Source organism: Gymnodraco acuticeps, unplaced genomic scaffold, assembly GCF_902827175.1.
Source record: "Gymnodraco acuticeps unplaced genomic scaffold, fGymAcu1.1, whole genome shotgun sequence".
NCBI lineage: Eukaryota > Metazoa > Chordata > Actinopteri > Perciformes > Bathydraconidae > Gymnodraco > Gymnodraco acuticeps.
In genome coordinates, this window is record NW_022992111.1 from 518,916 (window position 1) to 580,414 (window position 61,499).

The window sequence follows — 61,499 nt, forward strand, 5'->3', positions numbered from 1 at the left end:
CGTTAATCTGGTATAACACATTAATAGGTTCTTAAATATTAAGATCCCCTGAGACACAGTATCGTGAAACATTTTTTTTTTACATTACGTTTTTTTTACATTACGTTTTTTATTAATTGAACAACAGAAAAATAATCGTTAGATTAGTCGACTAATCGATCAAATAATCGCCCGATTAATCGTTTTCAAAATAATCGTTTCCCCCCAGCACTAGTGCACACACGCATTTCTACAACGTCCCACAGTGAGCTTTTATTCTATAAAACGTTTTTTAAATCTACTATATAGCTTGTAGTAACTCACGGGAGGCTTCTTTTATTTTATTTGTATTCATAATAATTTTTATTTTTCGTCAGAATGTAAAAATGATATTAGTTACGAATTTTTGTTTTAAAAAAACAGTGCATTGTGTGTAATACAACTGTGATTTTTATTAAATTAGTTAGTTTTTAAGGAAGGCCAGAGCTTCAGCTGTGTCAAATAGATTGTTCCCTTTAGTTAACGTTATTTAAAAGATAATGATCATGTCCCCTTTATTGTATTACGAGCGTCCATTCCCATTGGATAACGAAGAATTTTACACCCGGAAGTAAGTATTCTCCTTACTGTCGATTGATTTTACAGTGATATCTAAACTACTCATCAACTCAAAAACACCAAATTATCCTTGTTAATTACACAACATTGATTGGTTTAAAATGTGTACAATGCTTTTGTATTTTTCCCCTTTGATTCGGAGAAACGAATATTTTTTCGGAGTTTTTGGATGGCAGAAGCAGGGCCGTTTCTTCCTATAGGCGGACTATGCGGGGGCATAGGGCCCCCGCACTAGGGGGCCCCCAAGCTGAAAGTATTTTATTATTTTTTTGTATTCATCCGAAAAACAAAAAAAGTTTAATTCATACACACAAAGATGAACAAAATTAGTAGAAGTGGGAGGGCTGAAGCATAGCTTGTGGAAAGTAGCCCTCCCGTGCATCATCCTAATACAGCGGCATTATTTCGTCAAAAACGTATAGAAATGAAGAAGTACAAAGAAATAAAGAAAACAGGAGAAAAAATTAAACAAAAGTTAGGGCAGGAAAACAATAAATGCATATATATATACGAAAACTAGATATAGGGTCATTTTCTGCACATGTCAATAGCAGTTTCAACTATCTTTTTTTGGAAATTAAAATACTATATATAAATATATACATAGGTACACATGTACTTGGCAAATTAATAATAATAATAATAATAATAATATATGCATAATTGCATATAAACATTGTGAACACTTATTTTCAAGTGACTTTTTTTACATTCATATGTTCACGCTGTGGTTCGGAACTGCTTTTGAATGTTATTAGGAATTTTCTTATGGAAAATGTTGTGCATAATCAGTACCGTTTTAAGCTGTACTATCTCAACACATTTGAATAGATTGAGTTTTTTTAAATATGGGAGTTGTGTGTTCATATTTACCAACACCACAGACTATTCGTAATACTTTTTTTTGGGATGTTATTATTCTTTGTAGATTTGTTGAGTACGTGTTTCCCCATATTAGTTTCTAAGGGAGAAATAGACTGTTATAAAGAGTATATTTTCTTCAAGAATGTTCTTAGTATGATACAAAATACCTATTGTTTTTGACAGTTTAGTCTGTACATCATTTATATGGTGCTTCCAATTGAGTTTTTCGTCAACAAGCAGTCCTAAAAATGTACATGCACCAACTTTTTCTATCTCTGTATTGCAAATCCGTACAATTTGTTTTGGCCACATTAAGGGATAATGTATTAACTGCAAACCAGTTACATAGTATTTTTAATTCTGCATTCACAATTTTAACAAGATCGCCAAGATTATGATGGAAGCAGAGAATTCAAAGTTCAGGTTCAGCCTCAATATATTTGGGGAGAATTCAAATGAGCCATCTTTATTTGTAGACACCCAAGCCCCCTCCTGTGTTGTTCGGTGAAGCATTATATGCTTACAAATCCAATGTAGGATATAAACACGACTAAACTGCAATGGTAGCAAAGCTGTGGCTTGGGTTTTTGGGGTAATAAAGTCCAAATCATCGTTGGGCTGACAGCCAATAAGTGACGTCTGAGGAAGATGAAAAATGTAAATTAAACATTGTTGAGAAAATGCTGCATCTCTTGCATTTATTGACATAGAGGAGCCTTGTTGTTTACCTTTTTAATATCATTTTTTGTAATTTTCAAATGCTTGGTTTTCGTGAAATTAGCCTGTTTTCCTATTAAAGTGTAACAGATTGATGCATCTCCACAGATCATCTTAAAGGCTTCGGAATCCCCCCCATTGTAGTTAAAAAACTGTCAAAACTAGGGCCCCCAAACAGCATCTTGCATAGGGCCCCCAAAAAGCTAGAAACGGCCCTGGGCAGAATACACTACACTACCCAGAATCCTCAGCTATCGTTTGGGACTACACCATGTGCTTAGCTTGACAAACCCCGTGATCAGTCCTCAAGCTCTGTGATTGGATGTTGGAGTGGCTGTACGCGAAGTTTACACGGAGCGTCAAAAAGCACCTTGATAAACAGGAATCGAACGTGTCCTATCCCCCCCCCCCCCCCCCCCCCCCCCCCCCTCTTAGGTCGCAGGCTCCTCCAACAGTGCAACACAATAAAACAGATACACAGTGAAATAGTGCAATAAGAGTCTATATACAAGTTATTGGAATATTTTTGATTCCAATCACTTGTCAGTTATTATTAGTTAAAGTTATTTAACCAGATAGAAGCATTGAGATACAATCTCATTTGCAATGCTGACCTGGCCAAGAAGGCAGCAACGTTACACATAACACATAACACACACATATAAAAGAGAACATAACTAAGAAAACAGAAGACAAAAAAGCAGTCACTACATTGTGAATATGATATATTAGATACATAATTTCTATGTAGCAGCCAGATGAATGTTATGGATGTTGTTTCAAAGATCAGGTGTTTAATAATCTTATGGCCTGTGGGATGAAGCTGTCCCTGAGTCTGGTGGTTTTAGTCCGGATGCTGCGGTACCGCCTGCCAGACGGCAGCAGACAGAACAGTTTGTGGCTGGGGTGATGGGGGTCTTTTATAATCCTGAGTGTAAAGGAATATTTTGGTCTTGTTAAAGTATATAGAGTTTAGTGATTTGTCCTCGGGAATCTGTTTAATGGTTAAAGTGTATTCCTGCCTGTAATGTGATCCATAGCTTCTCAGGAAGACACAGGTCAAGAGGTCATCTGATGTCTTGTGGGGGAGAAGCTTGGCTCATGTGGGTTGACAATGCAACGAGTCTTTGTCTCGACATCTGGCATGCATTAAAGGAAAACCCGCGTGTTTTAGGGCCCTCCTCTCTTTGTCTGTATAGTTGGGTGCTTGGCGCTTTTGGAGTTCAGAGTTTGCTGGGATCTTACATGAGAACTGTGATATGCTGTGAACTCTCCGGCCGTTCAGGCTCTCAATAAATATCAGTGTATTGACAGGCGAATCCAGTTTCCCTCATTTGATGATGCGCTCAACATTGCTGCAAAGAAGTTTTTACTTCACACTGAGGGCTTTCTTTAAGGTTAACGTGGTGTTTTTACTGCACTACATTTATTTTAGTTACTTTACAGATTTGGATTAATGATGTGAAATATAAACAACCCTTAAATCAGACTTTAGTTACACCTGAGTAAAATTCAGTGAAGGTGATTGTCAAGTGCCAACAATCAGGAGAGATATTTGATAGTTGGTGCTTGAGAAGACTAAATATTTATCTGCAGATCCGTATAAAGCATATTCATTACTCGTTATTCTCTAATCTAATTAAAGACTGTATATAATTGATATTTTGCACATCCCTTTCAAGATGTCAATATTTTCAAAGGTTTATTGACATATCATAGACACAACTACGGTGTAGTTATGCAATGAATGCAAAACTTGGGTCACAGCAGGTTCCTCAACAGTGCATTACAAGACATCTATCAATATGTGTGTACCTCCATAAACTGTCATATTCTGCACATTTATTATTCTATCTGTTATGGAAATAATTATCATAAGACGCCAATTAGTAACATACAGGACAAACCTCGATGTCTGTTTACCTTCTTTAAGGACACAGGCGGCTTAGCCAACAATGTTATTGTTCCCATTCTGTGACCGGTCAATACTGGGATACAGATGGTCTGTGTTGTGGGTACACTGGGACACTTCCTTCTCTGTATTTGTGGACTCCAAGGTAAAATCTTCGAGGTCATAAGTGTCCGAGGCAAGTAGCTCTGTGTTCCCACACTGTTTAGGCTATCTCCTCAAATATGTTGTTTACTCTCTGCGAAACCAGTTAGATGGGCTGGCAAGAGAGAGGCTCTCCAGAATTGACGTGGCAACTCTACCGTGGAGTCAGAACCTCTGACTCTTGGATTTGTGATGTGAATACTCTGGTACCAACTCCAAATAAATCACAGTGGTTTGACATCAAAGCTCCGACTCTTCCCGTGTCTCCTTCCTGAGTCGGTGACTCCACTGCATGCTACACAGAAGTTTCCTCTACAAATTGGCGTTGTCGGCAGGATACCAACACATTGTCAGAGCTGGTAAGTGTGATTTCAAATTTACATTTTGAATTGCCTTGCCAGACTCTGTGATTGACGGTATCCTAAAATTACCTGTGAAACTGATCGGCTGCATTTCCTTTTGGTTAATGAACATTTGGGGATAGTTAAACCCAGGGAATCAGTGTCTGGGGACTCAGTCCTGGCTGACTTCCTCTGTGTATGCTGATTTGGGACGGAAGTGCCATACAAGCATGCACAGCTCATGTTTAAAGAGACCTTAAAGAAAGGGCATCAGTGAGGTGGAGCTTCTGTGTGAATTGAAAGCAATGCAAAAGATTTGTACTGGACAAATCGCCGGATTTTGAGGGTCTTGGTGGCCAAACATAGCAGTTGAAAATAAGCAGCCAGAGATATTTACTGCTATCACCTCTCTGTAGAAACACGGCTCCAGCTGCAGCCTTGCGTGTGTGTGTGTGTAAAAACCTCACCGTGTGTGTGTGGGGCTGGAGCAGTGCAGGCTGAGAGGAAGAAAATCACAGTTTTTGTCTAGGTTTTAACTCACGGCACCGCCGTCCTTCAAACGGGACGGTCTAAAAGCACTCATTGTTTAGGACCGTTTTTCTCATGGTTAGACGGGCCAGCACGAGGTGCGTGCATCACCCGATGCGCTACGGCTCTCTGGAGCAGGTAGCGGTCAGGAGTGCATACATACAATTATAGGCTAATTGATCAGAGGTGTGTAGTGGCAAGCAAGCATAGGCAAACTGTGTTTCACCTTGAGGTGAACTCGATGGCGAGTAGATATAGGCTGGTCGTACGGACTACAGTCAACTGAGCTGTTGTTTGGGGAGAAAGGGCAGGGGAAAAGTCTGTGGGCTCCGATCGGGGGGGCACAGCGCCACTAGAAACAGATAGCCTAGTGGTTGTCGCAAGAGGATAAGCTTAGTTATCGCTCTTGGACGGCTTTCAAGCACCGATAAATCACTTGTATACAAGGGTAGACGTGAGCAGACGTCCACCGGAGATAATTCCTCACCCCCTCTAAGATCTCTCTTAAAACCGGACTAATATTGAGTTGAAGAGCTTTGCTGTCGCCCTGGTGTTTATTAGTGAGCTCATGTTTGTTTGTCCAAATTGCAGTGTTGATCTTCATATAGCTACTAACCACAAACATGGGTAATCATCTGTCCACACCTGAGCCGGTTGTTAAAACTAAAACTCAAACATACGATAAACAAACATCACACCTACCAAAATTCGCAACAGACAAACAGAACTACACACACATGTTTTCCCCAAATATGCGGTCTGGGATGGTCGGCAGAGCTGTAGGCTGGAATCATGTGATGCCTTTCACAGCATTGATGTGCGAATTTTCACAACAGAACAATCAGAGAGGGAGAATCCCGTTTGACTGGCCATGCACAGGCACTTTTGATATGAGTGTGCTGCGACAGGTTTCTCAGATTATAGATGATGATCCTAACCCAGCTTGGGACAAAGGGTACATGAAAAAAAAGCGTGAAAGCGTGGATGTCTGTGGGAAAAAAGAGTGAAGGTGGATGTGAATGGGGCTCTAGTGAACTCAGAAGACTGCTTGATAATGTTTCCAAATGTGTTGCAGGTTGTCACGTACTCAGTTTACAAACCGCTTTTGACGTCAGAGCAGATATCATGTCCAGAATAAAAGAGAGACATGGCAACGATGTGGCGGCCGTAGCTAAGGCTATAATGTTTGACTGGGTTAGGCGTCAAGGAAAAGAGCCCCTCCCGTCCCAAGTGATTAGCATCTTGACAGACGCAGGGGTCCAACTAACACATTATCAAGGAGCACACTGTAACTCTCTGCCCCAAAGTAATCCCCACCACAGAGACAAAAGAAATAAATCATATTGCCAGAAACTCAGATAAAGACTTGTTGGAGGCAGTTGCAGCTATCATTAACATCAGACAGATAGAAGTGAAGAGGGAAAGGGAGCAAGAGATATATGACGCACACACAGAGCGAAACGCAGGTTTACAGGAAATGGCAGATTACAGGGGCGGAGGTGAGGCTTCTGGTTATTCAGGTGGCCAGTCTTCAGCAGAGACAGGGACATCTCCAGAGCAAAGTCCCCCTCCCCCTTCTTCTTCTTCTCCTCCTCCCCCCCCCCCCCCCCTCCTCCTCCTCCTCCTCCGCTCAGTTTAGCACACACACCACGCCAATTCACAGCTAAGGAGATAGCGGCACTCGGGAAAAATGATCACAAGAAAGGCGTCACAGGCTGCGCAAGAGCAAGAGGTACATAATACAGCGCAGGAAGCACAACAAGCCGCAGCCGCCAGTGAAACACACAATGCCCCGAAAATCCTGATAGGAGAAGTCCCGGTATTTAAACCATGGACTCCCTCAGAGGTTATCGATGTCACAAGACACGCGCCCAACCCCACTAAAAGCCCAGATGAATATCTGTCATGGCTGACTAATGTGTGTATGGTCTATAACTGTTTGGTGCATGATGTTAAACAGCTGATCGTCCTCACATACAAAGCCGAATGGCCAACATGCAAAGACGAGTTTAAATTTCCAGTGTGCACAAACGCAGGAGATTGGCCTGTAACACAGTCCCTCACTCAGTGGCTAGAAACTGAAGGAGCTAGGGCTATCAAAGCTTGTGCTAAAACTCACACTGACTTTTCCCAAGTGATGGCTTGCATCCAGAGCCCTACAGAAACAGTGCCAGACTTTATCCAGAGATTCATAACGGTGTGGGACAACAATGCAGGCATTAAAAGAGAGATCAATGATTTGTTTGCAGTACAGAGCTTATTGCATAACCTTATCCCGGAGACAGCTCAAGCTTACATGTTAGCCACCCCCGATTGGCAGATGAAAACCTGGAAAGTTACTATTGCCACCATGCGGGCCCTACACAGAAGCCAGATTTTTCTGATTCCCCGAACGGCCCAGGTGCTGCAACAGGGAAGCACACAGGCTTATCAAGGTCAGAGTAACTACCAGCAGACTCAGGGACAAAACAGCACACCACAGTATCAGAACCAAGGACAGTCACAAGGTTATCAAAACAAGAACAGGCAGCAGCAAAACAGAAACCAAAAAAAACAAATGCACTGCCACGTATGCGGCAGCACTGAGCACTGGGCAGGGAAATGTCCTAAGAGGTGGGGGGCACAGCAGCACACACACAATTTGCCTGCTCTGCCCCCAACCCTGCAGCCCACACTGCCGCCTCCCCCACCTGTGTCCAGCAGCCACTTTCCACCCTATGACAGGCAGGACCAGCAGGGGCAGTATGCAGCAGCACAGGGTGGCTATAATGAACTATAGGGAGGCCATGGAGGAATAGGATCAATAACACAAAAATCCCCATTCAAGCAGCAACTATTCGCCTTTCCACTAACCCCCGCGAGGATCCAATGATGCCGGTTGAGGTTAATGGCACAACTGTTGACATTTTGGTTGACAGTGGTGCAACATTATCAGCTGTACGAACAAAAGAGAAGGTGTGTAAAGCAACTAACAGTTTTGTTACCACTGTAGGCGTTTCCGGCGTTCCAATAGCAGAGCCTATTTCAGAGAGAACTAATATTTCCGTTGATGGATCACGGGTGCAACACTCTTTCATTATCTCAGAGGGCAGCCCAATTAACCTGATGGGCAGAGACCTACTGTGTAAGCTACAAGCAACCATACATTGCACACCAGACGGGCTGTATTTGACAATACCAGACAGCAGAGTATATCAGGCTGTTCAATTCATACAATCATCTCTAAACAATATTTATTGTTGGACATTTCCAGATTTCCAAATGCTTTCCATTTTTTCCACAGAGGGAATTCAAAACATTGCTAGCATTTCCCCAGCATGCGCCTCTATGATGTCATCTATGAGGCCTGTGTTACATTGTCACTGCACAGCTGCATTTAACCCATCAAATGAGTATGCACTGTCAGTGAGGAGTTATTGCAATAGCTCAGATCGGTTGGAATGTGAACAGTTTCTATTTATAGGTCCACAGGGGTGCGCATTGCCTATTAGGCTCACACCCTTACAACAGGGCTTTTATGTTGTAGAAACTGCCCCACACGTCACACTAGCTGTCACTACAGGCAGTAGTCCTGAGGAGGTGGGGGTCATGGCAGCCCACTGCCAGGCCCGGCTAGAAGTTGCAACAGCTTCTCTGCCACGCACACACACACCTAATCTGATCAACCTAGGGGAGGAACATTACATGCTACGTCTCCCTAAGCCCATGTGTCTCCCCCAAAGCACATTTTCTCACTTTCAACCACCCCTCCCCACAGAGTATGGCCCCCCTTCAGATTTCTCAGAGGTCCCAGCCACCTTATGGGCCAAACACAAGAACCATGTGGGGTTTGTAAAGTCTGCACCCCCTCACAGAGTGACACTTAAAGCCAATGCCAGATTGCCAGCGATCAGACAGTACAACTTACCCCAAAAAGCCATTTTGGGCATTACAGGGGTAATAGAGTCGCTACTCGCTCAGGGGGTCCTGGTTTACACCTCCAGCCCCTGCAATACACCAATTTTGCCAATCCCAAAGCACAATCGCCCTGATGAGTGGCGTTTTGTCCAAGATTTGCAAGCTATTAATGCCATTGTCATTCCCACAGCACCCATTGTGCCTGACACCAATTCAATCCTTGCTTCTTTGCCTCCAGACAGCACATACTACACAGTCATTGATCTTTGTTCAGCATTTTTCTCTATACCTTTGCATCCAGAAAGCCAGTATCTGTTTGCGTTCACTTTCAAAGGTAAACAGATCACATACACGCGCCTCCCGCAGGGGTTTGTTGAATCACCCACTGTGTACGCCGCAGCTGTTAAAAGAGACCTGGACACTTTGGTCCTTACAGGGGGTAGCACCCTCCTTCAGTACGCTGATGACCTGTTGATAGCATCCCCTAACAAAGACGCCTGTCGCATCGACTCCATTCTGCTCATGAAAAGACTTTCTGAATGCGGACACAGAGCATCCCTGGCCAAGTTGCAATACTGCCAGACTGAGGTCACGTATTTGGGTCACATTCTGAGAGATGGACACCGCCTCCTCTCACCTGCGAGAGTCTGCCTTTTGAACAAAGTGCCACCACCGCACACAAAGAAGGAGATGCTTTCCTTCTTGGGTATGGCAAACTACTGCAGACATTGGATATACAAGTACGCTGCTATGGACTCCGTCCTGCGTGCTGCCACTCTGCAGGCCGCCCCGAACATTGTTCACTGGTCTGAGGACATGCACACAGCTTTTCAGGACCTAAAGCAGGCCCTCACATCGGCTCCGGCCCTGGGTCTCCCTGATTACCATCAACCTTTTCATCTACACGTCCATGAAAGGGGGGGCTTTGCAACGGGCATCTTGGTACAGAAGCATGGCTCTAATTTTCGGCCTGTGGCGTATTATTCGTCTCGACTTTCCCCTGTGGTACTTGGTATGCCTTCATGCCTGCGAGCAGTGGCTGCAGTTGCAATGGTTATCAAACAATCCTCGCCCATTGTACTGGCCAGTGACTGTGTAGTACATGTCCCACATGCAGTTTTGCATATTCTGAACACCTCTGCTACTCAGCATATGACAGCAGCAAGGCGCTCTGGTTATGAGGCGGTCATTCTTTCAAGCCCGCACATCACTCTCAGGCGCTCCCCTCCTCTGAACCCAGCCACACTGGTCCCAATACCAGACTTTGATCTAACACATGACTGCATCACAACCATTGATCTGTCTTCTTCGCCCAGAACTGATATGTTGCAAACTCCAATCCCAAATTCAGATATGATTCTGTACACAGACGGGTCTGCCTGCAGACCGTCTGACACATTACGCTTAGCTGGCTATGCTGTTGTGAACGACTGGGAAGTCTTAGAAAGCCGAGCGTTGCCCAATGGCACGTCGGCTCAGGCGGCAGAGTTGTATGCTCTACTTAGAGCGTGCATTTTGGCTAAAGATAAAGTTGCGACCATTTTCACAGACTCCAGGTATGCTTTCGGGGTATGCCACGATTTTGGAGTCCTGTGGAAAATGCGCGGTTTCTTAACATCGGCTGGTAAGCCTATTCAACATCATGCGTTAGTGGCTCAACTGTTAGACGCTATCTTGCTCCCTGCACAGCTAGCAGTAGTTAAATGTGCTGCTCACACAAATTCTGATGATCCTATTGCGCGCGGAAATGCGTTAGCCGACACAGCGGCTAAACAAGCGGCCATTTCCTCTTCCTCCATGGTGCTCCAATGTCCCTCCACACAACCTGCAGAACCCATTTGTTTGCCTTCCTTTAATGATGTCGCGGACATGCAAGCCCGCGCTGATGCTAGGGAGAAAGACTTATGGCTGCGCAGAAGTTGTACACTTGACGCAGAGTCCCGCTTGTGGCTCCACCCAGATGGCAGAATGGTCTGCCCCCGCTCGTTCCTCCATGTTTTGGCACATGTTGCTCATGGCTCTACACATGTAGGAAAAGGAGGGATGAATGGGATTATACAATCACAATGGTTTGCCCCAGGCATCACACTAGCGACACAGGCCCTAGTAGATAGATGCATGACATGCCAGCAGACAAGAAAGAAAAGTGGCCCAGTCCAACACGAACACTTGGTACCCCCGTCGGGGCCCTTTGTAAATATGCAAATCGACTTCTCACACATGCCACCATGCCAAGGTTGCAAGTATCTCTTGGTAATAGTGTGCCAGTTCTCCAAATGGGTAGAGGCCTACCCAACCAGAAAAGAAGACGCTAGAACAGTTGTAAAGTGTCTTCTCAAAGATGTTCTCCCTAGATTTGGTGTTCCAGCAGGGATTAACAGTGACAGAGGTCCAGCATTCGTCTCTAAGATAACCCAGAGTCTAGCTACAGTGTTAGGGTTCAGATGGCAGTTGCACGTTCCCTATCACCCACAGAGCTCAGGCCAGGTTGAGAGAATGAACTTGACCATAAAGGAGAAACTCACCAAGACAATGTTGACCACAGGATTGAAATGGGTAGATGCACTACCACTAGTCCTGTGTTCCATCAGAAACACACCGAATGCTACGACAGGGCTTAGCCCCCACGAAGTATTGATGGGAAGGGTAATGTCCACAGGGTCCAGTCCCCCAGTGACACCCCATAAGCTTACTCTGTTATGGACAGATGATTACATGACTAACTATGTAAAATATTTGACCGACATGTTGAGAAAGTTTCACAGACAGGTGGCTGACAGGCTCCCTCAACCTGGAGAGGAGCCAACCCACCCTTTTGAGATTGGTGATAATGTGCTAATCAAGTCTCTTGAAAAAGATGCTCTGTCTCCCAGGTGGAAAGGTCCTTTCCAGGTGTTAATAGTGACCAGAACAGCCCTAAAGGTTCAAGGCAGGACAGAGTGGATCCACGCTTCTCGATGCCGCCTGTCTCCTCCGCCGATCAGAGGGGAGGGTCAGGGTGCTGGCGTGTGATGAATGTCCTCATACTCCTTGGTCTGGGTCTACTATACCTGGCCAAGGAAACCCCGCCAGATGAGGCGGAACCAATCCCGATGACAGGTGGCGAGGGCTCTCGCCCCTCAGAAGGTGAATATAAGGTGCTCTTATCCAAGGGCGCAGGCAGTTTGGCTATCCAGGGCCCAGACCCTGAAGGCCAAACCACATCAACGGGCACACCATTGCCTAGCAACAAAATCAGGTTGTTTCCCACCATCACACAAACATTTAGAAAAAGAGGGAGAAAAAAGAGGAAAGTGGGCCCCGAGATAAGGCTACTCCCTCTCCCTGCTCTTGACATTCCTAAAACAGGATTACAGAATATTTCCTTTGAATGTCCGACTACACACTGTAACTCACACGACTGTGTTGTTGTGTTTCCTGTGTTTTCAAGCAAAGGCTTATGGGCGTGGAACGTCTATCCAGAGACGGGGTACCAGCGGTTCCAGGTCTCGCAGCGGATGGTAAGAATAACACTCAACACCATTGCAAATGTACCCCCAGAAATGTGGTGTTTCACTAAAGAACAGTTAAAGAATGATCCTATGTGTACCACATGGACACCCAATTACAGAGATCCCAGTACAGGGGTCACTAGATGCTCAAATATGGAACCAGGTCCAGCTGTAATTAAGTCACCAGGAAGTGATGTAGATTCTTTAAAGAGTGCCCATATCACTCCACCTAAACAAACTAAAACCCATTCTAATTCTGCAATAAATGTAATGATAGATTATGCACATGAACGCAATGTTAGCAACTGTTGGCTGTGCCAAAATATGCCAGAGTCCATGCACTCTCCCATGTTCAGCCCAATTCCTTTCACAAAACCTGACTACAGTTTAGTTAGCTGGAATGATATAGCATCCCGAATTAGCGATGAGACCGATGATTGTTACATCCCTTCTTACCCCATAGACTCCAAGCAACCTTTAAGGTACAAGGGCTTAATCTCGCTCATTGTTGACACAATAAATAAGGATTACCTACCAGACGGTTTCAAGCGAGTAATGCTCCTAAAAATTATATATGTGAAGAAGTACTTAAACCTAGTTTTTGAATACAGATTCCAATTAGCTCTAGTCCAGACTAATTGTTCAATTAACTATACGGGACCAACATGTTCACCTCAACCACACACACCATCTTTGTTGGTTGAAGCCTTAGTAACAGTGGTACCCTGGTTTGGGTCCCGAACAGTGGACTCAATTAAAGTTAAAATACATGACTGCTCGCTGCCATTACCCCTAGGTAAGTCCCCTACACGTGACTGTTCAGTTTATATTCCCCCAGTTGTGGTGCATGAGTGGAAGAATGTGTCTATCTGCTTTCAGAACGGAGGAGGGTTTCTACCCTCTCACGATGTGGGCCACAGCGACTGTAACACCGTAATAAAGGTCAAACTAACCAGAACTCCCCTCCCAGAGAGAGTTTACTTGGTCTGTGGAGACAGAGCCTACAGTTGCATGCCTTATGATACTTTTGATGGCACCTGTTATCTAGCCTATCTAATCCCTTTGATCCGTAAAGTAGAGACTGATGAGATTGCAGCAATACTCCCCTCCCTACACAGAAATCGTAGGACCATCACAACAGGTCAGCAGCTGGCTAGCGCTGTCCTGCCCTGGTACGGCATTTATGTTTCCCAGCAGGAAATCATAGCTCTCTCCAAAATAGTGGAAAACCACCTCAATGTATCCAACAGAGCCATGTTGGCTGAACACAAAGAACTGCAGGAAGTTAGAACAGTGGCATTACAGAATCGCATGGCACTGGATCTTCTGCTAGCAGCACAGGGGGGCACGTGCAAGGTGATTGGCTCTGAGTGTTGTTCTTTCATCTCTGATGCTACACCTGAGGTCATGGATATAGCTCATGATACTGCTAGGGGAATAAAAAAATTGCACGAAACTCATGGGTTTGCATTTGGGGATTTATCTGGAATATTTGGGTCATGGGGAGCGGGATTGGGTAAACTTGCCATTACCATTTCACTGTTTATCTTAGCTGTACTAATCCTGATAATGTGCCTAGTCACTGTTGTTAAACTAGTCATGCAAAAGGTTGTCAAAACCGCCCTCCAGGCCCCACAGACACTGGTGGGGTACGACACCATTGATGACACCGTGATGATGTACGACGTCGAGCTTCCCGACCCGTGGGTCTCTACCGTGGCACCCGAACCATGGGTTCCCCCTTACAATGAATGGCCAATGAATTAAAACTGATTAAAGTTGATTTTTTTCCTTTTCAGGTTGTTACACTACACAATACCTGTCTGACTTTTCCTTTTCAGATTTTGAATGTATTGATATTACTAAAATTAAGTGCCTGACTCTTAAGATAATCCTAACATTGAGGACACTGCAATTTTGCAGATCACAGATTGATCAAATCACCAGTGTGAATTCTATACTCTAACTGTGAACTTTTAGCAGGGTCTCTTACGATCCTGAGTTTTATTATGCTTTTGACTAGTGATTGCCTTGAAGTAAATCTTTAAAGCGGCAAGCTGGTTTTGATTTCATAGTTTGATGAATGAAATTAACTAATGGTAAATGATAAAAAAAATATTAGTTTAAAACAAATATTTAGCCATCGTGCACCTGTGTTTTATGTGTGTTCATTATTATGCTTTTGACAAAAGATGATCAAACACTGATGAGAGATGATTTTTCCTATTATGATTGGCTGTATCAATCATTGTGATTGAATGTTTCAATCTTATTCCACTTTGTGATATAATTGATGTAAGGTGAGACCACACTCGAACCTGGAGACGCCTATTGAGTTAATTATTGACCAAATTATTATTAGACTAATGTTTTTAGGTTATCATAAATGATAAAAAGAGAGGACTGTTATGGAAATAATTATCATAAGACGCCAATTAGTAACATACAGGACAAACCTCGATGTCTGTTTACCTTCTTTAAGGACACAGGCGGCTTAGCCAACAATGTTATTGTTCCCATTCTGTGACCGGTCAATACTGGGTCACAGATGGTCTGTGTTGTGGGTACACTGGGACACTTCCTTCTCTGTATTTGTGGACTCCAAGGTGAAATCTTCGAGGTCATAAGTGTCCGAGGCAGGTAGCTCTGTGTTCCCACACTGTTTAGGCTATCTCCTCAAATATGTTGTTTACTCTCTGCGAAACCAGTTAGATGGGCTGGCAAGAGAGAGGCTCTCCAGAATTGACGTGGCAACTCTACCGTGGAGTCAGAACCTCTGACTCTTGGATTTGTGATGTGAATACTCTGGTACCAACTCCAAATAAATCACAGTGGTTTGACATCAAAGCTCCGACTCTTCCCGTGTCTCCTTCCTGAGTCGGTGACTCCACTGCATGCTACACAGAAGTTTCCTCTACACTATCTACATACATCTTATAAGAGTATAATAAATATGTATAATATCGGTTAAAATAAGTGCTTCAACATAGTTAACATTGCAGGAAAGTTGATTGTCAAGTTCCAAAACAAACCATGCAATATATTAGACGTTAAGTACTTTGTCAGGCTTATGTATCTGTAGATACCCCCAAAGCTTTTTTCTTATTTAAAAGAAGACCTTAGCCTAAAGTATTATTTAATGTTTAAATAAAGCCTTATTAGTTTGTCTGTTTTGCACATCCTCCTATCAGGCACTAAACTGTTTTATTGTAGATATCACTTACAGTATCTTCTTGATATTTTCTATTCTATATTTATATCATTGACCTTCTACTTTCCCACTATTTTGTATGTACTCTTAATATTTAAATGTTTTCATCAAATATAACACATTCAAAAGTGCTTTACAAAAATGAAAGACATTAAGAAAAAGGCATTTTAAACAGTCATTAAAAAGCAACATAATCTACCTGCATTGCAATTACTCCAAACGTGTAATAACGTGCTTTAACCAGTAGGAGGTGCGGGTTAAAAAGCTGTCAAGTTTACAGTGTTAACAAAATAAAATATACTGCTGTTTCTGGTTTAGTTTACGACAGATATATTTTGTTATTGTTTTGATATTTGTAACACAAAAGCGATGGAAAACCCCACTGCAACACAGAAAATATGGTCTTAACATGACCCAGCGGTCTAGTAAAAAACAATAATATCAAAACAGATTATTACTACTAACTTTATTGTGAAATTAAAACAGAACGGTAAAAGAATAGTTTCCGATCTCTGTAGATAAATAAAGAACTACGATAGATGTGTAATATTTAATGCAGCCAAACCATTTATTACAATGCATTCATGTGATGACTTTCAAAGAGTAAAGCAAGCACTGCTGAATAAAGTATGATTTTATCTTTTACGAAACGTGTTTTTTCATATGGAATGCAGTTGGAGGTCAACCAATCACAGAGCTTGAGGACTGATCACGGGGTTTGTCAAGCTAAGCACATGGTGAAGTCCCAAACGATAGCTGAGGATTCTGGGTAGTGTAGTGTCTTCTGCCATCCAAAAACTCCGAAAAAATATTCGTTTCTCCGAATCGAAGGGCAAAAATACAAAAGCATTGTACACAATTTAAACCAATCAATGTTGTGTAATTAACAAGGATAATCTGGTGTTTTTGAGTTGATGAGTAGTTCAGATATCACTGTAAAATCAATCGACAGTAAGGAGAATACTTACTTCCGGGTGTAAAATTCTCCGTTATCCAATGGGAATGGACGCTCGTAATACAATAAAGGGGACATGATCATTATCTTTTAAATAACGTTAACTAAAGGGAACAATCTATTTGACACAGCTGAAGCTCTGGCCTTCCTTAAAAACTAACTAATTTAATAAAAATCACAGTTGTATTACACACAATGCACTGTTTTTTGAGAACAAAAATTCGTAACTAATGTAATTTTTACATTCTGACGAAAAATAAAAATTATTATGAATACAAATAAAATAAAAGAAGCCTCCCGTGAGTTACTACAAGCTATAAAGTAGATTTTAAAAATGTTTTATCGAATAAAAGCTCACTGCGGGACATTGTAGAAATGCGTGTGTGCACCACGACAAAAGAGCCTCATTCACTTTACATTGGGGTTTTTCGCGTGGTGCCGACACGTAAATGGAGCAGAATGCGTGACTCTACCACGCAATGCGGTGTTAAGGAGTCGTGGTGGAGTCACGCATTCTGGTGAGATCAGGTTGGCACAACACACTACACAAACGTGGAATTAATTTAGCCAAAGTTAGTACTTACTTATCATTGTTCCCTTCACGAGAGACAAGGGGGTGCCTCTGCTTTAAATGCTCCAACATAGCTAGTGTGGTATGCCAACTCCATTTGGCAAAGACTGCAAATAACAAAGCCTTTGCGTTTTGGACTAAATTTAAAGTATTCCCATGCTTTTGAAGACCTAGGGCGAGATGTTTTTGTTTGGGGGCTTTTTGCAGGGCTTCGTGCGCAATCCTGTGAGGAGGAGGTGGTAGCCATTTCAGTCTCCATTGTGTTTGAAGTGCGATTGCGAACTGCTTGTTGCTTTGGGTGACCCACGTGTGTGTGGCGATGCGTCGACGAGGAAATCTGTCGTCGACGAGATTTTGAAGTCGACGCGTCGACATCGTCGACGTGTCGCTACAGCACTACTTTACAGCCCGCCTGTCAGCAGAGAGAGTGAGGGGCTGTCAGGGCTTGCCTCGCTCATTTCCAGCCAAGCAAATATTTTCTCTTCAGATCATGGTTACTGGGGCTCATGGCGTCAGCCATCCTGGTGGTAAGATTGGGACGCTTACACATGAGGGAGTTTCAGCGCTGGGTAGCTGCCCTCAGACTGGACCCCGTGCGTCATGGCGCACGGAGAGTGATGGTCACTATGAAATACATAATGGCACTGCGCCACTGGCTGCACCCGACTTTTGGTCGACCTGTGAGGGGTCTCTGGAGCAGAGACCTCCAACGGTCACACATAAATTATCTGGAGCTTTTAGCGGCGTTCCTCACTCTGAAACGCTTTCTGCCTTTTCTCAGAGGACATCATGTCCTCGTGAGGACAGACAACACGACCACAATATCGTATATAAACCGCCAAGGGGGTTTGCGTTCTCTCCAGTTACACATGCTGGCACGCAAACTGATCTTATGGAGCTGCGGACGTCTCCTCTCTCTGAGAGCGACGCACGTACCAGGAGTGATGAACCTCGGGGCAGATCAGCTGTCCAGAGGTGCACCACTATATGCAGACTGGACTCTACATCCAAGGATTGTGAGTCAGCTGTGGGTGTGTTACGGCCGGGCCGTGGTGGATATGTTCGCATCAAAAGAAAATGCTCAATGTCAGCTGTTCTTTTCAATGGGCGATTTAAACGCACCGTTAGGCGTGGACGCGCTCGCGCACGTTTGGCTTCCGGTCCTTCTGTACGCGTTCCCACCCCTGGCTCTGATACCCCCAACTCTGGCCAGAGTGAGAGAACAACGCCACACACTGATCCTAATAGCTCCACACTGGCCTGCAATGTACTGGCTGGCGGAGATATATCAGCTGCTGTGCGGGCAGCCGTGGCAGCTCCCGCTACGCAGGGACATACTGTCTCAGGCGGGGGGGACGATTTTTCACCCACACCCAGAGTGCTTGGCACTATTACATTACATTTCATTTAGCTGACGCTTTTATCCAAAGCGACTTACAATTACCAATCACAGGGACATTCTCCCTGGAGTAACTAAGGACTAAGTGCCTTACTCAAGGGCACACTAGTGGTGGTGTTCCTGGCGGGATTTGAACTCACAACCTTCCGATCTTCAGCCCACCACTATCCTAATAGTATGGGCCTGGCCCGTGAGTGGTATAACCTGAATACAGTGGGGCTCCCTCAGAAGGTGATAAACACTATTCAGAGTGCAAGAGCTTCCTCCACCAGGTCCCTCTATGACTGTAAGTGGAGGGTGTTTGAGGAGTGGTGCCTTAAAAAAGAACACATCTCTTTTCAATGTCCTGTCGGGGTGATTCTATCATTTCTACAGGACCTGATTGATAAACACAGAGCTTTCTCTACGATCAAAGTGTACCTGGCTGCTATTGCTGCATGCCATGTGGGCTTTGAGGGAAAGACGGCTAGCCAACATCCCTTGGTCTGCCTTTTTATGAAAGGGGCTCGCAGGCTCCTCCCTGTTTCCAGGTCACTGGTGCCCTTATGGGACTTGGCAGTGGTTTTAGATGGGCTCACTCGACCTCCATTTGAACCCCTGGAAGAAGCTGACATGAAACACCTGTCACTGAAGACAGTGTTGTTACTGGCTCTGGCATCTGCCAAGCGAGTCAGTGACATTCATGCGCTCTCTGTACATCCTTCATTCACTCAGTTTGCCCCGGGGCAAACGAGAGTGTTGCTGAAGCCCAACCCTGCCTTTGTACCTAAGGTGGTTGGCTCATGTACCCCCATTGACATTGAGGCATTTCCTCCGCCACTGTGTTCCTCTGAGGAACAGCGGCCGAATTTGCTGTGCCCAGTCCGTGCTTTACGCACCTATATGGACAGGTCAAAAGAGTTTCGATGCAATGACCAACTCTTTGTATCCTGGGCTAACCCTCATAAGGACAAGCCTGTTACCAGGCAACGGCTCTCCCACTGGATTGTGGAAGCGATTGCTCTGGCTTATACAAGTCAGGGTTTGCAGGCACCAACGGGCCTGCGTGCTCATTCTACTCGTGGACTGGCTACATCCTGGGCTTTGTTCAAGGGTGTTTCCATCCAAGACATTTGTGCAGCAGCGAGCTGGTCCTCACCGCTCACTTTTGTCCGCTTTTACAAGCTAGATGTCTCTGCTCCAAGTGTGGCCCGTGCAGTGCTGGGCCCCGTGTTGAGACAGGGTTCTACCTGTTAAGTTCTGGTTGTTTTGGTGATTTTCGAGATAAGCATGTCGAGCAATACGGGAGTTTCAATATCCCTTAGTGAGACGTCGAACGGAGTGTTATGAATGAGAACTATAGGTTACTTACGTAACCCCAGTTCTCAGAGTAACATGAAGTGAGATGTCTCACCAGACGGCCCTTCTTGCTAAGGCGAAGCGAGAAGAGGTGCTTATTTTGAATGACGCTGCGACGTAGCGCAAGCTACTTAAAGGGTGGGTGGATTCCCTGACGTAGACGTCAAGATCACCAGCCAATCATGATTGGCGTAATGAGATTGATGCTTCTGTTTGCATACGCGTTGAGGCGCATCCCATAGTGAGACATCTCACTTCATGTTACTCTGAGAACTGGGGTTACGTAAGTAACCTATAGTTTGTTTTCAACTAACAAGTCCTTAAACAACCCATACCGTGTTCATGTTAGTGTTTACCGCCTGTCTGTCTTTTTCTGTTGACATATCTGACGTCCAAAGCTCTGTCTTTCGTTCTCTTGATTGATCCTTCTCGGCAACGGTCATTATTTTGCTTAGCAAAAGGATAAAGGTGATGTGGTTGGAGGGATGAGTGGAGGTGGAGCAGAGTTTTCAGCATGTTGAAGTTTTATCAGAATGTAGGCAGGTGAACCATAACGAATGCTGTTGCAGTAATCAAGTTTGAAATGTAATGGATGAATGGATCAAAGTTCCAGCACCGGTGAAGGAAAAAAAGAAGGGATACAGGCGATGTTCTTTAAAAATAGGTCGTTTTCATTATCTGGTTTACGTGAACAAGGAAAATGAGGTTGGGGGCCAAGATGATGCCAAGATGCCAATGCACCAATCTCAGCTATGGAGCCCTGTCGCTCCTTGGAGGTCAAATGATATTAATCCTAATTTTCACAGATTTTTCACATTTTCAACAACAATACACGGTCAAAGATAAAATAAACATATTGTTGTGGTTGACAAACAGCAGTAGGCCGTCGTGAAAGACATAGCCATCCCAAGCAGCGGCAACATCAGGGAGAAGGAACATGAGTAGCTAGGGATAGAAAGGTTGAAAGAATATATATATAATAAATATATATAATAAATATAAAACATTTTAGAATATATACCTTATACATATATATTTTGTGTGTGTGGCTTACATCCTTGTATGTAAATGTGTTTGCACGAGTTTACTTCCTTATTCCCCATTCTTCTGGCTGTGGGTGGCCAAATTGATTTAATCAAATCATCAAACATTTTTTCAATCTGGCAAAAGGTCAGATGATGGTAAATGGTAAATTAACTGCATTTTGTTATGGAAATCTAAAAACCCCAATACTGTAGAGTACAAGTCAGAGTGATCAAAACAAATACATGGTGAATCAGACAGAGTTGTCTTTCTGGTGATGTTTATTTGAAGCTTCAAACAAACATTAGATACAATAAAATATAGACACAGGTCTCACAGAGTATAAAATAGTCTGCGCGAGTGTGCGCAGTTCAATATGGTAGCAAGGCTTATATACAAGAAATGGTGGGAAGGTAAGAAATCTGTCTTCACATGGTCACATTGTTATTAGACACATGTCCTTGAGCTGTAGATCTCAGGAAAGGCAAGTTCTCGTGTGACTATGTGTGAGTCCATTCATAATAGCAGCTGTGGCCTTGAAGTAGAGTAGATAGAGGCAAACAGCACATCTAACCAAATGAGAAGCATTTTGTTACTTTGAACATATAAGGATATAGTAAATATTTCCACTACATTCTCCCCTTTTGATCATACTTGATCAATAAAAAAAACAAATGACAGGATAGACTGATATAACCAGGGGTGCACATAACTCATTTGCCCTGGTTCTCAAAGGAGCACCTTGAGATGTTGCTTGGTGCTCATTAGTGCTGTAGCGACGCGTCGACTTCAAAATATCGTCGACGACATATTTCCGCGTCGACGCGTCGCTACACACACGTGGGTCACCCAAAGCAACAAGCAGTTCGCAATCGCACTTCAAACACAATGGAGACTGAAACGGCTACCACCTCCTCCTCACAGGATTGCGCACGAAGCCCCCAAACGAAAACATCTCGCCCTAGGTCTTCAAAAGCATGGGAATATTTTAAAGTTAGTCCAAAACGCAAATATATTTATATATTTATATCTCACTGAGACTGCTGCATAGCCTAGCAGAAGCAGCAGCTAGCTGTGGTGGCTACCATTAGCAGCTAGCATTTGCTCTCCGATTTTTTACATAAAATGGAATTATGGATTATAAATTCAATCATTTTGTTATACATAGACGTTAAAAACCTATGGATTAACCGATTCAGCCGCGTTTTTTCTCATTTTAATGCCATTGAACACGTCTTTTGATCAGATTGACAGCTACGGTGGTGAGACGATCTCCCTAGAAGCTCTGTGAAGGTACGTGTTGTGATGACTGTATTTGCTTCCCCTGTCGCGAGTCCGGATCACTCAGTGATGATACTATATACCTACACAGGGGCGGATCTACCGGGGTGGTATGGGGTGGCAACTGCCACCCTAAACAATAGCCTTGCCACCCCAGCTGCCACCCCAGTTGGCATCTTTGTTTTGAAAGAAAAGTTGTGGCTCATCGGACAAAGTCTCTAATGTCCGAGTGCAAGTGAATGCAGCACAAGATGCACGTCATGTAACCCCTCCCCGGTCCTGGCGCAAGAGTGGAAATATGATTGGTGGTGAATTCACTTGAACGGGGGGACGGCGCAAAACGAGAAGCATTCGGACCCAAGCACTGAAGGAATGAGGTAGTTGCGGTCTACAATGACAGAGAAGAGACTGTCAGTTTGGCTGTACTCAGCATTGAATCAAAACGCACTACGGCTGTTGATCTTAATAAGTTTGTGAGGCGTTTTGCTGAACAAAATAGTAATCGCCGCATTCAGCTGTGATAGACATGTCAACTTGATGCTCTGCTCAGGGATGACTCGATGAGAATAACAAACTGTTAAGATGATGACCTTGTATGCGTGTATATATTTTTTTCTTTGAGGGGGTCTGCCCCCAAAAAACAGTTTTAAGTCCTGAGAAAGTAAAATAAGACGGTGTGTAAAACTACACTGCCCAGCCAACAGAAAGTAACCACTTTGATTTAACTAAGGACCTTCCACTGGATAATAACTGCAGCGATGTATATGTTTTAGCTGAATACACGTTTTTTAACCCTAACTGATGCAGTTAGTCACTTCTTTAATGTTTGTTCTTTCGGATGTAAAGTCAAGGTTGTAACTGTATATCAATAATGATATAATTACTTGTTTTCAAATTTGAAGGAGGGCGAGCAAGCATCTTGATGAACATTCATCATTAACTCCTCCAAAAAATATAGTTTATTCAATAATAAATGAATATGTGAATCATAACAGTTCTTCACTATATCTGTAAAGCGTCTTTGAGCACCTGTAAAAACACTAACAAATTAAATCTATTATTATTATTATTATTTATTAACAGTGATTGACAGCTGATAGGAATAATATGATTGTTAATAGTATCATATTCATTCAGACAAACATTGATGAGACAGTTAATTAATGTACTTATTGCAGCAGTCTGCATAGATTTGGTACCCCTGCTGGTCTAAGAGTGAGACAAACTCATTCAGTTATTGTTCAGTTAAAATTCATTAAATTACGTCTGCCACCTTATAAGGCTTTACTGATGTGCCACAATAATATCACCTATGTGATTGAGTTAAAATATTAATATTGTGGCTTTCCAAGTTAACATTGATTGTAGGGGTGTAACGGTTCACAAACATTTCGGTTCGGTACGTACCTCGGTTTTTAGGTCACGGTTCGGTTCGGTTCGTTACGTTTTCGGTACAGCAGAAAAAATTATCACAAAACATTAAATATTTTTTTGAAATTATTATTAAACTGTGACTAATGTATTCAAATAAATACAACATATAGTAAAATAAACATTAAGGTGCAGCATTTCGATGAACTGAAATAATCTGTATTTGAACTGTACTAGCACCTAAGCAGCCAGCTTGACATTAGGACTTGCTTGTCATTGTATTTTCATGTTGTTTAAAGAAAGATGAACTTGTCCACATTGCTTGCTGAAATGGCAGATCTGCTGGCACTAACCATGTCTCCTGCTGTGGAGAACACCCTCTCGCTAGGGACAGTGGCAGCAGATACAGCCAGGTAGTGCTTTGCTAACATGGCAACATAAGGATACTTGGTGTTTGTAATAGCTTTGGCTCAGTCTGAACTTTCTGCGAGTGGTGGAGGCTTACATGCTAGTGGGAGTTGGGTTTGCACTTCAGTCTTTTTTCTTTTGGTACCGGTGATATTCACATTCGGGTGATGCCTTTTCAAATGAGTGTGATGTATTGCCAGCCGCGTAACCAATGTTAGTTGAACAATGCCGACAAACAGCTTTGGTTCAGTCCACCTGTCTTTGTCCGTCATCCTTGTACGTAACTGCGAAACCAAAATGTTCCAAAACCGGAGACTTCAATGATGCTGGAGGATTTTCGAGCTCAACTTTATCTGTGTTCGCCATTTCGACAGTTCCTCAAATTACTGACTACATTTGAACGCATCCCTGTGACCAGCTCTCATAGTATGCCTCTCGTCCAATGAAATGACTTGGTCTCTCTATGATATATACCTGAGATTACTTGCAGAAAGTTGTTCATGTTCTCAATTTTTTACATTTAACGCTATATTCGTTCGGTACCGAACCGAAGGGCCCGTACCGAATAATTTCAGTACGGGTACCGTTACACCCCTAATTGATTGATATGATTGCGATTTAAATCAGCATATACTTCTGTCAGGGGATGCCACCCCTCAAAATCTCCTGCCACCCTCTTGCCACCCCATGAATATTTGTCTAGATCCGCCCCTGTACCTACATAATCTGTGGAGTCTCAGCTTTAATCGGATATATTGTATGTGCAGCTACGATAAGTAATAAGGGTACTTTTATCTTGAGTTCTGTGCCAATGTCCGTTAGCATTTTTCGCTCAGGGGTCATTTAGATGCTTCTTATGAGACTTGTGTTTTGTTTTGGTAAACATGGTTTGTATCGTCAATTAGCTGAGATTATTTCCGTTAATCTGGTATAACACATTAATAGGTTCTTAAATATTAAGATCCCCTGAGACACAGTATCGTGAAAAAAATTTTTTTACATTACGTTTTTTTTACATTACGTTTTTTATGAATTGAACAACAGAAAAATAATCGTTAGATTAGTCGACTAATCGATCAAATAATTGCCCGATTAATCGTTTTCAAAATAATCGTTTCCCCCCAGCACTAGTGCTCATCCTTAAAATGAAATAAACCGTAACTTTTGAGGGGGTCTTTATTTGCCAGACACACGCGCTGAACACACATGCAGAGGTGAACACAGAACACACATGCAGAGGTGAACACAAGACAACATTAGCACGACCAGTAATCCTACAAGCTGTCATACCCTCCTGACTGTTCTCCTCACTGTCTTCCTCTCTGTCAGACATGGTAGCTGATGATGTAGGCCTACTACTTTCTCTCTGGTTGAGTCTGCGATTAGCTGTTTGCATCCACAAGTCAACAGCTGGTTTTGGGTCGAAAGTCTCTGTTGTCATCTTAGACAAGTGGATGTAATCAAATAAGTATGTGAACATAACCAATAACCTACCATAGCCAATAACAAATGAATGTAACTTATTTTATTTTTGTTGTTCATATCTTATTTTACCTTAACATTTATTTATTTATGCATTTTTTTTTATCTCTCCAGTTTTAAAGAATATTTTTGGTTACTGTCCTATAGTATGCATTGGAATGATTTCAAACCTGTTTATCCCAATAATTATAAAGGAGTGCCTTGGAAATATGTGTTTACATAAATTGTGATCAAAACGTTTGAGACCCACTGAGATAACTTAGACTAAAGTGAACTATCTAAACACTCAGAGTCCTTTACCTCACTGAGCTGTAGTTATCAGCCTCTCAGTCTGACTGGAGAGGACTCTCCCTCCACATCATTGTAGAAACATATTCTTCTTATATCCGTTAGAGCAGCTAGCACCAGATTCTAATAACAACTGCGCCGGAACCGGTGCACCTTCCCTCTCTCCCTCGCATTTTGGCTGTGAGCTGTGGGTGCCAGATAAGCCAACATCCCCCATTTTCATCACTTACAGCGCCCATTGTACAGGGAAAATGAAACGTGTAACCGGGGTGAAAAGGGTGTTACATTTACTTAATTATGAATGTTGTTAAATCAAGACCGAAAATTAGGATGAGCCCCAACGGTCAAAAATGTTTTTTTCCCTTCCAGAACTGTCAGCGCAGAGCCTCCACAGATCTGGCGCCCTAGGCGAACATCTATAACGCCAGAGCTACGGGCCGGCCCTGAGTTCATATGGAAATGTCTTCTCTCTCTCCTCTCTTCTATCTTTTCTCTTCTCTCTTCTCTCTTCTCTCTTCTCTCTCTTCTCCCTCTCTCAATGTTGGTACGCAAATGCGCCTTTTTTCAAATGACCCGGTGCTCTTTTTTTGGCGGAGGTGCGCATGCGCACCTGCACACCAGTTATGTGCAGCCCTGGATATAACACATCAATGAATACACTCCATCACTGGTTTAAGTAAACACATCACAAATATATCATAGAAAACTGGTTGTTTTTGTGGAGGACAGACTCCAATATAATGTAAGCATAAGAGGAGAGTACACACGATTCACATGATTATATTGATTATATTGTAGTGTCGGAATCAGACTCTTCTGATTCTTGCTCACAAACAGGGGTACGGTGGAATGTACAAGGTATATGATTCTCGTAGCTGTGGCGCAAAGTAGGATTGTCCTGTAATGGAATAGCAGCATACTGAACGAACGCTGAGGATACCATGCTGGAAACGCACTTCTTCAGTATTGGGATAATCAAACAGGTACAACTGATTAATAGGCCGAAAATGATCGCCAGGGTTGTAACTATCCTAGCCAGCCATCCTTGCCACCCCCCGATGTAAGCCAGGACCACCAGTCCCAGCCGCCTGCGTTGGATATGTCATCCGCTTTCATGTCGGCTAACAAGTTGTTAAGATGCAGCACGGTGTCAGTGATGTTCTTGGTGGCGTCGGGAATGTAAGTGCAACAGGAGTCACCGATCACATGACACAGGCCACCCTTTGAGGCGAACAAAAGGTCAAGAACAAATTGGTGCTGCATGAGCATATTCCTAGAGGCTATTATGAATGGGGGCAATACCTGGAAGCCTTGCGTCGTCTCGTAAGTGAGGTTCTCTCGTCGAACATGTAAGGTATCTATGTTATGAGCATTGTTTACTGTACCCCACCATGGGAACAGGCCGCCAAAGAATTTAGCTCCAGCGGACGTCAGATCTCTTTTTACCTTGTGGTGGTCGTGGTGTTGGAACTGGGTAATGATGTGTCGTGTGCATTAAGGACGTGAGGACAGTGACTGCTGGATTCAAATCCACTAGAGTGCATGTACCTATCCAGAGGGGAGCCAGCATTTGATAGAGCTTGTCGCCGCACAACCAAACATAATCTTGTGGCGAGCTAAACCCAGCATCACTGGGCCAGGCCAGTTGGAGGGAAATATGGTTAACATCAGGGAATGCTACGTTAGAAAGGATTCTTCCAGGGACACTGAATATGCAATATGAGATATTGTAAACACCGTAACTGCACTGTGCTATCTTCCCCATCCCTTAGAGTAATGTTACCAATCCCTGTCTTGACCAGCCCCTCTGCCCATGTGGTTCGCCCTGCTCTCCCCATGTACCTCTTAGATACCTCGATTTTGGCTGACATGCTGTGTGCTGACCATGGATACATAAACTATAGGACTAGTCCTAACACAACTATCATGGCAAGTATGCAGAGGAACCATTCTATGATTGTCCAGGCTCTCCAGTAGTATCCACATTGCTCACGGTTGCGTCGTCGTTTTCCCAGGCGAGCCGTCGTCACAAGGTGGGAATGCTCCATGGGGTGTGTGTGTGTATTCCTTCGGTCGATTTTGTGACACGGACAGTCAGACTCCGCACACCGGTAACACAAACGAGGAACCAGAGGCATATTGAACCGCTCAGCTGGCACTCGCTCGTGACACCTTGGGTGTAGTGTGTTTTGGTGTATGTAGTGTGGTGCTGGTGGTGACTAGGACACGTCACTTGTTGTCGTCTTCTTCTTCTGTTGGTGACTAGGACACATCACTTGTTGTCGTCTTCTGTTGGTGACTAGGACACATCACTTGTTGTCGTCTTCCGTTGGTGACTAGGACACGTCACTTGTTGTCGTCTTCCGTTGGTGACTAGGACACATCACTTGTTGTCGTCTTCTGTTGGTGACTAGGACACATCACTTGTTGTCGTCTTCCGTTGGTGACTAGGACACGTCACTTGTTGTCGTCTTCCGTTGGTGACTAGGACACGTCACTTGTTGTCGTCTTCCGTTGGTGACTAGGACACGTCACTTGTTGTCTTCTGCTTCTACCGTTTCTCCTTTCCTGTGACTACGACCTTGCAGTGGCTGGCGTGGACCCACGTAGCTCTCTCTCGGCGACCTTGACCGCTGTCTGGTTGACCAGAAGCAGGTAGGGGCCAACGATTGGATTTCCAATCGTACGAAGTCGCCGGGTTGGAGATGGTTAAGTGGACCAGTGGCAGTCGCTAAAGTGGATGACAGGTTAACATACAACATAGCAACATAGCATCCTCACACAAAGTTGTGGAGGGAAGAGGACATCCTGGAGCCTTGAGTCCAATCTGTGGAGGAGCCCCAAAAAGGATTTCAAATGGCTGAGTTGGCTCCGTGTTCGTTCCCACATCCGCATGTACATCAGCACAATGGACAGAGCTTGTGTCCATGACAGACCTGTGTCTGCACAACATTTTGCTAGTTTGTTTTTGATTGTGCCGTTCTCTCTTTCCACCCCACCCCCACTCTGTGGATGATAAGCACAATGCTTTATGATGTCTATGCCCATATATTCTCCTATCTGCGTAATGGTCTCATTAGCAAAATGTGAACCGTTGTCGCTAGAAATTTTGTCTGGTAGTCCCCATCTAGTAATGATTTCCCTCAGTAGTGCCTTTGCCATAGCATTTGCTGTCTGTGCTTTTACTGGGAAAGCTTCAACCCATTTGGACCACATGTCAACCACCACCAGACAGTGCTTCTTACCCTCAATGAAGTCCAGCATTAGGTGCTCAAAGGGCCTGGTGGGAGGTGGATGTGCTCCGGGTCCTGTAACCTTTACTGGTCTACCAGAATTTTCATAATGCAAATTAGGCATGCTTCATGCTTTTGAGCTGTTACTGTGAACCCCCTTGTGAACCACTCCTGATGTATAGCTTCTAACATCCCCCCTTTTGACACATGGTCTAACCCATGTGTCAACTTAGCAAAATGAGGGAAGAAATGTCTTGGGAGACATGGATTGGAGTTTGGACCAACCCAGATGCTGGAGGTTGGGTCAAAAGCAGCCCCAACAGCCTTCCACTGAGCTTTCTCAACTGGTGTAGCTAGCTGCTGCATGGAAGTCAGTGACGACATTTTGTCAGTGAAGGAGGAGACAGGGATTTTAACAAATGATTGTGCGTGAGGTGCGGGAGGAATCAGAGCAGCTGCCTTTGCTGCTGAGTCAGCAGATAAATTAGCGGACCCAATTTCTTAGGAAAACTGGGTCTGTACTGCTTGCAGAAATTGTCTACACTTCCAAATAGCCACAAAATCGTGTACTACCCCAAAAACATAGCGTGAGTCAGTGTAAATAGTCACGGTTTTGCCTTCTGCAAACGTGCAGGCTTCAGTTAGTGCGATGAGCTCTGCTGCTTGTGCTGAGAGGTGACATGGGATTGGTCCGGAACGGAGTACAGCAGAATCTGAAACAACAGGAAAAACCCCACCCGATTAGTGCCCCCTTGGTCGCGAGAGGCAGACCCATCAACATACAAAATGAGGTCAGCGTTGGTCAGAGGAACATCTTTTAAGTCCGGTCTAGGTGTGCACACCATGAGAAGTTCGTCACCGTCTTCAGGCAAAGGCATACGAGGGTTCTTACACCTTTTCCAAAATCAAATTCAAGCACTTTTCAAGCATCTTACAGCTGTTGTAAATTACATATTATATGCACATACTCAAATGATTATTTCCCTACCTCACATTAACTCAGATGTTCTTTATGCTATAAACAACCAAATGTGTGTTTCGTGATAGCATTTTACACGAGGATGAAAAATTGAAGAAAAGAAAACTAAGTTTAATATTTCAAAATGAGTGATCTGTACATCTCAAAACCCAATTCAAGCGACCTTTCACCTCCACTTAATTAAATGCACTGGTTGCAAGATAAAAAATGTGAGTTAATTGATTTAGATAAACAGTTTAAGTTGCAACATTAATTTATAAGTTGTGTTGACGCAATAATGTTGGTAATTACATCAACTTAATATTGTCTCATTTGAACTCTGATTTCTGCGTTAATTGACTTCAACCTAAATTCAAGTTGAGGTATTGTAATGCAATTGGCTTGATAACTTAATTGTTCTACCCCTTGAGTTAAGGATTTCAAGTCCACTCCCACTTAAGATGCCTGGACAAGTTCCCACAGTTAAGACAAATAGAAATATACAAAGGACATTTTAAGGTGAGTGTCATCTTTTGTCATTCAAATTCAACTTGAAATGCAAACTCTCCCGATTGAAACATCATGTGTTGAAATAAACAACTGCAGTTCAAAAATAAAAAGTGAATTGCCTAATATTTTTGTTGTGGAATCAATTAATTTCTTTCTTTAAAGGCAAACATATGAATAAGCTAAGAGAAAAACCCTATTGAATACAATATTATTTGGAGCAACTTAATTGACAAATGGCTGTCAACTTAAAATCATCTGTCCATGTTCAACATTTGGTAATTAAGTATACACAACTTAAGATTACATTTAAATCCTATGGTAAAACAAGTTGGAAATTTTGGAGTAATCAACTTAAAAACTATAGGTTACTTACGTAACCCCAGTTCTCAGAGTAACATGAAGTGAGATGTCTCACTATGGGATGCGCCTCATCGCGGAGCAAACAGAAGCATCAATCTCATTACGCCAATCCTGATTGGCTGGTGATCTTTGACGTCAGCATCGGGGAAATCACCCCCTATAAGTAGCTTGCGCCACAACGCATGCGCCATTCAAAATAAGCACCTCTTCTCGCTTCACCATAGCAAGGAGGGCCGTCTGGTGAGACATCTCACTTCATGTTACTCTGAGAACTAGGGTTACGTAAGTAACCTATAGTTCTCATTCATAACACTCCGTTCGATGTCTCACTATGGGAAATTGTAGCTCCCGTATTGCCAGACGAGCTTATCTCGAAAATCACCAAACCAACCAGAACTTAACAGGTAGAGCTCTGACTCAACCAGGTGCCCAGCACTGCTTGAGTCACACTGGGAGCAGAACGTCCAGCCTGTTAGGAGGCAGACAAAAGTGAACGGCGAGGACCAGCTCGCCGCTGCACCAATGTCTTTGATGGGAGACATCCTGGACAGAGTCCAGGATGCAGCCCGACCCTGAGTCGAAAGAGCTCGCGGACCCGAGGATGCCTGCGAACTCTGACTCGTATGGGCCCCAAAGCAATTGCTTCCACAGACCAGTGGGAGAGCCGTTGTTTAGTAACAGGTTTGCCCTTATAAGGGTTAGCCCCAGACACAAGGGGTTGGTCATTATGACGAAGCACCCTTGATCTGTCCCTGTACGTGCGTGAAGCACGGGCTGGACTCGGCAAATCCGGCCGCTGTTCCCCGGAGGGATACAGTGGCGGGGAGGATGCCTTAATGTCAAATGTGGTACCCGAACCGACCGCCTTAAGATAAAGGCAGGGTTAGGCTTCAACCACACTCTGTTTGCCCTGGGGCAAAACTGAGTGCATGAAAACCGTACAGATAGTGCATGAGTGCCACTGGCTCGCTTGGCAGCTGCCAGGGTCAGCGTCATGTCACACTGTATTTAGATTGTACCACTCACGGGCCAGGCCCATAGAGCCAAGCGCTCTGGGTGTGGGTGAAAGATCGCCCCCCCCGCTTGGGACAGTATGTCCCTGCGTAGTGGGAGCTGCCATGGCTGCCCGCACAGCAGCTGATATATCTCCGCTAGCCAGTACTGGCCAGTTCGGAGCTATCAGGATAAGTGTGTGGCGTTGCTCTCTCACTCTGGCCAGAGTTGGGGGTATCAGAGCCAGGGGTGGGAACGCGTACAGAAGGCCCGGGGGCCAATTGTGCGCGAGTGCATCCACGCCTAACGGTGCATTTAGACGCGCATCGAAAAGAACAGCTGACACTGAGCGTTGTCTTTCGATGCGAACAGATCCACCGCGGCTCTGCCGTAACGCACCCACAGCTGGCTCACAATCCTTGGATGTAGAGTCCAGTCTGCATAAAGTGGTATACCTCTGGACAGTAGATCTGCCCCGAGGTTCCTCACTCCCGGTACGTGCGTCGCTCTCAGAGAGAGGAGACGTCTACCGCTCCATAGGATAAGTTTGCGCGCCAGTGTGTGTAACTGGAGAGAACGCAAACCCCCTTGGCGGTTAATATACGATATTGTGGTCGTATTGTCTGTCCTCACGAGGACGTGATGTCCCCTGAGGAAAGGCAGAAAGCGTTTTAGGGTGAGAAACACCAGGTAATTTATGTGTGCCCGCTGGAGGTCTCTGCTCCAGAGACCCCTCACCGGGCGACCTTCATAAATACCTCCCCAACCTGTCAGACATGCGTCCGTGGTGACCACTTTCCGTGAAAGGACAGCACCCATAGGCACACCTCGTACTTAGAAAAGTCGGGTGCAGCCAGTGGCGCAGTGCCATTACGCATTTCACAGTAACCATCACTCTTTAGGGCAGCCACCCAGCGCTGAAACTCCCTCATGTGTAAGCGTCCCAGTCGTATGACCAGGATGGCTGACGCCATGAGCAAGGGCGCCGGAAGCGGGGGGGCCATTGGCCCCCCCACTTTACGGCCCTGCCCCACATTTTCGCAGCTGCGGATGCCGCGGAACACTGTACAAATCCCGTTTCAATAATTCCCCTCTACTCTAAAGTCGCATCTAAAAAGACTTTGTAAAAACAGTGTCATTACTAAAGCAAATTAGTTGTTTGCACTATTTAGCTGAAATGTGCATTGCAATAATCCTATTAAGCAGAGATAACTCAGTGTGTTACGTTTCTGCAAGAGAGGGGAGGGGGTTCCACACACACATTGAGCATTAGTGCTGCAGCTGCACTGCACGCAGTCAGAGGTGAAGACCGAGGAGCCCGCTAATTATTGCTGCTGCGTCTGGTGGTCCGACCGAATTTTGAAAATAACTTTACGTGGAATGGTGAGTTTGAAAACATCTATATATATCTGTAGATATCTTTCTGTCAAAAATGTATTCGCTAAAAGACCTGCTCACAACAAGTTAGCTTAGCTCTAAAGCTGCACGTGGTTTAGCTAAAGTTACTTAACGGCTGATCATATGGTAACAAAACCGATTTAAAATGGCTTTTCATAAGGTTGCACATGAGTGATTCGTCACATTTATAACAGTAACTTAGCAAAATGTTCAAAGGAGCATGTCATTAAGGGGATATTAGCAGAGTTTAGCTAACGTTCTGCAGAGGTTAGTTAACGTTTTGCAGTGGACTGCACCCCGTATACAAACATCACCCAGACTGCATTCTTTGTACTGCTTTAAAACCTTTCCTTAGAATATGTTATGAATTGTAAGGTGTCCTTGGGTGCTTTGAAAGGCGCCCCTAAATAGAATGAATTATCATTATTATTTATTATCTGAAACGATGTTATAACTTTTAAAACTTTTTCCAGTCACTTGCCCCATGCATTCAGCAGCAGCAGGCCATTCACTTTGATTTGACCCCGTTATGAAATGTCATCATTTCGACAATAAAGAAATGCTACATAAACGTTATCTTGCACATTCGATCTAACCATCTCCGTTTCTAACTTTCAATATATTTTAAAAGAGATCCCTCTCTCATCTGCGTGCGGGGGCGGGGCCTCACAGACACACTGCATCTCTCTCGCTCACAGACATGCTGCAGCGCTGTGCAGTGTGCACACAGCTCTGCCGGTAATGAATATTACATTTTGTGAGGAAACTTTTCCACCAATAATTCAAATAAGTAATCCAAAATGTATTCACTTCAGGTTTACGAAAGTAACTGTAATCAGATTACTCGTTTTTCAAATGTAACGCCAGCTGAATTCAGTTAGCCTACTTGATTTTTGTATTCTGATTACGTAACGCCGTTACATGTATTCCGTTACAACCCAACCCTGCTTCTAGGCTACTGTCCCGCAGCTCCTGCCTCTCTGTTGGACTCTGTCGCAGCGGGGCTGCTGCTGTGGTGCGGAGCGCACAAACCAGACTCTTCACAACGAAGGATCACTTCTTCTTCAAGACAGGGAAGGTTTTGCAGTACGCAGTCTACTGTCCCACAGCTGCTGCCTCTCTGTTGTACTCCGGTACTGCACACAGTGGTTACTGCGAATGCAGTAACCACGCCGCAGTCACCCCCGTCGTGCGGGCCGGTGTCAGTACCAGATATGTTCGGGCTACCAGATATGTTCGGGTGTATTTCCGTCGCATCCGTCATATCCGTCATATACTCACCTCCCTCGGCTCCCAGCGCTCTGCTGCCACACACCGGCCGTCTGCGGAACTGCAGCCGGAGGAACTCGGGACAGCTTGTTATGTGTGGGGTGCTATGGTGGGGTCCCATTGTGCACATAAATAATGTTTCTAATTATTTACAATTAAAAAATATATATATTCTGCGTTACTTTAGCCAACACTTTTATAAGGCCACTAGATTAGACAATTACGAAATGTGTAGATAGAATACATATATTTCAGGTTGTTATTTTGTCATTATGTTTAATGTTTTATTTACCTTTTAGTATTTGTATATAGTATCTGAACTTTGGAGAGGAGTTGGGAGACACACGACACATCAAATCACATCTACAGATCAAGGCGAAGCAAATGGAAGTACTCCCATACTCCTAGCGTGAAAATGTTTGTGAAAACGTGTGCAAAGTCTCCGAAAATCCTAAAAATAAGCTCATATTTGAATTCCCCATAAAAAAACACATCATTCAGTAAAAACAAGGCCCCACTGATCATCTACTCTCTGAGACGATTCCAGGGATGTCTGGCTTGAGTTTCGACCACCAGGGAAAGTGGACAAAAGTGCCCGAGATCAGCCTCTTAATTTACCCAGGGCCTAGTGCTTGGCTTTGGGCATGAAAATTCAGGAAACTCCCCTGAGTATTTTATTAAATATCTGAACTTTGGAGAGGAGTTGGGGGACACACGACACATCAAATCACATCTACAGATCAAGACGAAGCTAGTGGAAGTACTCCTAGCGTGTGAAAAATGTTTCTGAAAAACGTGTGCAAAGTCTCCGAAAACGGAGCAGTGGCTGTGATGCTAGCTTTGCGGCTAGCGGTTAGTTGTTGTTGTTTGAAGTTGTTGCTATGGAAACAACATGACGGAGAATTTTTTTTTATCTTCTACATATAATAACGGACAAAGTAAAGAATGAAGTGTAGGCTATGCCTGTTTGAAGTTGTTGCTATGGAAACAACATGACGGAGAAAAAGTATAATCTTCTACATATAATAACGGACAAAGTAAAGAATGAAGTGTCGGCTATGTTTAAATGTTCGGAATTTGACCGTGTATGTTGGCCCTCTTGATTTGCCGTACAATCCGTCATATGACGGATGACGGATGCGACGGAAATACACCCGAACATATCTGGTAGCCCGAACATATCTGGTACTGACACCGGATGAGAATGTCTGGCGGGCCGGATGTGGCCCGCGGGCCGCCAGTTGGTGGTCACTGCTGTACAGTAAGGGCCATTTGGGTTTGTTCCTTCTACTTGTGGCTGATTTAGGAAAGTAGGCTGTGTGATAGATATCCACAGCTGCCTCAGGCGTTTTGCCATCTATTTGGGTCACATGATGCCCAGACTACTACAATTAGCATTACAATATTGGACTAGTCATCATGTTAGTGGATGGCTATCAGCTCCCCTCTGCTGTCCCTGCACAGGACAGATGAGATGTATAAGTCTCTTCATTATTTTCCATCAGTTTGTGAACGGAAACTGTTTTTTGGTGGTGTTTTTCCGGAATCATAGACATGCTTTCCTCTTTGACTATTGTCTCTCTTGAAGCGTGTGCATGAGAGCTCTTTTTTTGGCACAGCTGGTCACATTTTAAAAGAGTCTTCTTCCTGGCTGACATTGCACATAAAGCCTCTGCCTAACCATAACACTTCTTCTAACATCCAACGGTAGTAGAACATCGGAAAGACAAACAAAAGTGAGAGAGGAAAATGTTGAGTCTTCCTTACATGCAGTACAAGTAGAACGAGTTCCACTATAAGCTGACAACGTTTTCTACCTTTTTAAGTGAAGCTTTGTTTGTGTTTTTATTCTTCCTTAAAGAATACTGTGAGGCCTGAACATCATAAGCGCAAGGTGAGCCTCCACTCTTGTGTAAACTGTAGCGATCTGCTGATTTAGTCAATCATATCTGCATGTACATAAAGATAAAAGTTGTTTTGCGTTACAACTTTTCCTGCTTTATAAGAAGGATCACTTAGTGACGTTAATGCCACATACAAATTAGTTCACCATAGAGGGCAATGTTTGTTTATAGGCTGCATCAGTTAATGAGTTTATTTTTAAATTATCTTAAGCCATAACTGGAATGTTATTGTTTTTATTATTATTTATTATTGAAAACATTTCTATCTATATTATTTTTCATAACCCATTCCAGCCCTTATTAACCATTCCTGCTTTTTGATAAATCACAGCTCTTATAGATTTGAGGACATCAATCACAGCATGAGCTCCTTGATGCATGTTCACTTTTCTGATTTAGAGATCTTTTATTTTTTACATCTTCATGTAAGGAACGATCTTTTCCATCACATCTTTTCTAAAAAACTACAATGTACGCAGAATTCCAACCTCAGGAAAGGTGATGAACAATTTAATTTATGCCTGACCACAGTTTTCCTTTTCAGGGCGTGTGAAAGCCATGTGAGAGAGGTTACAGTGTGTGTGCTCTATGTTCATGTCTGATGTGCATTCCTGTGTGGGCGGTAATGGTAGAGAAAGGCTCTAAATTGATTGTTTCCTGACCCGTTGAATTATTGATCTTCACCACACCAACGCTGCAATGGGAAGCTCTCTAAACAATGTGTTCAGGCTTGTAAGTCAACAATAATGCAATAACAATGGCAGTTGTCAATTAATTGTATTGCAGTTAAAGTCTGTGATGGAATATGAGTCATCTCGGCTCAGAATCAGTTGATGTAAACTGTCTGTTTGCAAAGCTAATACTTTAAAACAAACGGTTTAATCCTTCTGCACACCGCAGAGAAACCTCACCTGTTTATCTGTTTAGTTATACATTCAGGCCTGTTCTGTGTGCTAGGGTATGATGTGCTTAAATAACATGTTTCCGCAATGAGAGACTTGCAGCCGCACCATCCAGAAATCATAACCATAACATCTCATTAGAGGAGCTCAAAGATTCTTTATTGCGTTTTTAAGCCCAGAATTAAATGGGTTTCACAGAGGAGGAAGATCACACTGGGAGGTTAAATGAGGAGTTGTCAGTGTGGAGTGTTATGAATTGCGTTACTGTCATAAAGGGCCCTAAGGAGATTAATGAAGGCTGCTGCCAGATATGAAAGCACAGTGTGAGAGGAAAAGTGTTGATATGATGCATTGCTCTAACCAGAATATCACATTACCTTCCAGGTAGGAAACATTGAAGGTTTTCCACTCAGAAGTGATAAGTTGCCCGTCGCAATAGTCTTTTATCAGCCATCAGACTCTGAGAAATGTGCCTGGAGGTTTTACAGACTCAGCTTGTAATCTATTAGGGTTGTTATAGAAATTGATTTGCTTCACTCAGTTCTGCTGAATTCTTCTCTCTCCTCATTTATACTCTGTGTTTTTCTCTTCCTCGCTCCATTTGCATTGACATGTTTGCTCTTTTTTTCAGCTGCAGAGACTAAAATGCTCCTTGTCCTTCAAGACCAAGACCATGCGCAGCAAGAGCGCGGACAACTTCTTCCGAAACAGCAACGACAACAAGATGGAGCTGCTCTCAGACGTGAGCAGCAGCACGGGACATCTCTGCAACATGGCCCCCCCGCACACCACCCACCTGCCCATCCCCCCCGTCCCTCCAGTCATCCCCTCCGCTCCTCCCCCCAACTCACGGTCCCAGATACGCAACCCGCTGCAGGTAGACTCGGCAGGACACTGCTTCATGGAGCACATCTTCAAGAAGCCCATGTTCTGTGACGTCTGCAACCACATGATCGTAGGTATGGTTACATCGCCTGACACGTTGGGCTCGTAAGAACTCAGATGCTCGATTCTGTTGCTTTGTAATATTCTTTATTTCCAAGAATACAAAGCTTTCCAATCAACTTCTAGGATCTACTAGGACTCTCCAAGAATCTCTAGGTTCTACTCGGTAGTGCAAGAACAGGTCTATGGAATACAGGCATGGACATGACGAAAAGACAAGACGAACCAACACCAGACAAAGGGAGAGGCGGACTAAATATACACTTTAGGTAATGGGACACAGGTGGACACAATTAGGGGCGGGAATAACAATCAGCCTAGCAGGTGCCACACGGACAGGAAGTGCCGACACCTGGAGAGAGAGAGAGCAGAGCAATTAACATCAACAGACAGATAGACAAAACACTAAACCCTTACACCGCCTCCCTCCTTCATTAGTGGAAGCAGAGTATCTAACTAAGATCGTAGGAGAAAATAAAATCCTGCACATCATCAGATGAACTTTGCAATCAAAGCATTGAGAATAACCTTTTCTTAATGAGGCCTTCATCAGATAACCTGATGAAGTTATACATAAAAAGGCTCCAACATCAGAATAACAATTAGAGAGTTATAAATATGCAATAATATGCACATACGGTTTGGACGCCAACCTTGTTTTTTTTTATCATCCTTAAAACATTTTGAACACAGAAGCCATATTCATAAAAACACTAATTAAGGCACCTGATACAGAGCATCCATCTCGACCAACAGACTTGGGACCATAGTATCTCCATCCTTTTCTTTTTGGCACGCTGAGCCAGGTTCCTCCATCTGTCGGCCGAGGTGTCAGATAGCCAGCTGCTCTAGCTGTTCTCCCCCTGCCAGATGTTCTGTTTTCTCTGGCTGCCCCCCCTCCTTGTTAACTATCGGTTCAGAGGGACCACTAGGACTTTGTGTCTCAGGGCATCTGCTGATTGATAATGATAGCTGCTCCCCGAACCATCTGCCCAACTAGCCCCTGATACCACAGCAGATAAAGGACGACAGACCAGTGACAATGTGGGCAGGTTGAACAAATAAATGAATATATATCAGTGTGCCAACAGTCTTTGCTTTTCGTTGCATAATTGAAACAATCTAGTTTTTGTCAGACTAATGGAGTGTTGCCTGTGTGGGGTTTCCAGTGGCTGAGGCCTTGAATGGATAATGATAGTGAAAGGATGATGTAAGGTCCTGTGAAAGGTGCTGATCCCTCTGGTCCAATCATGAAGGAAGATGAGGCCTTCTTCTTAATTTGTCCTGTTTTCATTTTAACATACTATCTTGCATGTGTGTGTTCATGGTGCTGTCATAGTCCGACTCTTGACATCCAGAATCAAGGGTGGCTCACAGGAGACAGAGAGACACATAGTTGTGTTAAAAGATACTTAAACTGTACAAGTACAAGCAAACTGTGATTAATTCATCCTAATGGCAATTCATTAGAAAGCTTATGGAGTTGAAGAAGTACAAGTGTATTATAATTATCGATGATTCATAGATGTGGATAAGGTTCTCCGAAGTGAAATGCTTCTTGTAATTCAATGGATATAAGTGTACAGTAGACTAAATATAAATATAGGAATACATATAAATGTGTTAATTTGTCAGTTTAATGATAAAAACCCAAAATAACTTACATATTCACCACCTTAAACTTAAATAATATAGTATATCATTGGAAATGGAAAGGACATGTTGATCCTTAAATGGATTAACACTTATTTTAACTCAAGGTTTAATCTTCATCAATGTTACTGTTTCAATATTTATAATACACCCTATATACAGCTACATATGTAGATTGATAGCATAATGGTAATATGCAAAAGATAGCCTGGTACATTAAACACCCACCTTTTGTTTCCTGAAGGAGGATCCCTTATTATGAAAGCCTGTGCAAATTAAACACGTCATCCATAATAGAAATGGCTGAATCATATTATAGTGCTCACTGACTCATTTATAAGGTTTACTAGATGAAATAGAGCCAAGCTAGATTAGTAAATCTTTAATAGAGCAAAAACATATTACCATTTTTCTGGTAGGCGTTCATCTTTGTTTTGAAACCCCTTTGTAGAGAGACTAGCTCATACATGGTGTTCAGTTGAACAATTGCTATTCAACATTAGGAAAATAAAGAATTTATAGGGATAATCTTAATGTTATGATTAAGAAGAGAATCACTGTCAGTGACTCTGCTTTGTCACAAGAGGAGTCCCCTTTTGTGTATCTAGAAATGTACTCAAAACCAGTATAAAGAAGAGAGGTACAGCCAGTATACACCCACAGTCCATCACACAGGTGTTTTCAGTTTGAATAGATCTCGTGCTTGATTGACATCTCCCTCTCTTCCTACTGTTAGATGTGTTACATCTGTAAGGGGCGGAACATCCACGCTATTATCTTTATAATTAGCTTAATTTCTAGTCTAATCAGCCAGGTTTATGGAAAACACCTTTGTGGGTGGGCCCACTTAAACCCAGATGTGCCCTTAATGTGATATAATTAGGAGAAAATTGTTGAAAAGATTCTTCAGAAATCTGATATGGAGAAGTATGTTACTGTACAACTTTTACATTTTGCCATCACATGAAATATAGACTTATATCATGTTTGTAGAATCAGAAAAACACAAAAATGTTGTTAAATTGTGCTAAATATCCACTATTTTAGATATTTGTTGCACTGCACTGATCTGCACATCTATGATGTTGAGTTCATAAATACCAACAAAGATTTTAAATATTTTAAATAAAGCATATCATACTTAATGTAGACTTAGTGCATATTGGATTACTTGTGTCGAAAGGCTAAATATAGTATGGTAAGATAAACTCACAGGTAAATAGTTTGTGTCTTTAGATTTGTTTTTAGGCAAGCTCAGAGAAGATTTGTTCTAAAAAATGCAGTTTCAGTAACAAAGAAGTGTCTTTGGTTTGCATGCTCTACCACTTCTTCCTGTATTTATTCCAAGGTGACCTCGCTATTTTTGTGTCTCATCCAATGTAGTTTTCCTAATCATTACACGGGTTAAATGCTATGTTCAGTGTGCAGCCTTTTGTCTAAGCTAGCGTTTTGTTTTTAGGCTCACAATGAGTTAGGTCCACTGGTATATAAAACTGCTCTGATCGAGTACAGCCTTATGCTGAGATATTGATTGCGGATCTTTGCAGAAAAATGCTTATTAAATCAATGTCTAACGGGAACGGGATAGTTACTTGTGCCTGATGGAGCGTCAACATAATTTACTGCGAAGGCTTAACAAATATATTTATAGATTTTAGGTTATAAAGTCGTAACACATTCCAAACAAGGAGTATCATTAGTATTACTTTATTTTTCTCTCTCTGCATATTCATTTGTTACTCATTCACACACCTCTGCACAAATGCACACACACAAATATTTTTGCAGTAAAGTCAGATTAATCTTCATTTATTGTAGCGACTGTGAGTCAGGTATTAATAAGAGAGGGTAAACTGCACACAGGCAGCAATTTAAAAGTGTTCTCATGGGGCAGATACCACTGGCTCAGTCACAGTCTGTTTTGTTAAAATGGTTTTGCTAAAATTGCACATCACGTTTGCTAAAAGTATCACTGTTAAAATATTCCACATGTCTCTTCCCAGTTTCTCCCTAGTGCACTCCGGGAAAAATTCTAAGCTTGCAACAAGTGTGACGAGGAATAAATGAATGTGAAGGACTTCTGAACAACATTTTCCATGCCTCTGCCTTTCTGTGTGGGATTTACTGTTCACTTAGGAGCCCCATTCGAGTCCAGCTCCTGACAGATCCTGTCTTAACCTCTTAAACCTTTTGTGTGTGCATCAAGTACAACAGCCAAGCATGTGGTGTTCCTGGCGGGAAACACAGCAAAGCACGGCCTCCGCTGCAAAGCCTGCAAGATGAGCCTCCACCACAAGTGTGAAAACGGAGTGGGACAGCAGCGCTGCATGGGCAAACTGGTGAGATGCATGACACAGAAAAGTAAAAGACACCAGGTCACAATGTACCACTTTTGCCACTTTACTGTCAACAGTTTGGGAGATTGAGCTTTTAGTTACTGAAACCAAAACAGACATATTATAATTGGCCGTGTGTCTTTCCCACAAGAATGTGCTTATTCAGAAATCACACTTTGTGTGAGCTTGCTGGTACATCTGTCCATCCTCTTCGCTGATCATCGTTATATCATCACTCTGAGTCTTAGATAATATCAACGAAGCAAAATAACTGCTGACGTCCGTTAAGTTCTGCTGCCAGCATTAGAGCATTAAAACAGGATCAATCACCCAAAAGCAGTTTTATAACAGCTATTGAAGAGTTCACACGTAACAGTTTTATGATATGTTTGGCATTTCACAATCTCACCTTTGCCTTGATGTCTTTTTTAATATGTAAGTCAAGCCTTGGTCGTCAAATTAGGGGTTGTAAAATAATATTTGGAATATTTATCCCATCATTTATTCAACTTTAGCCTTTACATTTTCTATAAGACACAATGAGATTCTAGTTCAATATCACAACAATGTGGAAGTTGGCGGTATTTATCAGTGATCAGTGATTGGTTTCAAACATACTGAAAGCTGCCTTTGATTTGTCCCTGAAAAGCTGATAAGAGAAAAGGTTAACATCATTCACCTTTCCTGCAATGTTATCTAATAAAATGCTTCTACGCTGATATAATTCCAGCAATTTACTTCCCTGAGTTGTTTGATATTAATTACTCTGTTAATGAGCAATAAACGTGAGCAAAAACAGAGGCAAAATGTTTGGATAGAGCTTATAGGTTGAATTTAAATGTGCCTACTTGTTGACATAAAGAACTAGAGCAAAACTGCCTCATGAAATATTTTATTTAATAATTGGTACAGTCAATACGTCTTTTCAGCTTTTCATTGCTGTTACATCACAAGTCAGAGGCATTGACCCTGTACTGTAATAACCTCACAGCTGTAAAACCACACACTCGTACCAGCATAGTTATAATTTATTATAATTAAGTGATATGTAATTATATGAGTGATTTAAAGCTCTAATGTGATCACTCATCTGTGAACCTGCATTAAAAGGCGAACCAGGCGTTGGTCTGTGAGATTTTTTTTTACTGGAGAGTACTCAGTTACACCAGCATAAGCCAAAGCACCAAAAAAAAATCATTGCTTTCACTTCCATTGCCGTGGAGCAAACTGGCAGTGAGGAGTGGACTGGGACTCTTTAGTCATCTGCACACTGAGAAGAAAGGGAGTGTAACACTGTCAGATCAAATTAAGTGTGATTTCATACCTTTCATACTCTGTTCAACACAGTATTTGGCTAATCCCTTCCCTACAATTGAACTGGAATCATTTGAGGCGATTTGGAATAAGCAAATGTCAATCAGCAAGAATAAAGTACGTCATATGGAAATTATATAGAGGAAATAGTCGCAGTACAGGCAGTCTTTTTCCCTTCCTGTTGTTTCCACTAGATGCTTAAGGGATGAGGCATTTAGATATGATCGACTCTCAGGAGTGGAAAATGAGGTCGAGAGATCAAGCATAAAAAAGGAAGTTTTCCCAGTGGAGCACGGCTCTAATTTCGACTTATTCTAAACTTGGACACTTCAGCAGCCATGCTTGTTTCTCTTGGCTTGAGAATAGTTTAGCAAAGAAGTCAAGTTACCTCATGCTCTGAATCTTTATTAACCATGAAACCAGTGTGTCGCTTTTCTTTCATGGATTTCCTTACTGATACAGTCACAATTCATTCATATCAAATGTAGTTTTAAAATAAATGTAGTATTCAACAGCACTTGTTTGTCAACAATTTGGTAACGCAACCTTCCTGAACTTCACCTTCAGCTTCGTCAAACTCATAATCTCCCCCTGTTTTTATTGTTGTGTATACAGGTTCTTTTCTAATAAGACAGGCGTCTATGACTTTTTTCAAGATCTCCCTAGAATCAGTTTTCGAGATGGGCTTTAAAGCTCAAGGCTGGCTTTTTTCTGTGTTTCACATCAGAAGTGTCAAAAGAATAATTCATGACAACTGATGATTAGCAATGAATATTTTACCGCCTGCCACTTGAATACATAAAATGTAAACAAACTGAAAAAAGGCAGTCCTGTGAGATGTAGGTGTCCAACACTAATGCTCACATCCACTCAAGAATAAATGGATGAAAATGAAATCACAAAGAGAAAAAAAACCTGAACATATATAAATGAATCATTACCCAGTGTGCTCAGATCTTATGGAACGAGAAGATTTCCATTGTCTTTCTTCTTTATCTACCAAGGATTTAAAACTGTTGGGTAGTATTTATTGGATGGATAATGGATATATAAATGATAAATGTTTGAGTGCCTTTGGAGATTGGATGAGGACGTGACAGGCAGATAAATGCTGACCATGAAATTCTGAAATGTTTTTCTAGTCAGGTTAATTTCGGTGGACAACTTGACATATGACACATAGGCCCTTTATCATTTCTCTAACTCCCCTCCTCGACTCCCCTCCTCGACTCCTATCCTCGAGACTTAGTCCCGCCCACAGGAGATGCGAGCGGAGGAGCCGAGGAGAGAGGGGGGGGAAGCAGCAGGCGGTTAGAGAAATGAGAACTCCTCTCCTCTGAGCGGTCATTTTAAAGAGACGTCCATTAATGATGACAGGAGGCACAGCAGCCCTCTGTGCTCTCATACTTGTTTGGTTCTGAAATTGGATATATTTATATAAATATATGTGTGTGTATATGTCCGCATCTGTAGCCTGTTATTGTCTCATTATACCGCACTGTCAATTAATTAAAAGTAAATATATAAGTCGTCATGAACACATCTGTCCATCAGACCGAGGGCTGCAGTGCCTCCTGTCATCATTAATGGACGTCTCTTTAAAATGACCGCTCAGAGAGGAATTCTCATTTCTCTAACCGCCTGCTGCTTCCCCTCCTCTCTCCTCGGTTCCCCTCCTCAGTCCTCCGCTCGCATCTCCTGTGGGCGGGACTAAGTCTCGAGGATAGGAGTCGAGGAGGGGACATTTGAGTAGTGAGAAACCTCTATCGAAACATCTGTTCCCGGAAATGCATCCACGAAGGAGCCGTGGAGGACCCATCAGTGTATCCTCGGTTATAGCTCCTCCAGAGAGCCTCCTCGACGCTCGGTCTTCGAAGTGCATTTAGAGAAATGAGATGTCCTTCAACATGGCGCACTGAAATTCATTTCCGGGTCACTACCGGAGGACCGAGGAGTCGAGGAGATGAGAAAGGGCCAGGGTCTTCTCTTGCATTTTCAACTCTGGTTGTCTAACTAAAACTGTTACGGTGTGTGAAGCAGGCAGGACCCAAATGCAGATTAAAGTGACAATTCCTTTATTTCAAGGCTAGGTGATAAACAAAGACAAAACAGAACACTCACCGACGAACTAGTCATGACACAAGACGAACCGACACTGACCACAGGAAGAGACAAGACTAAATACAGGGAGGGGTAATCACAAGACGAGAAACAGCCGGGGAGGAGAAACACAAGGGCCACAGGTGAAAACAATCAGACAACTAGACACACCAGGGAAACTAACGACGGGAGGAAAAACACAGGGAAAAGGACCAGACAATATACCTAGAGGAAAACATGACCGGGAGAACAGCAAAACACCCAAACCAAGACATAGAAATCGTGACATAACACAATAATAGTAACAGAACCCCCCCCCTCAAGGGACGGATTCCAGACGTCCCTAAAATACCAAAACAGTCCCATAAACGTCCAAAAAAACAATGTCCAGCAGGGTGGGTGGAGGGGGACCGGAGGAGGGACATAAAACTAGGGCCACCAGGGTGGGTGGAGGGGGTCAGGAAGACGGGTTTGGGCTGACAACCCAGGAGCACCGCGGAGGATCCGGAAGGGATCTCGGGCGGACGGCCCGGGGGCAAGGCAGAAGCCGAGAAGGGGGACTCGGGCGGACGGCCCGGGGGCAAGACAGAGTCCAAGGTGGGGGTTATGGAGGGGCGAAGGCCACCGCGGCCGGGAAAGTCAGGGGGCCGGGCTCGAGGGCGAAGACTAGACAGCTCCGGAGGCCGGGCAGGAAGGCGCTGACGGGACAGCGCCGGAGGCCGGGCAGGACCCGGTGTCGGCCGGACAGGAACCGGAGCTGGTGGGACAGACCTCGGCAGGATCCCCCACGGAAGAGGACCAGGACACGGGATTGGCAGGACCCCCGGCAGGAGGGCAGTCGGCGGGACCTCCACCGAGACAGGACAAAGGGTTGGCAGGACCCCCGGCAGGAGAGTAGATGGCGGGACCTCCAACGGGACAGGACAAAGGGTTGGCAGGACCCCCGGCAGGAGAGTAGACGGCGGGACCTCCAACGGGACAGGACAAAGGGTTGGCAGGACCCCCGGCAGGAGAGTAGTCGGCGGGACCTCCAACGAGACAGGACGAGGAGCTGGCAGGACCCCCGGCAGGAGAGTAGACGGCGGAACCTCCAACGGGACAGACATACGATTGGTAGGACCCCCGGCAGAGGAATAGTCGACGGGGCCTCCAACGGGACAGGACATGGAGTTGGCAGGACCCCCAGCGGAACCTCCAATGGACCAGGACATAGGGTAGGGACTTGAGACGTGACTCGAGAGGAGACTCGAGAGGGGAACCAAGGGGGAACTCGAGAGGAGACTCGAGAGGGGAACTAGAGAGGGGACTCGAGGAGAGACTAGAGGAGGGACTAGAGAAGGGAACTCGAGAGGGGACTCGCGAGGGGAACTAGAGGGGACTCGAGGAGGGACTAGAGAGGGGACTCGAGGAGGGACTAAAGGAGGGACTAGAGCAGGGACTAAAGGAGGGACTAGAGGATGGACTAGAGGAGGGACTAAAGGAGGGACTAGAGGAGGGAACTGGAGAGGGGACTCGAGAGGAAACTTGAGATGGGACTGTGGCAGCTGGGGCCAGAGCTGGGTCTGGAACCATGGCTGCGGGGGCCGCAATTGAAGCCAGAATCATGGCTGTGTGGTCCGGTTCTGGAGCCGGAAACATGGCTGTAAGGTCCGGTTCTGGAGCCGGAAACATGGCTGTAAGGTCCGGTTCTGGAGCCGGAACCATGGCTGCTCGGGCTGCTAGCCTGGCCTTGCGACGACTCCTCTTAGCAGCCGCCTGAATACTCCGTGGACCTCCATAAGCCAGACAAGTTCCGGAATACAACTCCTGGACAGGAGCAGGAACTGGGGCAGAAGCACGGGTTGACTTCAGGCGGAACCCACCAAGGCGTATGGTGCCAGGTTGGGAATTGGGAGACATGGAGTTAGCATGCCTGGGGCTAGCAGGCCGGGAATCACATGTTTCAAGGAAGTCCAAAATCCAGTCAGGTAAGAACTCCACAAAACATAGTTTCTCTGCTGCCAACCGGTGCGCCTCTACCAGAGCGGCCCTCTTCTGCCGAACACTGGACGCTCCCTTCCACCAATCGAAGCAGCAAGCCAGATAGAAGGTTAAATGCTGTAATTCAACCTCCCATGGATCATCTGCTGGGTCCATTTGTTAGGTCGGTTCGTAATGTTACGGTGTGTGAAGCAGGCAGGACCCAAATGCAGATTAAAGTGAAAATTCCTTTATTTCAAGGCTAGGTGATAAACAAAGACAAAACAGAACACTCACCGACGAACTAGTCATGACACAAGGCGAACCAACACAGGAAGAGAACAGACTAAATACAGGGAGGGGTAATCACAAGACGAGAAACAGCCGGGCAGGGGAGGAGAAACACAAGGGCCACAGGTGAAAACAATCAGCACAATAATCATAACAAAAACTTAAATTCAAGGTTTTGCAGATGGATGTAATTCTCAAGTTGTGTTCACAGGTTGCTAGAGACACCATGCTATTGGTGCAATGTTTTTTACTGATATGAAAAGTAATGCAATAATCATTTAAACGACTGTCTGTTTGTTATCAAAATTGGTTCATAAGTGTTCAAAATGCTGTATAATTATATTATTCAATTATACATTCTCTTCTAATCATTGAAAACAGTTTAGAAATATACATTAAATTACTCAATACATATTTTATTTCAGTAACCTACCTACTGATCCTAAACATTCATGGATTTATGAATGAATTAGTCATTATAAATTGCTGTGGATTAAGTCACCATTATTTAATGACTTGCATCAAATTGTTTTTTTATATTAGTATTTCTTTAAAGAGATATTTTAGGTATTGATTGTTTCTCAGTCTGCAGTGAAAAACAGTTGCTTTGACTCATCTCTACAGTGACGTCTGACATTCAGTGCGGCAGAGCTTTATCTCCGTCAGATGTTCTCACAAACGACAGCAGAGTTACGTGCAGTATTTCAGTGTCAGGCCGCTGAGCGGCCTGCGGAGCTGCATATTGATTTGTCTCTAATGTCTGTTGCCTGTCTCTCTCCTTTTTCCCTTTCTGTGTTTTAGCCAAAAGGCTTTCGGCGTTACTACAGCTCTCCATTACTGATCCAGGAACAGTATGGCTGCATCAAAGAAGTCATGCCCATCGGTGATCAGCTTAAATCTCCATGATAAATTCACATGCTGTAAAGCAAAAATACTTGGTAACACTTTATATTAAGGTACACAAATTAACCATCAACTAGTTGTTAATTAACATGCATATTAGCAGTATATTGGCTCTTTATTAGTCATTATAAAACACTTATTAATGCCGTATTCTACATGACCATATTCTACAAGTAATAAGCCATTAGTTGAGTTTTTCCTCATTAACCCTCTAATTAGTGCTTATTTGTTGCAAGTAAGGAACTTATTGTACATGAGTTTTGGTCTTAATATGCGCTGCCCAATATGGGCCTAATAAGGCAGTAGTACCACAAGAATAGTAATTCTCCCATAATAACACTTAACAAATATAATCTATTCTTATGGAACAAGACATGAAACTACAAGTGTTAATTAAGTCTAAACAACTCAAAATTAGCTATTTATATCTAAGAACATGTTCCCTATTCTAAAGTGAAGTCTTGTTCATAACCAATAAGCTAGTAGTTTGACTCTAATTAGGTATTTCTATCTAAGAATATGTTCCCTATTCTAAAGTGAAGTCTTGTTCATAACCAATAAGCTATTAGTTTGACTCTAATTGACCAGAACAGGTTCCCTATTCTAAAGTTGCCTCCTCTTCACACTTTGTAAATACATTATAGCACACAACTACTGAAATTAACCTCAACAGTACATGAACAAAGTAGGCACACGTTGAAATATCTGTTTTATTAATGAACCACTAAAGAGAGGTTCAGACACATACATGTACCAAAACATGTCAAGTTTCTCCAAGGCTGAGAACATATATGCAGCCTGTACTTTTTAATAAAAACTGATTTTTAACAGAGTTTATGTATTTGTGATCATACTGTGTGACCTGCTTGTATGTTCTTACACAATAGGTGTGCTGTTCTCTCTCTGTGTTGTCTCAGTGTGAACATAGATTAAACAGCCAGCCAAACTCTTTTGAGAGCCAGGGAATGAGCAGCCATGCTCCTTTATTGACTTATTTGCAGTCCAGTGACATTCAAACGGAGTGAAACTATAAAAAAAGAAGTTACAAGGCACTTAATGATCTCATACATGCAAGTGTAACATACACAGATGAACACATTAGGACCGCTTAGTGTAAACAAGGTAAACATAGATAATGCTAGCTGTACAATAAGCATGTATACAGGCTAGTATGGCTAACGCTAGCATGTATGCTAACGCTACCGTGTATGCTAACGCTAGCGCGAATGCTAACGCATTTTCTCATTGAGTTTAAACATCTCCACATGTCATCACATAAACACAATACATGTTACTAATCCTTACAGTGTAAGTGTAAGGCTCACACTTATAGTCATTGCTTTCTGACGGACTTGACCCTTTTACTCTTCAGGTTGCATAGGGAAAATTAGTGGCAGTGTACTCATGGATGTCTACTGCCATTATATTCCGTTCACGTTCTCCTACTTCCTGTACCCGGGTCTAACCTTCAGTACACATTTTACAAAAATATAAATGTGCAAATATGAAACATACTGGTCAATATCACCTTGCTATTGGTAGCTGAACTGTCAATACCCCAAAACATATTATAAGATATAAATACCTAATTTTGAGTTATTTAGACCAGTGGCGTAGCCAGGAATTATTGTGTGGGTGGGCCTGGAGAAATGTAGGTGGGCCAGGGGGAGACATATTAAGCGTGGGGTCTGAGCTGAAACTTCATTAATGATTTTAATGATTTTTTAATGCACTAATAGAACATAAGCATCAATTAGCAGTGAAAACAAAAACATAGGCACTGCGGCCTCAGAATGTGTGTAAAACTGACATCCACATATGGGTACACAACGGTACTACTACTTTTATCGATAGCGCTTATGCTTATGCTCCAGGTTCAGTACCAACCACATCATAAAGTACGCGGACGATACAACAGTGGTGGGACTCATCAGGGACAACAACGAACAGGCCTACAGGGAGGAGGTGAAACATCTGACAGACTGGTGTAACACCAACAACCTAATCCTGAATGTCGATAAAACTAAAGAGATCATTGTCGACTTCAGGAACAAAAAGCACTGTCACCCACCACTCCACATCAACGGCACAGCAGTGAAGACTACAGACAGCACCAAGTTCCTGGGGGGTGCATATCACAAGCAGTCTGACCTGGTCCACTCACACGACATCACTATTTAAGAAGGCACAGCAGCGCCTACACTTCCTGCGCAGGTTGAGAAGAGCACAGCTTCCCCCTCCCATCCTCACCACGTTCTACAGAGGAACCATAGAGAGCGTGCTGACCAGCGGCATCTCCATCTGGTCAAGAGATTGCAACGCCAAAAACTGGAAGTCTCTGCAGAGAGTGGTTAGGACAGCAGAGAAGATCATCGGAGTGTCTCTCCCTCCCATCAGAGACACCGCTCAGAAACGCTCCCTGACAAAAGCCCAGAACATTTTGAAAGACCCCACTCATCCTCACCATGCTCTGTTCTCCCTGCTGCACTCCGGCAAGAGGTTCTGCAGCATTAAGAGCAGAACAGCCAGATTCTGCAATAGCTTTTTCCCCCATGCCATCAGACTGCTGAACAGCAAGTAGACCAGTAACATAAAGATTACATTACGCTGTGTAAAGAGCACATATTTGTTATATAGTAGGCCTATGTCTATCTTATTTATATGTATAAGTCTTTATATTTTAAACGCACACTTTATCTTTAATTTTATCAGCACCACGTCACTATTATTTATGTACAATTTTGTCCTGTTCCTGTAAGCCAGTACAACGAAATTTCGTTTTAATAGTACACTCTGTGTCTTGTTGAAATGACAATAAAGTATGTCTGTCTTATCGATCCGGTCCTTCAACACCTACTTTTATCGGTTCTTTTGGAGAAAAAATTAAGGCAAACTAACTAAACAAATTGTGAACAAAACTAACATTGCTTTTTATTTCAATTAAATAAACAATATTTCACATCAAAAGAAACAACAATGTTTTAACAAATCGTATTAAATAATGTGATGACAGAACTGTAAACAGAATAGCTGAAACTTTAACAAAATAAATAACTCAGTTACCTCTAATCATTAACCCATGTTTGTATAATGTAGTTAGCTCCGTGTGTTGCTGCTAGCATACATAACACCTGACCAGGGCTCGAGCTTAAGGACGTCCCGTCGTCCCGGGGCCGAAAAAAATAGTGTCGGGGAGGATACAAAATAATTTTGGGACGAATTTGGGACGAGAGTTAAAATAAAAATACCCTGCTAACTCTACTACAAACGGCGATGAAAATGAAACCGACTGCACGTTTTATGTAGCACACAGTTATTAAACCTCCTTGTCAACATAAACACACAAGCACAAAACATTTAGAAACGCGAAATACACACACACGTAGCTACAGCTGTGCCGCTGGCTGGCAGCCAGCGAATTCCTGGCCCGCAAATTCGCGGGTCTAGCTATGTACTGAGTGTGTGTATTTCGCGGGTTGAGTGATGTACAATGGCATCCCGTGGAGGAATTCTGAAATGTTTTACCGTTACATCACAAAAACGCACAGCAGAACCAGACCCTGGAGCGCCGGCCTCTTTATTTACTTACTCCTCTTCATCCCCTATGGGTAATAAGGCTGAGATGAGAACTCTCCATCGTATTTAGTCCTTAGCAATATGCTGCGCCTCTCCCCATGTAGGGATGGTTACCGAGCCCCGGTATTAAACGGGCCCCGGGCCGGAATTATTAAAGACAGTGGTAACGTTAAGCTCCGACGTTATCGGACTTTTTATCGGTACTGGAGACATTTAAAAAATATATGTCATATGTATTATTGCTACATACACATTATATCGCAGTTTTAGTTTCACCAACTCCGTTTCTAATATGCAATAAGACTACAACATGCGTCTCTGATGTATTTTCGAGCTTTCCAATCCAGACGAGATCTCTCTCTCCCGTCTGTGTGCGAGGGGGCGGGGCCGTTTGTAAAGGTCTCCTGACTGTGTTACAGACTGTCATCCTGGTTAGTGGTTACTCTGGGTTCTGTCTTCAGGACAGTGTTGGATTTTTTTGTGATTTGGATGGGACTTGATTGGATTCAATATTAGAGTAATTTTCTCATTTGTGTGTTTGTTTAAATATATTTGGCCTTTGTTTATGTGATTGAATGATTTACTCAAATAAAAAAGTTTATGAATTATCATCTAATGATTTGTATAATGTTTTATTTATGTTAAAGGTCACTTTGAATGCTTTTAACTAATGATAATGTAGAAAAACTAACATTTTAAATTCGGGACGGTCCACATTAATTTCGGGACGGCTTAGTTTGTATTTCGGGACGGTTCCGGGAGGATGGGGAAAAAAGTTAGTCGAGAGCCCTGCACCTGACGTGGAAACGTTACTCGTGGACGGGGCTACAGAGCTACTAGAAAGACAGTTGAACCCGGTGCATTTCTCCGTCTGAATGTGGAGCACTTTTGCTAAATGTTTAGACAAATTGCTCGTGTTACCGCCCTTACATGCTAAACTCTTATTGCACTTTTGGTAACGAGTATTGTCCATATCGACATAGTTTAACCACACCTCGGAGCGCGTTCTCTCCGCCATCTCCTCCGTGTGTGTGTGTTGCTGCATGTAGCAGCTGCGTGTGTGTAAACTACCCCGCCCCCTCGCTCATTCACTCATGGCAAAAGTTACTTTACTTACTATAAAAACTCACGGTAAAAAAATGCACTCCCTATTCCATTGTCATGAAGGTGGAATCTAACTATATCCAGAATAAGTTGTATTGGATCCAGGCTAAAAACATGTTTATTTCTGCTGTAAAGTTGGGCATTTTAACATGGGGGTCTATGGGAATTGCTCCTTTTTGCATCCATCCCCTGTCGGCCACTAGATGAACTGCAGTTTGTGGCACTTCCTTCTGGGCTTCCCGGCTCTGCGCTATGAAGCGCTGATTGGCTGTGGGTGGGCCACCCACAGCTACGCCACTGATTTAGACACAATTAACACTTATAGTTTCATGTCTTGTTCCATAAGAATAGATCATATTTGTTAAGTGTTATTATGGGAGAATTACTATTCTTGTGCTACTACTGCCTTATTACGCCCATATTAAGCAGCGCATATTAAGACCAAAACTCATGTACAACAACTTCCTTACTTGCAATAAATAAGCACTAATTAGAGTGTTATTGAGGAAAAACTCTCAACTAATGGCTTATTACTTGTAGAATATGGTCATGTAGAATACGGCATTAATAAGTGTTGTATAATGACTAATAGAGAGCCATTATACTGCTAATATGCATGCTAATTAACAACTAGTTGATGGTTAATTTGTGTACCTTAATATAAAGTGTTACCAAATACTTTTCTCAACTCTTTTGGTGCCATTTTTGCACTTGCTGTTTTAAAGATTTTCTAACTTGTTTTGATAGAATTGTAAATCACAACAATCAATTCAATATATTATGTAACACATTTCACATAACTGTATTAGGGTAGTTGAAAGTGAGTTGAAATAATATATAAAATATTAGGCTCGTCTTGTGTCTGAAATGTGCTATATAAATAAACTAATCTTAACTTAATATGTTTGGTTTCAACTAACCCAATACAGTAATGTAACATTTGTTGACATTATACACAACGTTTCAGTTTTTTAGTGCACCTCATAGCTAATCAGAAAGCTTAACATATGTTTGCCATTAGCTCAAATGTTGTCTTATTATTTTCTAAAGCCTGTGGAAACAAAGTGGACCCTGTGTACGAGGCCTTGAGGTTTGGCACGTCGCTGGCACAAAAAGCCAAGAGGCCCAGTGGCTCTGAGTCTCCTCAAAGAAACTTGGTAAGAAAAAGGATCATTCATCATGTTAGTGTATTTTCTTAACGGTGTCAAACAAACAATACAGATCACTAACACTTCCATTTTTATTTAAGTTAAAACCCAATGTACATACAGTTCAGTTAAGGTAATGTATCTTTCTATATATTTTCTTCTCACTGCGACAGACATACTGTTACTGATTGTCTGAATAGATACTGCCCCTGCAGGGCTGTAAACACTACCAATAAAGGCATTCTGGTCCAGGCACTGATGAAGGGAGATGTGGGTGCAAAGGCTCATGTTACAGCTCTGAAGATGGCCGGGATGATTGTAGTGTACGGCTACACTCTCCAGCCTCCTCTCATCTCTGTAATACACAAGGAACTCTGTTTTTCATTGCTTATCACTTTTTAGTGTAAGCTAACATGTCTGGATACGTGCCTCCGTAAGATGACATCTGAAAGCTGTTGGCCATCCTGTCCTGTCCACTGCAGCTGTTTGTGTGTGTGTGTGTGTGTGTGTGTGTGTGTGTGTGTGTGTGTGTGTGTGTGTGTGTGTGTGTGTAGGCTCTCAGAGACAATGTGATCTCCACAGGGGTTATGATAATACGTTCCAAATGCGGACTAGGAAACAGTTTTCTCGCAGTTAGCGGGTTACACAGTGAAAGTGGATTCATTTTTAGCTAGTTTTCTCCTCAGAGTCTTCTGTTAATATATCTCCCTATCTCTAATCTGTTTTATCTTTTCTTTCTGCAGACCAATGACTTGGATAATGTTCCAGAGGAAGTGGTGGCTCACAGCAGCAGGCAGGAGCTGTCGAGAAAACACAGCGATGATGGTGAGTATCTGTTGCGGTACATTGATTACATCTGAATTACAGCCATGCAGTGACACAGGGTAAACACACGCTCACCCACCAAGAGAGTCTGAGAAGGTTGCGACATCAAATTGTCCTCCGTTGAACCATTAAATAAGCTTTTCTTTGCTCCTTTTGTTGTGTTTCCTAACTCTGACCCGGCTGTAGAGTATCCTGTAGAAAAACATTAGGACCTCTCTTTTTCTTGGTCTGCATTGTGTGTAGCTCTTTATTTAAAAACTGCACAATAGTCTATGCAGTGAAGGTCAAGGCACTGACCCGTTACAATCTGGAGCGTTCACTAGGCAGGGAAGGAAAGGACGACAAGGTAAATGCTCAAGCCAACCAAGGTAGTACCTACCTGGCCCTTTCCTTTAGAGATTACCACCTGACCCTACTAAAGAATACATTATGTTCTGAGCCAGGGTCACCTTTGGGCCATGACACTGCTCTGCTTTCTTGAACGTGCTTTAGTTCATTAAAAAATAAAACTATAAACTATCTTTAAATAGATAGTTTGAAAATGTGTGAACCACAGAAGAAAACACAAGGCAGACACAGTCACAATTTCTCATAATTAAACTTAATGTATAATATCTTCCAATTTTCTGGCAAGGTTTTAAACTATTCCTAGTGTGTCTTTTTGGTGTCCAACATATCATCTTTTAGACATTGCAGCCTTTACTAGCTACTATTGTAGAATTCAATCTAACTTCTTGGATTCATTTGATTTAATTTAGTCTTTATTTTTTTATACAGTTTTCACAGTAATCGAGAACGGAAATGAGCATTACCTCCAGCCAGAGAGAAGTCCTGACGACTTGCCGGTAAGAAACACATCCATTTTAATCTTTGTACATACTGTATTACAGATTTAATGCACAATACGTGTTTAGAGGAATTGCAAGCGAAGCAGTCTGGTCATCACAGTGATTGCTATTCTGGGACTCACAGTCAGTACAGTAATGAGTATTATTGGTGCAGTCTGACAACCTCTGAGAACAGACTTTGTTACTGACCAGTGCCTGAACTCTTCATGGTGTCTCTGAGAACTAATACCCAGCCAGTCGGTTCTGCCTCCAATAAGCTCGCTGCTCTTTGCCCCTCGCCTCAATCGTCACTGCTCGATTTCCCAGGACTCTGAGGGAAAACTTCTCTTCCTGCTGTAACAAATCAAACCGGAGCTGACAAGAGCACTGGCCTGAACTGATAGAGAGAAGCTTTGAAGTCATGTAACGTCTCAATCTGCAGCTCTGTATTTCTGGTATTATTTTCTACACCGTAGATGCAGTGATAATGTTACACAATTCATGCTGGTGGTGGGAGAAAAAGGTTAAACCTCTCTGAATATCTTGGCACCTCCTGCAGGATAACCATGAATATTTCATGGGCAGATTTCTAAGCGGCTCTTTTCCTGTCTATCTTTCAAAGTGTTTTGGAGAGGTGCTTTCAGTATCAATGTTCTTTGTGCACTTTTTCTATGTGCAGCAATCTATCATGTTTACTTTTATAGTTTAACATGTTTATCTCTGTTGTCAACAATGGAAAAAGCCACACAGATATTTGGACAAACACAAAAATGAACAAATAACCATACATGGGAAATAAAACAGTACACATGCAGACACCTATCCTCTCTGCAATACAATATGCCAGCCGTCCATTTTCGGGGAAGAGACTTGAAGTACATTGTGCTGTGTTATCAGACTGGACCGAGCACAGCTGGCAGCCGGCTGTGTGTCCGTCCGCAGACCGCTCCATTAGCTCGGGCTGGAGGACGGACAGATGGAGGCTCTGCAGGGTAATGAGCAGGGGAAAACGCTCAAACTGCCTCTCTGCCAGCGATGAAACCTCCAATTTGAGATGAGAGACACACACAGGATCCCCATCTGTTCACACTTTCCAGGTTTTGTGTTAAACTACACAAGATCTATTGACATTCAAATTGCCATGGTTCATTTTTGCGTGGATTCTTTGTTTGGGAAGTTTGCTTGTGTTGTAGGTGGAGCTTTTTCTGTTTATTTGAGGCAGCTTTTGTTCATTAAAGTGTAAAACGTTTTACCTCCAATAGCCAAACGTATCTTTACCCTTAAAGCTGTGCCTATCGATATTTTTATAAAACAATGGATCAAATAAACATCTGTAGCAACTAGTAAGTACATCATGGAGCATTTAGGTGCTATACTGTATAGCAACATGTTCGAGCAAAACAGTGCAAGATGGAGAGTAAATGTTGCTGTGTTTGCTAGACATGTAAACAGGCAGCTGTTGGCTGACATGTGCAACATAAAAAGTTTATAAGGTGATAATATGTTAAAGTTGTTAAAGGTTGTTAAACTACACCCAATTGGCTAAAAAACAATCAGTAACTGTGGATCTAAAGAAATTCCTGCTGTTCTTCCATTTCATTGTTTTACTTTTTCCTAAATGCAGCCTTTTCTGTCTATAACTCAGTTTCAAAGGAGGCTGTTATGTCAACCTGCTCAACCCGATGCACTGTTCCCGGCTCCCATAGCATCGAGAGCCTTTCAAGGCCAGTGAGCGGCTCTTATTTAGCTGTAATGGATTGCCACTACTTGACGCTGTTGTTTTCACCCAGAGGCCACAGAGGCAATTTGCCTTGTGGCTGCAGTCAACTCGACTCATCCATCACACACATTGCCAGTCCTCATGGACGATGCTCGAGGAGCCCCAAAAGACCAGGAACACTTCTCCTCATAAAAGACACAGTGCCACAAAGATGGCAAATTCTTCCACTGTCTTTCAAAAACAGCCATTAGTGTGTCTTAAAAAGTAATTCTCATTTATCTTGGCTAGGTTTCCCTGTGGAAATTATGCAGTAGCTAGTTATCATTTGGAAGGATTTCAGGGACACAGCACGCCGGATAGGTATTGGTGATGAATCAAGAAGACGCCCACCAGGAGCAGGTGTGAAGGGCACCAGTGTGGCGCCGCGTCTCCTCGCTAATTGTGCTAACACTTCTCTGACAACTTCCTCTCCACCCACAACCCTCTCCTGTTTTAACTTCCTGAGTGTTCATGGAAACGTGATCCTGCTTCTCCCACTCGTGTTGACGGTGGATTAAAGGAACAGATTGCAGAACAACATAAGCCCAGTCTATCAGTGTTCAGTAAACAAGGGCTTCTCCTGCCTATGTGAATGCCAACATACTATTTTAAGAAGCGAGAAAAGTGACAATAGAAAATATGGTGTTGCATTGTATTTTTGTGACTATGAGCTTTGTTTAACTTGTCAGCTATGTTTTCCTTTTTCTTCAGACTTCTTGACAACCAAATCTGTTTGTGTTCATGTGTTTTTCTGTGTGTGTGTCTGTGTTATTTAGTTGGAGCAGATCCACCTACAACAAGATGTCCTTAAGCTCAACACCTATGTGGCCTTGTTCAGCTTTACTCCCCAAGACAGCCATGACCTGGAGATGAGGTTAGTTTACTAAATCACTCGCTGTCAGTAGATGAAATATAGCTGACTTACTGTACTCTGACATGCTCACAGTGATATTTTTTAAAACATGTTTTGCTCTTCAAAATGTCCTTAACTAAGGAGAAAACAAAGTATACAGAAAGGCTGAGACATTTCCTGTGTTATCAAATCATACATTTGATGAGACCTTCTGAAGGAGAAAGATTAAATCTACCTCCGTTTCATTCATACACACGCGTATATCCTGATGGTTCATTAGGATGTACAACACTACAAGATTAAGCTCCTCATTTCACCTTTAAGCAAACACATCTGTGCAAATTACAAAATATAGATATAATGTAATCTTGTATATATCTTTTTCGATTTTACAACAGTATAACCATATTGTATTATGTGTATGTATGCCATACTGTATACACACTTCATCAATGAAAGAGATCTCTTTCAGATTGATTTATTGACTACTGTTGCCTTTTGTATGTTGAGAAACATAATTGTGGCACACATACTGCCATGTGAGTCTGCAAAACAAACAAAAAACAGTGACATGCAATCGTAGCGTACGGTATGCCTGAGGGCAGTCGTACAGTGCAAGGACTTGGCACACGATCACAAACACAAAGTACACTGTTGTCTGCTGCATGTCAATATTCATCAGTCTTTTCATGCCAGGACATTCAATGTTCTGTCTATTAGTGTGTCTGTGTTTCTTCCCTGTATCTTATATAATCACTCCATTGAGAACAATATGAGTGAAAAAACACAAGAATAGATTTAGAAAATAAACTGATTATCTTCCTTTTTGAAGGTAAGGATCCTCAAAGATGTCTTTCTCTGGAGTGGCCTCATTAATAAAACATGTGTTTTTGCCATGAGGGTCTATTAATATCAGTCAATCTCATGTCTTCATGGATTTATCCTGAGAGTCTTTTGAAATGTCATTTTTTATTATATTATACACCAAGAAGTTCACCCAGATTTTTCCCCAGAACTGTAGTAGTCAAAACCAATACTATTAGTTGAAATCAGTCCTATTCCATACCAAGGTAAAACACAGAAAAACAAATATATGATTTGAAAGAAATGCTTTGGTCATTTCATTTTTGTATTATAAGCTGTTTTACATTGCTGTGAAAACATATATTTTAAACATCTTTATTTTCAGTATGATCTACTTTACCATGACTTGTTCATGACATACAAGTCATCACTTGTTGTTACATCATAATTTGTTCCTCAATTCTCAAGACAAATATTGAATCATATATTTAAATTTTAATGTTGCATTTTTATTGATTACAGTAACACGTTAAATAAAAACACTAGGGTCAAATCAAACCCATATCAATGTTACAGGGCTGACGCATACTAAAACATTCACAAGGACAAGGACAATTTCACATCACCAATTGTTTTTTTTTGCATAATCATTATATAGCGGGAGTAAACCGGAGTTCCCGGAGAAAACCCTGGTTGCACAGGCTAAAGTATTTGAAGGTCCTGTGGTCATCCTGCACACTTGGTGGTTGTTTCTGAAGACTACTGATTTTATGTGACCCCAATATCAGTCTCACCATTCTCAGATGGGTCGCTGAGAGGATCACACATTGCATCTGAAAGATCCAGGGTGCAGATGTCCATCATCTCAAAGGCCTCTGATGCATGAGGGTTAGAATACATGTTATCTTCTAGGTGAACCATTGTTACAAACTGTGTTCTAGGGCTTGTCCGGGCGTAATCCTAGTCTGACCATCCAGATTGAACAAACGCATTTAAGAGGTCTGAGAATGCATCTTGTCTTCACGCATAACCTCTGACATGTAATCTTGTTTCTCTTCAGACGTATCATAGTCATGTTCCTCTGGCTTCTCCATTACTGCAGCACTGTCAATTTTAACATCATCAAAATACCAACTTGGAAATTCTGGCTGGACACCAGACACCATCTTGTACTGAGATGGCGTCATTAGCTCCCATCCTGGAGTCAAGCCCCTTCCCTTGATAAAATACTGCGAAGTGTTTATCCCAGCATCTAGCAGGTGTTTTTTTGGCTGACCAAGGAGCTGGCAAATAGCTCTCATCTGGTCGTATGTAGATGCTCCAGGGAAAAACCAGATTCCAAAATACAATGAACCCAGGAGACATCCCAATGACCACATGTCGATGGCTTCAGTTATAGGGAGACCCAAGGTCACCTCTGGAGCTCTATAAGAAATAGGTTGCATTTCCATACCAACCTCTGCTTCGGAAGCTGGGAGGGCCAAACCGAAGTCAATTAATTTAATCCTGAAGGGCTGAGACTTGTGGTTTACAAGCATGACATTGTCCGGTTTCAGGTCTGTATGAATAATGCCAATTCCCTTCAGGGCTTCAAAAGCTACAAGTAGCTGTTGTGTGATAGGGCGGATTTCGTTCAGGGAAAATGGTTCCTGCATTTGCGAATAAAGGTCCCAAATGCTCATGTCCAGCATTTCAAAGGCTAGGCAATACTTGTATTGGAACATGAAATTATCCATGTATCTCACTAAGTTATTCTTATC

At 42.9% G+C, this 61,499-nt stretch overlaps 2 protein-coding genes across 2 annotated transcripts; both read left to right on the top strand.

Moving 5' to 3' along the window:
• The first annotated feature begins 11,352 nt into the window (after positions 1–11,352).
• On the top strand, positions 11,353–14,255 carry LOC117537743. Its single transcript, XM_034203074.1, has 2 exons — positions 11,353–12,497; positions 13,368–14,255. Exons 1-2 carry the CDS (start codon positions 11,955–11,957, stop codon positions 14,253–14,255), a joined length of 1,431 nt encoding a protein of 476 aa, XP_034058965.1. The 5' UTR covers positions 11,353–11,954.
• A 21,710-nt stretch (positions 14,256–35,965) lies between these two features.
• LOC117537744 (SH3 and cysteine-rich domain-containing protein-like) lies at positions 35,966–59,082 on the top strand. The gene is made up of 10 exons (XM_034203075.1): positions 35,966–36,012; positions 36,248–36,272; positions 36,398–36,430; positions 37,974–38,323; positions 42,147–42,279; positions 48,742–48,823; positions 54,574–54,680; positions 55,415–55,496; positions 56,274–56,341; positions 58,859–59,082. Exons 1-10 carry the CDS (start codon positions 35,966–35,968, stop codon positions 58,967–58,969), a joined length of 1,038 nt encoding a protein of 345 aa, XP_034058966.1. The 3' UTR covers positions 58,970–59,082.
• Positions 59,083–61,499: the final 2,417 nt, after the last annotated feature.

Excerpts from the sequence above, each read along its gene's own strand:
- LOC117537744 (XM_034203075.1), top strand. The coding sequence starts at position 35,966 with ATGGCTATCAGCTCCCCTCTGCTGTCCCTGCACAGGACAGATGAGAT. Across the intron at positions 55,497-56,273 it reads GAGAAAACACAGCGATGATG|TTTTCACAGTAATCGAGAAC; the intron begins GTGAGTATCTGT and ends TTTTTTATACAG. Across the intron at positions 56,342-58,858 it reads GAAGTCCTGACGACTTGCCG|TTGGAGCAGATCCACCTACA; the intron begins GTAAGAAACACA and ends TGTGTTATTTAG.
- LOC117537743 (XM_034203074.1), top strand. The coding sequence starts at position 11,955 with ATGCCGCCTGTCTCCTCCGCCGATCAGAGGGGAGGGTCAGGGTGCTGG. Across the intron at positions 12,498-13,367 it reads TCCAGGTCTCGCAGCGGATG|AACGGAGGAGGGTTTCTACC; the intron begins GTAAGAATAACA and ends ATCTGCTTTCAG.